Source organism: Nycticebus coucang, chromosome 15, assembly GCF_027406575.1.
Source record: "Nycticebus coucang isolate mNycCou1 chromosome 15, mNycCou1.pri, whole genome shotgun sequence".
Taxonomy (NCBI): Eukaryota; Metazoa; Chordata; class Mammalia; order Primates; family Lorisidae; genus Nycticebus; species Nycticebus coucang.
Window position 1 is genome coordinate 49,640,910 of NC_069794.1, and position 72,089 is coordinate 49,712,998.

The following is a 72,089-nucleotide window of genomic DNA, read 5'->3' on the forward strand; positions in this document are numbered from 1 at the left end:
CTTGGACATTTGTGGTGCAATAGGGAGTCCAGCCTGTGGGGAAAGAGCACGTAGGGATCAGAAATCCAGTACATGGTCCCCTCACACCTGTTGTACAATGCTTCAATAAAAGGCCACAACAAAGGTTATTTGGGGCTCTCCCTGCACCTATGGGAAGCCCACTTCTTGCAGGCTTGTACCTTCAATCTATGTCCCTCCTGTTTTTATTCATGCTGGGACAGGGTTTCCAGAGCAGGCACTGACAGAGTAGAATTAAAAGTGGGAGCTCAGGGGTCCATTGCATCGTAGGATTCGGGCAATGGCCCAGAGTGTTTGCTCCACTCTGATTTTATTAAAGTCTATTTGCCCAGAAGGTAAGATGAGAGAGGGAATAAAGACGTCAGCAGTTTCTTAGATTGATCATATCAGCTCCTATTGTTATTATCATTAACCTTAAGGGTAATCTTCAGAAATCTGAAATCTGAGCCTTGTATTGGGTGAACTTCCTGTTCAAGGTCACATACACAGATTTCTAGGGAGGTGTTAAGCCCTGCTAGTTCTATCACAGAGGATTTTCCTCTGTGATAAGGGATATAAGCTCTTCTGCCCATATCTCAGAGCTCCAGCTACTTCCTTGGTCTCTGCCCCAGACAAATACAAATCTCCACAATGGGTATTTGCTTTTGTCTGTATAAGGGGCAGGAAACGCTCTAGAAGATACATCTTTTCTAGGACTTGCCATAATCTCTTTTATGGCCATTACTCTCCTCAGAGTGCTCACAGACCCAGCAGGGTATTTGTAAGCTATATCCCCAGCATGCAAGAAGCTTGCTAACAATGGCTAGCTTACATCTAAACTAGTTGACTTTTCTTTGTTCCAACTCACTCAGCTTACCTTTTAGTTTTCCTCTTTTACTGGGGGTGCTTGCCTTTGCCAAGAATGGGGTCTTTGGTCCTCACTCTCCTAGGACCCGATAATTAAAAAAAATAGAAATATGTCATATTTAAAATTTTTCTGATAAAAGAACTGCTTTTCTGAAAACACAAGTGAATTATGTGCCTTAATTTTCAAAAAGGAATTTGCATATATTAGAAATTAAACAAATATTGGCTAAAGCTTTAATAATATGAGAGCTTATAAAGACCTCATTCTGTAAGGGGGGGATATTTTCTTGTTTTTTCCTTACTAGGTATCAGACTATCATATAAACTATTTAGCCTTATATATTACAATAATATGCTTACAGAAGTACCTAGAAAGAATATTAAACTAGGGACCAACATGTATTAATTAAGAGTGTTTAAACCCAGAATGCTGAATGGAAATTACATACATTTTTCTATATCACCAATCTTCCACAAAAATGGAAAACAAACTATTATTTCTGAAAGAAGAAAATAAAACAAAACACATACATAATTTTGTTATGATCTGACTTTAATTAGGAAGAACTTCAGAAATTGAGAACACAAGACAAAGAGTCTTTATATATTTCTGCATTAATATGGTTTCTGAATATAATCATTTATGTATGCTTCCTACTAAAGTGCCTCTACATATATAGAAAAAATGATAAAAATGCAGAACATTAAAAACTGAAGCACAATCAAAAATCAAATTATGGGAAACTTAGCCAATAAATATATAGAAGGCAGACATAAATGAATTAATACAAAGAAATGTGCAAGAAAAAAACAGTTTTGAACATAGAGGTTACCTGAAAGTTTAGTAAGAAAACATCGCATAGTTCCTCAGTGTATATCTATGAACTCAGAGACCAAAATTTACTTCATTGAAAAAAATGAGTTTTTTTTTTTATCCCAAAGGGTGACTGCTCTTCCAGTATCAAATAAATTGGCCAAAGTTTAAGTCCCTTTCACCCAATATCCTATCATTTTTCTATAGTCTTTTAAAAACGAAACTTCAAGACAACAAATAAAGTAATTTTTTCTCTTTTTGTACTTGACATTTTCCAGGGGACCCTTTTTCTGTATGTAACTTGACTTCTTAGCATGACCTGGCAGTTTTTGAACCTTTCTTTTTCTTGAAAACTGGCTCCAGACTTTTAGATTTACTAGTAATTCCTTGACTAATCTTTATTAACTAACTTTTATTAATGTTTTCTTTTTTATGGGCTCTATGTTAATTACATGGAACTGAAACATAGGCTAAGTGACTAGCTAAATGTGAATGCCAGGCTGACAAGGTGACTCAATGTCAACCCCCAAACCCCTCAGTCACTGTGTTTCTCCTCCTTCCTGGTGTGATATATTCATTACTATTTTTCATTCAACCATATGTTGTAGGGATACAAGACAGAAGTTTTTAAAAAGAGGCAAATAAGATGATGGAAAAAATTATCTTGAAATGGATAACAAGTATGAGATGAGCAGAAGGAAATGACAGGGAGAATATAGAAAAGGGTTACAAAAGAAACTGATTGGAAATAAATACATTGGGTATTTGAGTGTTCTGTGTATAAAGGCTAAAACTTAGAAAGGTCCCCAGGCCTTAGGGCCCTATGGTACCTGAACTTAGTGTCTCTGAGGTGACAATGAAGGTGAGGTGAAGGGGAATGTCACAGCATGAGATAAAGCAAGACATACAGTGACTGCATCAGGGCCATGTTGGACTGTAGGACTGTAGTTTTTATTACAAGCACAGTGAGAAACAATATGAGAGATTTATGCCAAAGATTAATAGGATATGCTGCAATAACTATGCTGGGAAGAGGGAACCTGTAGAATGGTTAAGAAGTTAAGGCAAGGCTGATATTTTTAATGTGTTGAAACGAGAATGCCTTTAAGAAAACCAAGCACAGCTATCTGCTTTCTGTTTCTGAATTTACCAGTTTGGGATGCTTCGGATTAGTGGCATTAGGCCATGTGAGGTCTTTTACTACTGACTTCTTCATCTCAGCATATGTTTTCAAGTTTCATCCATGTTGCAGTATATATCAGTACTTCATTTTGGAAAGTGCTGAATCATATCCCATTGCATTAGCATACTTCATTTTATTTGTCCATTTTCAATAGATAAACATGTACCCTGTTTCCCCGAAAATAAGACAGTGTCTTATTTTAAGGTGTGCTCCCAAAGATGCGCTAGGTCTTATTTTCAGGGGACGTCTTATCTTTCCTGTAAGTAGGTCTTATTTTCGGAGGATGTCTTATTTTCGGGGAAACAGGGTAGTTTGTGTCCTTTTCTGGCTATTGTAAACAATGGTGTTGTGAACATTCATGTACAAATTTTTGCAAGGGCATATGTTTTTATTACTCTTGGGAATATACTTTAGAAATATTGGATCATATATATCTGTGCTTAGCCTATTGAGGAACTGCCAGAATGTTTCACATAGTGACTGCACATTTTACATTCCCACCAGGGAATGAGGGTTACAGGGTTGAAATTTTCCTATGTTCTCACCAACACATGTCATTTTCGGGGGTGGAGCAGTGCATATATTTATTCATTATAGTTTTGATTTATATTTATATAATGACTAATAATGTTGAGCATATTTTTATGTGCTTGCTGACCAATTACATATCTTCTTTAGAGAAATGTCTATTCAAATTCCTTGCCCATTTAAAAAAATATATTAGTTTGTTTGTCTTTTTGTTGTTGAGAGGTAGAAGTTCTTTATATAATGGATAGAAGTCCCTTATCAGATACACATCATGTAAATATTTTCTTCTATTCTGCTGTTTGTCTTCATGTTCTTGATGTTGTTTTGTGAAATATGAAAGTTTTTAATTTGGAAAAAGCTTGAAGTGTATCTTTTTTCTTTTTTTATTTGTGGTTTGGGTGTCATACAGGGTGGCCATAAAGTTCAAGTGCAGTTTATATAAAAAGACTTTGCATAAGCCAAAGTCATAGAGATTTATTCTTGTATTTCTTCTAAAAGTTGTGTAATTTTAGCTCTAGCATTTTGGTCTATGATTCATTTGAGTAAATTTATATATGTGGTATAAGGAAAAGGTTCAACTTTGCTCTTTTACATGTGTATATCCGCTTATTCACACATCACTTGTTGAAAAATAAGTCTTTTCCTATTAGATTTTCTTGACACTGTTGTCCAAATCAATTGACCATAAATGTGAGGATTTGTGTCTGGACTCTCAATTTTATTCCATTGACCTATATGACTAAGGCTATACCAAGTCCACATTGTCTTGAGTGCTGGAACTTTAGGGTATGCTTTGAAACCGGGAATTGGGTGCACTACCAACTTTCTTTCATTTTAAGATGTGCTATCCTGGATCACTTGAATTTTCATATTAATTTTAAGATCACTTTGTGATCTAGTTGAGAAGTAGTAATTCATATTACTCTATGCTTAATGTAGTCATCTAAGGAAATTAAAACAAAAATACAGTGCTCATGCCCTACCCTAGATTTTTTTATTTAATTGGATTTGGGAGGGTCTATGCTCTGGAATGCTTTAAAATCTCCCAGGATAAATGATAATGTGGCAATTTCTGCAAAGAATCCATATGGAAATTGAAGAGAATATTGTTGAATATATATATATATAATCAATTTGGGGGACAAAAGGAATTCTACACTGAAATAAATTATAAGTTAATAATTATAAGGCAATGAAAATCACCTCTCTGTGGCTCAGCGGGTAAGGTGCCGGCCCCATATGCCGAGGGTGGCGGGTTCAAATCCAGCCCCGGCCAAACTGCAACAAAAAAATAGCCGGGCATTGTGGCGGGCACCTGTAGTCCCAGCTACTCGGGTGGCTGAGTCAAGAGAATCGCCTAAGCCCAAGGATTTGGAGGTTGCTGTGAGCTGTGTGATGCCACGGCAGTCTACCGAGGGCGATAAGGTGAGACTCTGTCTCTACAAAAAAAAAAGGAATAAATCTAAAAATCTAAAAAAAAAAAAAAATTTAAAAATTCACAGTAATACTAAATCTTAATCACAAAAGGATACAAATTGATTAATACTTTGATTGTATTACTCTTCATGGCAAAGTTCTTACCTAGGTAGTCAGGGTTAGATATCATTACTATCATTAAAGAGGAAAAGACAGGAAAAAAATGTGTAGGTCATTCCCCGAGCAATCAGATGCCCCTAATTACTGCCTCCTTTCCATAAAATCTCTAATATACTGCCTTAGAAATCTAAAATGCAGCATAAACATAAAAGCCACCATCTATCATATTCAGAATAAAACTCCATAAAATTCAGAAAATATCTAATTTTAGTAGGTTCCTTTTGTGAATTATTGGTTAGTCACTATATTGAGAATGACATAAATGTTTTTCATAGTGTTCACTTTTAGAAGAATTCTGCTTGATTACCACACTAAATGACACTTTCCTGGCTTGTCTTTAAATCTCTTCTATTCTTTCTGGATCCAATTGAAGTTTAAAACCCAGGGGCTATATAAAATCTTACAACCATACCAACATTTCTATAATCACACAATGCAGAGAACTAGGGATTACCTTCTTTTATGAAATTATGTCACAAAGTAGCAATATCCCTGTGTCACTGGTGCTTCACAACTAGTGGGTTATTATAGCTTGCAGTGGGACCACTCCTTATAATTTTTGTATTACTGCTTTGACAACTTTGTCATTTTCCCCTTAAGAAAGGTAATAATAGGTCAGAGAATAAGAGAAACAAATGACAAGATGACTTCTCATTTCTCCTTTAGGAGCTGGCTTTTGTAAACTGTTTTCAAATTTAATAAGACAGGATAAATTTATGTGAACTGATGCCACCAATTACATTACCAGTAACTTTGAATGTCCTAGAAGATGGATGACTCTCAAGAAGAACTACTAGGGGGCGGTGCCTGTGGCTCAAAGGGGTGCCGACCCCATATGCCAGAGGTGGCGGGTTAAAGCTCAGCCCAGTCAAAAACTGGAAGAAGAAGAAGAAGAGGAAGAAGAAGAAGAGGAAGAGGAAGAAGAGGAAGAAGAAGAAGAGAACTACTACTAGGGTATGCATTTTCTTAATAATCCATTTTGCCCTGATTGTCATAATCATGTGTAATAATCCTTTGATTCCATTATTATAGGTTTCAATCTCATTTTGCCACACCTAACGGATGAAGTAAATTTGTTGGATGCACAGAAGTTATGAGTTCCCTCAGATTAAATTTAATCACCAGGTAATTTTCAACAAACTTATTTCTTTGTTGATTTTATCCAGATGAATATTGCCTGTAAATATGAGCAGGGTCCTAGCGTACAGCTCTGAGAATGCACACCACAAAAATGAGGAAAGACTTGCAGTGGGTAATATGAAACAAATACCATCCCAAAGAATCCTATGAACCTGTTATAAAATTATGAAATGCAATTTTATTACTCTTTCAAAATAAATCTTAACCTCAGCATATGAAAATACCATTCCCTGTCATGTATTTCCAAGTGAAGTATGTTACCGCAGATAAATGGACATGTGGATGATACCATATTTTTATCCTTCACATGGAAAGCATTTTATGTAATCAGAAACGCAAGCATTTCTTATAGAATATGATATTAAGATATACTGTATCTGCAGAAATGAAAACACAAAATATGTTAGAAAATTTCAGTTTCAAATGAGGAATGTTAGAAAAAGTATAAAGTATTTATATTTTGTTGAATAGTATTATCTACTGAAATAAATTTGTTGACTATTTACTGTATACCAAACACTTTTCACCTAAATGAGATATATGCCTTGGGAATTCATATTAATCTTAAACTGAATCATTTCATGGTTAGACTCCTCTAGAGGAGTTATTTAAATATGGCCGTTTCTTCCTCTTTAGTTGTGGACAGGATCCTGCAGTATTTATTATGCTACTGTACCATAACAAATCACTCAAGTCAGTGTTCTTTATTTTTGAGATAACATAGATTCACATTCACTTGACCATCTACACACCTCTCCCTTTTGCCCAGTTCACTATCCTTAATTTATATTACATACCTATGTTCTTCACTAGATTGTAAGTGTATTCAAATCAAAAGATATTCCTTAAATACACACTTGGATCTTCTTGGAAACATAATACTATAACTTGTCCATAGTTTTTCATTGAAAAGATAATTTATGAAAGTTATTATCAAAGAGCATCTATAGGAAGATGACAACTAAGTTTACTTACTACCTTTATATTATAAAAAATAGAAATGTTTGTTCCAATGCTCCATTTATGTAGTTATTAAAAACATAAAAACAAAATGAAAATATTGCCTAAGTAGATATGCTGAGATACAAAATCTAAACAATTGTTAACAAGGGTAAGAACTGGAACAGTTTTGTGAGTTGCCATGTTTTTGACCTTAGTTATACGTTTCACGTGACTTTGCATACTAGAAATAAATACTGCAAATCAAAAAAAGTAATCAACCCGTATCATTAAAACTTTACGACTTTGATGTGTCTTAAGCACAAGTCAAATTTAGAAGGAAATGATATATACTCAAATTATATCCCCAGTTTTGGTGAGATATACAATAAAAAACATTTTTATGCCTGAGATCTTCTGTCTTAATTATTGCATGTAAAAAAGAGATAATTCTTTTCCCCATTCCAGCTACTCAAAAGAAATTTCATAAAGATAAATATAGAAATAGCCTCAGGAAAAGAGGCATTTAAAAATTAGTTATATACTCTGGTCTTTCTATAGATAGAATAAATCTTTCACTTTTACTAAAATTTCCATTGAGAAGGAAGGTCTGAGGTTTTTGGTCAATTTTTTGAGGCCTTGCTTTGGCAAGGCTAAAAAAATTAAAAAATAAAAATAAATACTTAATATAAATTTCCATTATGCTACGGGCTTTACTTTCAGCAGTGATAGACTACTTAAATTGGGCCAACCATTACACTGGAATTAGAAAAAAATTAAATACATAAACTGACTTGAAAAAGTCAAGGTGAAGAATTGGTAAGAACTAATATGAAAAAAGTCAAAGTCCCAGAAAGAAAACTGAGAAGCTGGAACATGAAGCTAAGGGATAATTCAATACTTTAACATGCTTAGGGATAAAGCATTCTAGAATCAAACCACCCTATAAAAGGCCCTTAATGAACTTGTATGAGGTTGAATCCACCACAGGGCTGCAAATGAGGCATACATCTAAGGAAGACTTGGTAAGACTTTCGCCAGTCTTTTAGTTTAGTTTCAAATCAGCTCAGTACTTGAAATTGATTGATGTGATTCTGAATGATTGACTGGCAGAAGAGAATGCAAATTTTCCTTAGAAGAAAAAAAAAATTCCTTAGAAGAATAATATCATGCCAGGAATCAAAATATTTTTATCAACAATATCACAAATTGAATATGCAAAACACTATTAAGGTAATTAGAACCTCAAGCAGATAAAATAAATTAACAACACTCAGAGAAAGAACAGCAAATAGAAACAGAACTCAAGCCGTTGCAAATAACTGGAGATCTTAGCTACAGACTTCAAAATAATAAACTATAAAAAGTATTGCAAACAAAATATAATTGAGGTTTTTTAACCAATATAACAATTTTGCCTTATAAATAAGTCATTTAATTGATCTACAAATAACATTGTTACTCAAATTTTGCAGATTAAATCACTCATTAAGTGATTTCTCTTTACTACATCTATGCTGTTTTTTTCCCACACCTTCCTTGACAGTTCTAAGAGCTGTAGTTTAAATTTTATTGTTTCTTTTTTAAAATTAGCACAAAAGTTAAAATTTTCCAACATACTGTAGTTCCTCTCTCCCCCATCTCTTTCTGTCTTTATTTACATATACACAATATTCTCTCAATTTTGGTTTCTGTGTGTGTGTGTGTATTTACATATATACATATATATACATATACATATAATGTACATTACATGTATATTATACATGTAAATATATAATATACATATAATATATAATATATATTATATATTATTATATATTATAATATTATATATAATAATATATTATATGTAAATATATAATATACATATAATACATATATACATATACAATGTATATATGGTATATATAATGTATATATAACATATACTTATATATAATGTATACTTAATATATAATGTTTACTTAATGTACTTTCAACAAAATAAATTTTAAAGACTATTTCCAGGTTGAAAAAAAGAAAAATGAAACAATAAAATACATACAACCACTCCTGAAGGAGGCAAGACAGCACAGATAAAGCAAAGAGAAACATAAAATCGAAGATTTTAATACTACAACCAAACCATTCAAAAACACTTTGTTTCTGCATTAGCGCCCGATGTGTTAATCTTCACATTACCAACGCAGATTAACAGTTGGAAGAGAATGATCCTTTGGTGGAAAGTTTTAACTTAACAATATGCATGTGTGACAAATACATGATGCCATTTCTGTAACATGTGTGTGTTTATCTAAATCATGACAAAATGGATTTCTAAATGACTCTCATTGTACAAATATGTTACTCCAACAGGGTAATTTTTTGTTGAAACTTTTCTTCTCCAGTGTTCCGTGCATACCTCACAAATCAATTAGTAACGGGCCACAGGTACTTAAACTCATCATTTTTTAAATCATGAAGCTGTATAGGCAAAGATTTGTGTATTTCTTGCATTAAATTATACCTCTAAAGGCAAAAAAGAAACATGACAACATTAAATTTGTAAGATAGAATTGTCAGATTAGGTATAAAATGAAACCTTAGTTACATTTTGTTTATAAGAGACACACTAAACACAGCATTCAGGAGCAAGCATGAAAAACAAAAGAGGAAATTATGGATACCCTGAAATCTAAGAAAAATATCCCACCCTGTTATTGCTATAATAATGTCAACATACAATTCAAGACAAAAGTCCCATTTCTAGAGATAAAGTGGGACAGTTCATTTCTTGTAAAAGTTTCCATTCAGCAGTAACATATAACATTTCTAAGTTTAGAATGACAAAACTTCAAAATACATAGTATGGAAGGTAACATATCTACCAGGAAAAATGGAATATACATGATTTCGTTGAGAAATGCTTTTTTTTTTTTTTTTTTGAGACAGAGTCTTACTGTTGCACTTGGTAGAGTGCTGTGGCATCACAGCTCAAAGCAACCTCTAATTCTTGGGCTTAGGCAATTCTCTTGCCTCAGGCTCCCAAGTAGCTGGGACTACAGGCACCTGCCACAATGCCTGGCTATTTTTTGGTTGTGGTTATCATTGTTGTTTAGCAGGCCCGGGCTGGTCTCAAACCCACCAGCCTTGGTGTATGTGGCTGGCACCCTACTCACTGAGCTATAGGTGTCAAGCCTTGTTGAGAAATTTTATCACAGCTATTCCCCATGCCTGCTACTGTGTATGTACCAGGGATATAGGGACATAGCAAAAGAATGCTGGGAAATTTTTAATAACTGAATTTGAGAATAAAACCCCACTAATTTATAGTATTACCTGATTTTTCTCTGATATAAATTTTCCCATTGTGGATGATTTCAAACTACCAACATGGAATCAGTGATCAAGAGCGGGATAAAAGTCACAGTAGGCTCAGGAAGGTAGTTTGAGCTTTTCCCATCACTGGATATATTAGACTACACCAAAAAGATTAGCAACTTTACCTAACAAACCACACATAAGATGTTCCACTAGCTACAATACACATCTTTCTACTAAAGAATATTTATAATAGCTTGCTTATATTAAACAATAAAGTTTAAGGGATGGAAATCACACAACGTATTTATCCAACCATAATTAAGATAGAAATTAATTTTTAAAAGACAAGTAGGAAATCCCAATATGTCTGAAAACTTTTTTATTTTTTTTAAGAGATAAAAGTTTCACTTTGTCGCCCTCGGTAGGGTGTTGTGGCGTCACAGCTCACAGCAACCTCCAGATCTTGGACTTAGGCAATTCTCTTGCCTCAGCCTCTTGAGTAGCTGGAACTTACAGGTGCCCGCCACAATGCCTGGCTATTTTTTTTGTTGCAGTTTGGCCGGGGACAAGTTTGAACCCGCCACCCTCGATATATGGAGCCAGCACCCTACTCACTGAACCTCAGGTGCCGCCCTGAAAACTTTTAAATAACTCATTGATTAAGGAAAAAACACGGTAGAACTTTTGAAAAAGTATTTTCAATGAATGCTAATGAAAATAGTACCTATCAAAACCTATGGGCTACAATGTACCATGCTTAGAATGAAATATATACAATTAAATGTCTGTATTACAACTGAGAATGTGGATTATCAATAACTTTATGTTAAGACATTAAAACAAATAGCCACTAAGGATTGTAATAAGCAAATAATAAAGGTAATAGAAGGAATTACTAAAATAGGAAAGAAATGAAATAGAAGAGAATCGACAAAGCCAAAGTAAAAGCATTGAATAAACTGGGGTAGAGGAGCTGATCAAGGAGAAAAATGGGTGAGTGATTTTAACTGGTACCTAACAGCTTTGATATATTGTATCTCTGTACAAGATTATCACTACTCTTCTCCACCTAATTGATCAAAGGCTTCACTATGCAAATTGCTCTGGCCCATGTGCCCATCCTGAGCAAAAGGTTTAACCCATGCATGCGCCAGCTCTGTTCTCTTTCCCTTTTGATATGAGATAAACCATATCCAGAGAGTGTCTTATGAATTAGCTGAGGTTCCAGAGGAAGAAACCTGTGGAGAAAAGTCCTGGCAGGCCCAGGATGGCCAGATACCAAGTTGGAAAGTAAACATTTATCAGATTATTAATTTTGTATTTTTTGTATTCTTTATTGTATTTCCTTTCTCTTACTTTTCATTTCTCTTCCTTCCTTCTCCTCTTTCCCTTCCCCTCCTCTTCTCTTTCTTTCTTCTCTTTTAGCAAACAATAGCATAATTTGCAATAACAGGGTGTCCATAAATTTCATGTGCAATTTAAAATAGGGTAATGCCAATTAGAATCATGAAATACTACTAAACGCTCACCTAAATGCATGAATTTTAAAAGACTAACTCTATGAAAAAAACTTACAATATAATATTAGGCTAGATGTGCAAAAAATATACATACTGAATAATCACATTGATGTGAAACACAGCAATGGAAAAGCAGGCAAAACTGAACTAGAGTCCTTAGAGACACATCCACGAAGTACAAATAAAAGCAAGGCAGTTGTTATGGCTCCTGAGGTCCACGCATTTAAAGATCTCCTCAGACTCTAAGAAGCTAGGTTGAGGAGCCCTAAAGGAAGTTATTAAATTCTTGTCCAGCCCTAAGCCCATCTTCTAAAGCTGGTGCTCAGCATGTCGCATGAAAAAATACGTAAAGAGATCTCAACAGTGATAACAAATTTCAATTATAAAAAGATACAGTGATTAACACCTGGTAATTTTATTACTCTTCTTGGCAAAATTCTTACCTGGACAGTCAAGGTTAGAGATTATTACCTCATTAAAGAGAATGGGCAGTTGAGATGATTCTCTTGTTGCTCCTCCTCCACAAAGTCTAAAATACTGTCTTGGGAATATGAAGTGAAGAGTAAAGACTGCCATTTCTCTTACTACTGATAAAAAAAAAAAGGACTTTGTGTAATATTTGAAAATATATTGTCTCAGAGGTTCTTTGTGTAAATTATGATTTGATCATTAACTAGAAATGATATAACTATGCCACAGAATGCCTGACTCAGATAATCAACACATTTTATTTCTCTATATCCGTTTTACATTTTGCTGCATACGTATAGTATTTAGTACAAAGTACTATACTTGTAGAGAAAATTAAGTCATCGTAGGATGTGGCCCTTTGCACCCACCTTTATTTCAACAATTTCACATCATATCATAAAAATTACATTTCCAGAAAAATGTTAATTAACTTTTGGGTAATTCAGGTCTCTTCAAGCATATAAAGAAGCTATGACCTCTCTTTTTCCAGATAATTTTGTAAGGAAGTAACTATAATAAAAGTCAGACCAATGTTTATTTTGAGAGTAGTGATTAAGAGATGACATGAAAGGAGTTCTGTGGTTCTGCCAAAAATAAACAAACACAAAGAAAAGTTAAAGGGACAGAAAAAAGTAGTAAAAAATGAAAATGAAAAATTTGTATGTTCTCAAAGCTATCAAGATGAAGAGAATTACTATTATATTTCTTACATGTGAAGAAAAGAAAATAGTGTCTGAGTTACCTGGGTGATCAGAAAGACAAAATGCATGTCTTAAACTACTGTGAGTCATCAGGACTCAAGAAACCCCCAAATAAACCACATCTCTTTGGCTTATTTATACTCATGGACTTTTTTTTTTTTTTCAATTGAAACCTATAATTAACTTCATAGCATCCTATGGTGGTAGACTGTAACTAGGCCTGCAGAGCTGAAATTTCAAATAAAATATGAAAATAGTGAGTTTTTAAGTATGATATAACTATAATATATAGCTATATACCAGTAAAAACTTGGAATTTAGTTCATAGGTCTAGGCAATCTGGGCCATCGTTGTGCCTCAATTCCTACATCAATGAATGAATTCCTTCAAATTCTTCCTGAACCTGCATCCATGACTAAGACAAAACTTACTAGAGTATCTCCAAGGGGCAGAAGGAAAGGAGGCACCAGATAGAGATTTCTGTCCAGTAACCTTGCGCTCATTTGTTTCATTTGGAAATATTTGGACAACTTACCATACTTACTTATGATTTTGTTGAATGTTACCTTGGTTGAATACAAGTAATGTCAAGTCATCAAAACTGGACCACTCTGTGGTCTGTTCTAGCTCATCTAGACTCCCAAATCATCTAAGAACTGTGAAATAAATTCTGATTAAAGTGAATGAGCAACTGGACACATAAAAAAACAAACAAACAAAAATCAATAATGAAATAAAAATTAAGCACAGATTTGAAACAGTATAAAATATATCAAAATATTATGTACAAAGTTTTGAAAATACATTTGCAAGCTTAGAAAATACATCATTTCTATTTATAATAAAAGATAGAACATACAATTAGAACACAAACTGGAAACATATTTAAGATACTATAACAAATTATTCATTGTACTAGCATGGAAAAAATATCTTTATGGCGAGAAGAAAGATACAAACACAACTCAGGTAGCCACAGGCAAAAAGGTAATATTTTGTTTCACTTTCCCGTTTGCTGTACTGTATTTAACCTTTTGACTCTGAAGAAATTCTCAGTGGGACGCAACTAATGATTCTTTTGATATTGAGCTAACCTGAGGAAAAGCTATTTCTTCTGAAACTTCAATATCATCAATAATGGAATAGTGGGACATGTTAAACAGTCATGCAGTAAATGCTTGTGGGTAGAAAGCAGTGTTAGAATAAAAGAACCTATGTTCAAATTCTGCTTTAACATCTATTGGCTGTGTTGTTCTGGGAAAATAACTACATGTTTTTGAGCTTCACTTTCTTCTCCAAATGGAAATGATGTATTTTAAATGATGAAAAATGAATGTAGGATTATTATCTGTGCCACTCAGAAAATAGTATTTTATTTGTGAGGTACTATCAAGTATAAGATTCATGGTTATTTTAGTGGTCATAAAAAGTTTAAATTATAAAATCAATAATGTATGGTACTACAAATGAGCCATAGATACAAAGTGAGGCAATATATGTTAAAATGGTTTATAAACTAAATCAATAGGGTATTAATTCTATACCCATAACCTGGTATTTTAATATATGCTACCATAAGTTGTTCTCTTTTAATGCATAGTTTGCATTATATATGAACATTATGTCTCCCCAAAGAAATGATAAACCATTTCAGAGAATATAATTTTTTGGTACTGCTATAATGCCTGGCATAAATTTGAAACACCCAGGTACTATTTGTTGATGTTTTACATTTTGCAGGAAAAGTTAAAAAGACTGTAATTTTTACCTAAACCTTACTCTCCAAACACCCTCTATCAATAAGAAACTAAAATAGTTGCCACCCAATTTAACACTCAATTGAGGTATTATGAATGAACATTAACTATACTATGCCTCTAATGTTTATTTCTATTTTATGTTTGTTTTTGGAGGATGCATAGTGTGTATTTTACTATTGAGGCAGAATTCTCCATGCGTTTTGTATATTTTCTCTAATATAAAAAAGTGAGACCCTGACTGCTCTTTGCTCCACAGTACCTTTTTTTAAGGATGTTTGTACAACAAAGAGCATTAGAAGGCAGAAATATTGTCTCTGTCCTGAAAAAAATGGCAAGGTTTCATAAACCCTTGGAAGATAATGTCTCCTTACCTGTGGAGCAAAGTTAAGGCATCCTTACATTTCAGTGTAATAAAGATAATGACTTTGACTTTGTGATTTTTAATTTTTTTATTAATTGACTGGGATAAAAGATCCCCAGATAATGGGGAAAGGCCATTATTTCTGTATGTGTCTGTGAAGGTGTTTCCAGAAGAGAATACCCTTTGAATTTGTAAACTAACTGTGGAAGATCCACATCCAAGTGGGTGGGCACTATTCACTCTGAGAGGTTGACCATAACAAAAAGGCAAAGGAACTGGCAATTGTTCCTCTTCTTAACTGAGACATCCATCTAAACTGCCATGAACTTGAGAGCTCCTTGCTCTTGGGCCTGCAGACTCCAGGATTTACACCAATGTCTCCAGGGTTCTTTGACCTCATTTGAATTGTACCACTGGCTTCTTATTTTCCAGTTTGCTGCAGATAGCTTCTATTGGAACGTCACAGAATCCATAATTGTGTGAGCTAGTTCCATAAGAAATTTCCCTCTTTCTCTCTCTCTTTCTTCTCTCCCTTTCTCCCCCCCCACACATACACACCCAGAGGAAGTCTCACAATTAAGTTCATGAACCCATCCTAGAAAAAGAGCCACATACCTCATTGCTGAATACAAGCTATCCCAAGAGGAATAGTTTGAAGGTGCTACAATCACCTTCAAAGTATTGCTCTTGGGAATCTATGCACTGAGACCAGAGCCTAGTCCGCTTTCAAATCAGTTTTGGAACTCTTTTTTTAAAATCCCTACCAAAGCTCTCCTCGTATACCTTTGATGTCCTGTGAATCATCAAAATGCCTTTCTTTCAATATTTCCTTTATCTCAGGTGAACAAAAAGTCATTAGGCCAATCCAGTTATTTGTTAACTGTCTGAAAGTCCCTTGCAGATATGCCCTATGAGCTCTTTGCTTTTGTTCATTGGTAAGCCCCTTCAGGACCATTTTTGCACACACCTTTCTCAAGCCAAGATTTTCAGTTCATTTTTTCCTGTTTCTTTATTGAAGTTTACTTGATCTGCTGTGCTTCTCATAGTCAGCTGACAATTTGAAGCACGTGATGACTTTTTGCAGTGTTTAATCACTTTTGCTCATAATCGGCCAGCCTGACCTCTCCTCATCAGTGAAGCTCTCTCCCCCACCAGAAAAACATTTAGTCCATTTATACAATGCCATTTTCTGCATGTCATTATTTCCATAAATTTGGACTAACATGTCCCTGATTTCACTTCTACTCTTGGCAAGTTTAACAAGAAATGTAATGTTTGCTTGTTGCTCTAATTCAAGCTCTGACATTGTTGTGATGGTGCACAAAACATGCAACAACAATAATGAACTTCAGCCAGTCCAACACGGCCACACGACCAAATGAGCACATCTGTGAGACAGTGACATTGGAAAGTCATGAAACCTGACTGAGCTGCTTGTGTAGTGCTGCCAGCAAAAGCACACGGTGGCAAGTTTGCGAACTTGGTTGTCAGATTGTGTGTGTGTGTGTGTATGTTTCCTATTGGCTATGTTTCTTTGGAGAACCCTGACTACTTCAAGTTCAGTCTCCCTCCAGGTGACAGAGTAGGCAGGTTTCAGGTCCTCTACGTTCAGAATTCATATAAAGCAACTCTTGGGTTTGCCTGTATCATCTGCCTGTTGGACTACGGGAACTGGAATTTTGGAAAATAGTGTAAAATGATAATACTCTGTCTCTTGCTATTGCTGAAGGTCCTTAATTTCTTACCTAAGAGTTTTGTGCCTTCTAACTGCATGGATGAAGCAATAGGAGATTAATTTGTTAGACTGGCAGTGTGCAAGATTTTCTATTCTTCACAGTTGTTGAAATTTTAATTTTCCAATTTTAACAATGAATTTGGTGTAATTTATGGTAAAATATTCAACAACAAGATAATATATGTACATAAGTTAGGCAATTAAAATCATAACTTGGGGATATATGGCTTAAAAGAAATGTTTGGAAGATTAAATCTGTAAGGCTTTAAAAAAAAGAAGTTATAATATTCCCCATCTAATAATTAGAATTTATTCCTGGAGCAAGGGTTTATTCTAAAGGAAGTTTAAGAATCTATTCTAGTTCTAAGAAAATGTGAAGTGCATTATCACTGATAATCTAAGATAATAAAGTAGGAAAAAATACAAACACCATATGAAGACTATGGCATCCTGGAATTTGTACATGTTCTTCTTACAGAAACGAACATTAGATTTAACCCCCAGTCTCTGACAATTATCATTTCAGGGAAATTTCTCAAAGAAAATTCTTCTTCATAGACTCCTTCCTTGAGTCATGAATCAAATTTCCCACTTTGACAATTATTAAGGAGTTCATGAATTCCCTTAAAATCAATAGCTACATTTTTTTTTATACTGAAGTTATCCAAGTTCCTTTATTGATAAACACATAGACAATTTGGTATGAAAATTTCAAGTGGAATTGTTCCTTAATAGTTCAATTTATAACAAAATTACAACTTGTTTATATTTGTAAAGTCTTCTGCTATTATCCATCCATACTGTTTGTGCTTTCTTGCACATACTAGAAAACATAACAAAACATTTAAAATTAATTACATGCAACTGTGACCGTTTTACAGTGATCGTGTAGTATATAGCTCCTGGAAATATATCTAAAGAATTTTTTCTCTTATTTAAAATCTGTTAATTTGGTTGTGAAATATTTAACATTTTTAATTTTATAACTATGAAATTAACATATAATTTCATTCAACTTCATTACAGAAATAACTGTCACTTTTTTTGCCATCACATATTAACAATCCCTCCTGGAAACTTCAGTAAGAGATGCTCAATGCTACCATCTCTTGCTAGATTGCCTCAAAGTAACTTTTTTACATCACTAAAAATGGATGGAATGACCAGTAAGAAAAAGACTAGATTCTTCCTCTATCCTTAGGAGACCTCAGAGTGACCTACCTAAACCTAGGGAGGTCATGATTGAATAGGAAAACTTAAGATCCTCACAAGAATGAAAATGAACATGGATGAATGACCATGCTGTTCTGTTCCTGGTTAGCTGCTGCAGGCATAGTTCTACAATATAGAAAGATGCACAGACATGAAAGAACAAAGAAATGCAATTCAATGTGAATACAATTCATTGAAAATCAAGATATATATATATTCTTAGAAATTTAAGATGTTATGATTCTTTGTTAACACTCTTTGAAATGTTAACACTCTTTGAAGTGTTATGATTAAATAAAATAAATGTTAACATTAAGGTACTTCCAAATTTTTCTCTCTCCTTATTCTCTAGCACTAATATTTTGTGAAGATTCTATAACACCAACTGCTCTTATTTTATAGTTTCCCAATATATAAAAATTCCATGCCATGTGGATATACTCAAGTCTAGATCTAATGCCTGAGGCCAATATCTAATTTTATCTTTTTATGGCAGTTAAATTCAGCTAAAGAAATTTGTCTTGTATGTCCATATATTTAACTAAAAATTTTCTATTTCTTATGATTCATGTCTGAAAATATATAAAATATGCAGGTCAAAAACTAAACACAAAATAGATAAATGAAAGCCCAAACCAAGCCATTGTTGTTTTTTAATGGAGGGAAAATGAATGGGAGGGAAAATGAATGGGAGGGAAATACTACCTTCTTGTCCATATATCTTATAACAAACAACTGAGAAATTTACTATTTCAAGTATAAATATTGTTTTTGATGATGTTTGAATAGACATATAGCAGCTTTTAAAAAATGGAAACTATTTTATTAAAAATATAAATGTAGGAGGGAGACAAGATGGCGGACTGAAGCCAGCTTTCAACAGAGGCTCCCGTACAGAAGGAGAGTTAAGGGACAGGAATTTAGTAGGTGTCCTGGTGGACTTGAGACTCACCAAGAGAGAAGGTTGAAGAACGTACATCAACACCGCTGAGGCAAGCTGTGATCACAAGGATGCAAACAAAAGGTACAAAATCCACCACCAGGCGGGTGGGAGTCCCCCTCCCCCATGAGACGGGCTCAAGAGCCCCACAATTGAACAAGTGGGCAGAAATTAAAGGTCCTCCCACTACACTCCAGGGAGAGACCTTCTAAAAACTGGACCTACCTCCCCTACTGGGGTGCCGTGGCGTTCTCCTGCCGGACATAGGGCTGAATAAAACTTTGGGAATCCTTTGCCGCAACCCTGAATCCCCGGCGCTCCCCTCCCACCCACTGAGGTCTGGAGGCCTGTCCCCCAGGAATTCGGATCCTTGGGTGATTTCTCAAGGGGAGTGGACAGTCCCCGAGTTGCGACTGGTCAGCATTGACTCTGAGGCGCGCGAGTGAGGAGAGGGCACCGGGCTGAAGGGTAGTCACGCCTCAGCAGCACTTCCCTGCGGTGCAGTGCACCAACCCTCCCCGGGCAACATTACGGGGCACAAGACTGAATAAGACTCTAGCTAACCCACTGAGAGCTGAGAGCCCCTACTCTCACTCGGGATCTGAGGGCCTATCCCCCCGGAGTTCGGATCCTTGGGTGATTTCTCGAGGGGAGTGCACAGTGCCTGAGCTGCGTCAGGTCAGCGCTGACTCTGGGACACGTGAGCGAGGAGAGGGCACTCTGCTGAGGGGAAATCAAGCCTTGGCGGCACTTCCCTGCGGTGCAGTGCAGGAGCCCTCCCCGGGCCGTAGTGTTGCGTAAAACTGAATGAAACTCTAGCTTCCCTCCCCCCACTCCCAATCGGGGTCTGGGGGCTCATCCTCCAACAGTTCTGATTCTTGGGGGATCTCTTGAGGGGTGTGGACCCAGCACAAACTGCGGCCGCTCAGTGCTGACTCTGGGGCGCGGGACAGAGGAGAAAAGGGTCGCCTGAGTGCCCACACCAGAGCAGCAGTTCCCTGGAGGTAGATCAACAGCCATTTTTTCTTTAACGGCAGAACGCTCACTTCTGGATATTCTGAGGCCACACCCCTTGTCTCCCTGGGCAACCAGAGGAGGCCACTGGTGAGCTGAGCGGGGGATTTCCTGACACGGCTCACAAACCCGGGAAACTTCCAGGGCGGGGCCGACCCAGAGAGGTGTTCGAACACAAATCTCCAGCAGCAAAGACGTTTGAACTCAAAACAGCCCGTCTTCTGTAGGCGATTTCGACAGGAACAGAGACAGAACCCTGCAAAGTTGTCTGTTCTGTTCTGTTCTGTTAGCAGCATCCATCAGGGACAGGGCTAAGCCTGAGTGAACACCTCCTTCCCATCACCTGCATCAAACACTCAAAGATGTCAGGCCCCATCTCCTCCTGCTAGATAGCGGCAGTCTGCGGGGGCCTGGCAGACTTCCTTGTGATTCAGGCAGGTGCAAACCCCTGGAGTGTCTGTTCACTGCAGGCAACTGGGTTAGCCATCTGCAGAGATACCAGTGACTGGGTCTGATGGAGGGGCAAAGTGGGGAAGGAGATGTCAACCTTCCTAGACTGCTCTGTTTGCTGGGTGGCTCCTCCTGACTCCACGCTGCACTGGGGTGAGCCGTGTCAGAGGAGTCACCAGGCCCCTGTGATCCAGTTCCCAGAGACCTCTTGAACTCTCCCACCCAAGACAAGTGCCGATTGAGACAGCGGATTTGGACCTTTTAAACTGGGCTAATAGACTGAGGACTTTTCAGGCGGTGCCCTGGGTGTGCGATTGTAGGAAGGTTTGATTCTCCTTTTCCAACTGGGGCCAGAGGTGGGCAGGCGGGGTGACTTAATTGCTGATTTTTCCACACAGCTGAGACTTCAAGCCAGAGTAGAAGTTGCAATAGGATCGAACAGAAACCAGCTGAAAGCAAGACAGAACCACTTTACTCCACCACACCAGACAGGGCCCCAGTTTCTCAGGCCACAACACTGTTCGGGCCCTCGATAAAACCCCAGGGGAAAAACCAAAGGGAGTAAAATAACTGTGGGGCGGAATCAGCGGAAAAACTCTGGTAACATGAATAACCAGAATAGATCAACCCCCCCCAAGAAAAGATACGGCAGATATGATTGAAGATCCCATTCATAAACAACTGGCTGAAATGTCAGAAATCGAATTCAGAATTTGGATTGCAGACAAGATTAATAAAATGGAATTAGGAATTCGAGGAGAAATTCAAAAATTATCTCAAGAATTTAACGAATTTAAAGACAAAACCACCAAAGACTTAGACACACTGAAGTAAGAACTTACAGCCCTCAAAGATATGAAAAATACAGTAGAATCCCTCAGTAACAGAATGGACCAAGCAGAAGAAAGGATTTCTGACATTGAAGATAAAGTCTTCGAACGCTCCCAATCTCTCAAAGAGGAAGAGAAATGGAGAGCAAAAATGGATCACTCACTCAGAGAACTCTCAGATAATTCGAAAAAAAGCAACATAAGGATTATAGGAATTTCTGAGAATGATGAAGTCGCCTCCAAGGGCACAGAGGCCCTTCTGCATGAAATTATGAAAGAAAATTTTCCAGACATGCCTAGAGAATCTGAAATTCAGATAGCAGACAGTTTCAGAACCCCAGCACGATTCAACCCCAATAAGTCATCCCCCAGACATATCATAATTAGCTTCACTAAAGTTAACATGAAAGAGAAGATTCTCAAAGCAGCCCGGCGAAAGAAAACTATAACGTACAAAGGTAAGAATATTAGAATAACTGCAGATCTCTCTGCTGAAACTTTTCAAGCCAGAAGAGGCTGGTCATCAACTTTTAATCTCCTAAAGCAAAAAAGCTTTCAACCCAGGATCTTGTATCCAGCTAAACTGAGTTTCATCTATGATGGAGAAATTAAATAATTCAATGACATTCATATGTTGAAAAAATTTGCCATAAGTAAACCAGCTCTTCAGGATGTTCTCAGACCTATCCTCCACAATGACCAACCCAATCCTATACCACAAAAGTAAACTCACTCAGAAACTTCGGATCAAACTCCAACTTCCACACTGGCAAAAGGATTAAAAATGTCCACTGCACCTTTGAAAAACTCGATACCCAAAATTCCACCAGACTTATCAATACTCTCCATCAATGTGAATGGCTTAAACTGTCCTCTAAAGAGACATAGGTTAGCTGACTGGATACAAAAACTCAAGCCAGATATTTGTTGCATACAAGAGTCACATCTCAACTTAAAAGACAAATACAGACTCAGGGTGAAAGGATGGTCATCCATATTTCAGGCAAATGGTAATCAGAAAAAAGCAGGTGTTGCAATTTTATTTGCAGATACAGTAGGCTTTAAACCATCAAAAGTAAGGAAGGACAAGAATGGTCACTTCATATTTGTTAAGGGTAATACTCAATATAATGAGATCTCAATTATTAATATCTATGCACCCAACCAGAATGCACCTCAATTTATAAGAGAAACTCTAACAGACATGAGCAACTTGATTTCCTCCAGCTCCATAATCGTCGGAGATTTCAACACTCCCTTGGCAGTGTTGGATCGATCCTCCAGAAAGAAGCTGAGCAAAGAAATCTTAGATTTAAACCTAACCATCCAATATTTAGATTTAGCAGACATCTACAGAACATTTCATCCCAACAAAACTGAATACACATACTTCTCATCAGCCCATGGAACTTACTCCAAAATTGACCACATTTTAGGTCACAAGTCTAACCTCAGTAAATTTAAAGGAATAGAAATTATTCCATGCATCTTCTCGGACCATCATGGAATAAAACTTGAATTGAGTAACAACAGGAATCTGCATACCCATACAAAAACATGGAAGTTAAATAACCTTATGCTGAATGATAGCTGGGTCAGAGATGAGATTAAGAAAGAAATCGCCAATTTTTTGGAACAAAACGACAATGAAGACACAAACTATCAGAACCTCTGGGACACTACAAAGGCAGTTCTAAGAGGGAAATTTATAGCACTGCAAGCCTTCCTCAAGAGAACGGAAAGAGAGGAAGTTAACAACATAATGGGACATCTCACACAACTGGAAAAGGAAGAACATTCCAACCCCAAACCCAGTAGAAGAAAAGAAATAACCAAAATTAGAGCAGAATTAAATGAAATTGAAAACAAAAGAATAATACAACAGATCAATAAATCAAAAAGCTGGTTTTTTGAAAAGGTCAATAAAATAGATAAACCTCTGGCCAACCTAATCAGGAAAAAAAGAGTAAAATCTCTAATATCATCAATCAGAAACAACAAAGATGAAATAACCACAGACTCATCAGAAATCCAAAAAATCCTTAATGAATATTACAAGAAACTTTATTCTCAGAAATATGAAAATCTGAAGGAAATAGACTGATACTTGGAAGCGCGCCACCTTCCAAGACTTAACCAGAATCAAGTGGAAATGTTGAATAGACCCATATCAAGTTCAGAAATAGCATCAACTATACAAAACCTCCCTAAAAAGAAAAGCCCGGGACCAGATGGTTTCACGTCAGAATTCTACCAAACCTTTAAAGAGGAATTAGTACCTATATTACTCAACCTGTTTCAAAATGTAGAAAAAGAAGGAAGACTACCCAACACGTTCTATGAAGCAAACATCACCCTGATCCCCAAACCAGGAAAAGACCCAACAAGAAAAGAAAATTATAGACCAATATCACTAATGAATATAGATGCAAAAATATTCAACAAGATCCTAACAAACAGAATCCAGCAACACATCAAACAAATTATACATCATGACCAAGTTGGTTTTATACCAGGGTCTCAAGGCTGGTTCAATATACGTAAATCTATAAATGTAATTCAGCACATAAACAAATTAAAAAACAAAGACCATATGATTCTCTCAATTGATGCAGAAAAAGCTTTTGATAATATCCAGCATCCCTTCATGATCAGAACACTCAAGAAAATTGGTCTAGAAGGGACTTTTCTTAAACTGATAGAGGCTATCTACAGCAAACCCACAGCCAATATCATATTGAATGGAGTTAAATTGGAATCATTTCCACTCAGATCAGGAACCAGACAAGGCTGCCCATTGTCTCCATTGCTTTTCAACATTGTAATGGAAGTTTTAGCCACCGCAATGAGGGAAGAAAAGGCGATCAAGGGTATCCATATAGGGTCAGAAGAGATCAAACTCTCGCTCTTCGCAGATGATATGATTGTGTATCTGGAAAACACTAGGGACTCTACTACAAAACTCCTAGAAGTGATCAAGGAATACAGCAGCGTCTCAGGTTACAAAATCAACATTCATAAATCGGTAGCCTTTATATACACCAACAACAGTCAAATTGAAAAAACAGTTAAGGACTCTATCCCATTCACAGTAGTGCCAAAGAAGATGAAATATTTGGGAATTTACCTAACAAAAGACGTGAAAGATCTCTATAAAGAGAACTATGAAACTCTAAGAAAAGAAATAGCTGAAAATGTTAACAAATGGAAAAACATACCATGCTCATAGCTGGGAAGAATCAACATTATCAAAATGTCCATACTACCCAAAGTAATATATAATTTCAACGCACTCCCTATTAAAGCTCCACTGTCATATTTTAAAGATCTTGAAAAAACATTACTTCGTTTTATATGGAATCAGAAAAAACCTCGAATAGCCAAGACATTACTCAGAAATAAAAACAAAACAGGAGGAATCACACTACCAGACCTCAGACTTTACTACAAATCGATAGTGATCAAAACAGCATGGTACTGGCACAAAAACAGAGAAGTAGATATCTGGAACAGAATAGAGAACCAAGAGATGAATACAGCTACTTACCGCTATTTGATTTTTGACAAGCCAATTAAAAACATTCAGTGGGGAAAAGATTCCCTATTTAACAAATGGTGCTGGGTGAACTGGCTGGCAACCTGCAGAAGACTGAAATTAGACCCACACCTTTCACCATTAACTAAGATAGACTCTCATTGGATTAAAGATTTAAACTTAAAACATGAAACTATAAAAATACTAGAGGAGAATGCAGGGAAAACCCTTGAAGAAATTGTTCTGGGTGAGTATTTCATGAGGAGAACCTCCCGGGCAATTGAAGCAGCTTCAAAAATACACTACTGGGACTTGATCAAACTAAAAAGCTTCTGCACAGCTAAGAACACAGTAAGCAGAGCAAGCAGACAGCCCTCAGAATGGGAGAAGATATTTGCAGGGTATAACTCTGACAAAGGTTTAATAACCAGAATCCACAGAGAACTCAAACGCATGAGCAAGAAAAAAACAAGGGATCCCATCGCAGGCTGGGCAAGGGATTTGAAGAGAAACTTCTCTGAAGAAGACAGGCGCAAGGCCTTCAGACATATGAAAAAATGCTCATCATCTTTAATCGTCAGAGAAATGCAAATCAAAACTACTTTGAGATGTCATCTAACTCCAATGCGACTAGCCTATATCACAAAATCTCAAGACCAGAGATGTTGGCGTGGATGCAGAGAAAAGGGAACACTTCTGCACTGCTGGTGGGAATGCAAATTAATACATTCCTTTTGGAAAGATATATGGAGAACACTCAGAGATCTAAAAATAGATCTGCCATTCAATCCTGTAATTCCTCTGCTGGGCATATACCCAGAAGACCAAAAATCACAACACAACAAAGATATTTGTACCAGAATGTTTATTGCAGCCCAATTCGTAATAGCTAAGTCATGGAAAAAGCCCAAGTGCCCATCAATCCACGAATGGATTAATAAATTGTGGTATATGTATACCATGGAATACTATGCAGCCTTAAAGAAAGATGGAGACTTTACCTCTTTCATGTTTACATGGATGGAGCTGGAACATATTCTTCTTAGTAAAGTATCCCAAGAATGGAAGAAAAAGTACCCAATGTACACAGCCCTACTATGAAACTAATTTGAGACTCTCACATGAAAGCTATAACCCAGCTAGAACTTAACAATAGGAGGAAGTGGGAAGGGGGGGCTGGGTAGAGGGAGGGGGATCGGTGGGATCACACCTGTGGTGCGTCTTACAGGAGTATTTGCGAAACTTGGTAAATGTAGAATGTAAATGTTTTGGCACAGTAACTGAGATAACGCCAGAAAGGCTATGTTAACCACTGTGATAAAAATGTGTCAAATGGTTTATGAAGCGAGTGTATGATGCCCCATGATCATATCAATGTATACAGTTATGATTTAATAAAAAAAATAAAAATTAAAAAAAAATAAATGTATTTGAAAGGTGCTATTGTTTTCTTGGAAAAATATACACCACACATACAGGAAACAAAATAGATATCTTTATCTTTGCCAGAAATAATACAATGAGGTCTGTCTGCTGTCACTTCCAGCTTTGGACAAAAATCACCAATGACTCTCTGAGAAAATATTATATGTTTTTCTACGTTTGGTCATCATAATTATCCATCTATAGTCTAGACAGTTATTTTTGTTATCCAAAAGCAGCTACATATTAAGTGGTTGTAAATTACCCAGAAATATATTGTCACAGAACCTTTGCTATTTTTATTTTTCTTTGATCTATGAGCAAAGTCCAGGTTGCCATTTATTTATTTGCTATTGCTGAGTAGTTTGCTGTTCTTACAAGCTGCCAATTTATAGTGGAACAAATGATGCAAAGTCTAAGTCATACATATTCTTGTTCAGGTGAACAAATATATAAAATAAATCAAAATAACTATCAATACCAAGTCATCATTTAAGCCAAGGAAAACTTTGTCAATTGACTTTATGAGATTTGGAAGCATACATGCGTTAATGTAAATAACCACTAAGATCTCCTCCAAGTATGAGATATTATGACTTTTAAAATAGGTACATACATGAAGAATGTCATGAATTGTACCCCCACCTCATCTAGCACACGTAGTAGCAAACCCTGAGTATAGACCCCCTCATTTAACCTTCAACCTTCAATGTACCGTGTGTTTGGTTTCCACTTTCATTCCCTGCTGATAGAGACTTGCCTATCATTTACTTACCCTTTGTCTCACATGGAAATGTCTCTCTCATTTTTAATGTCCATGCTGCTACAGTCTTCACTGCGCTAAATCCCTCTAAGCTCCATTTACTTCTTGACTTAGCTCCAAAGCTGTTCTGAGCTAAGGAGTTTAGTAATCAAGATTCAAGCATATTTAAAGATCTATTTGGAATTATTGTTACCAAACACATTTTTATGGGTACTTGGGATCCCAAACTGCTGCTAATATGTCTGTTATATGTGGCATGAAATAGGCTTTTGCATGGGAATCCTAAGACTATCGGTAAAAAAAAAAAAAAAAAAAAAGGATTCTAACAGATACTTGAAGGTTAAAATCACAATTAAAACAAGAACTGAGATACATGGCTAAATGTTTGACAAAATAATCTTTCATCACATTTGATTCAATGTATATTGAAGTTACGTGGTTTCATAAAAATATGTGTATCATTGTTTTTGCAAAACATTGTTCCTTCCTCAATAGTAGTAGAAAACTACCCCTCGAGGATATCTGTAATCAGTTATGAATCTTCCTACAAAGTCATATAATAAGATTAGAAAACAAATCAGTCAGCTAAATACCTACTGTGTGCCTGGTGCTTTATGTATTTTATCTCTTGCTCTCACATTATGCAGACGAAGAAACAGAACCAGCAAGAATAAATGTCTTTCACAGAGTTAATGGGATTTTAATCTGCCTAGTACCAAAGCTGGGGCTTTTTCAGTATAATACTATACTCCTCACTATAAACCAGTAAACCAGAATTTATTAAATAAACGTTACTGATGAGAAGATTCAAATAGATACATTGATGTGCATATGGTAACACAGTAAGTTAAAATCAGATACTAGATTTAAAAAAGTCTAGTAATCTAAATTAAACATTAGTCTTACTGAATTCCCATCTTTCCACAAAACATTGTTGTGATGTAAATTTGAATGCTGAGCAATTGTATTTTTCCTGGGGTTTTAAGTTTTGCCTCTTTGAATACAATTTTTTTGGCATCTTATTTATATATCTGTGAATTAATTTTTTCCTTACAGACCAGATATACACAATATTCTAGCTATGAAGTAAAAAACTATGAATAATTTTAAAGCAAATAGAAAAACAAATATTCAACTTTCAAAATTAAGAAATCTAATTTATTTTAAAAAGATTAATAAATAGCTTTTGGATAAGGTCTTATGAAAGGAAAGATAATTAAACTCACAAGACCTGAATATACAGAGGGACACTTAATGTTTTTACATTCTGTACATATAATTATACATTTATTATATATTTTATATATTTATTATGTACATGCATATATATTTTTTAAAATATATATGGTTCACAAATAAATCATACTGCTTTTGATTTTTTTTTTTTTTTAATTGAACCCAAAGCTGTGAATTTACTTACTGGTTTTCTCAAGGTATGATCCAAAGGTTTTCTTTCAATGCCCTAACTTAGGCACATTTTTTGTATACACATTTTATAGATATTTTTAATGACATCAAGATGGCTATTTATGCTGTTTTCCTTGTTTTACTTCACCTAAAAATATCAAGAATTCATAAAATTTAAATGATTAATAATTGGCATGCCACATTACAGTTCATATATTAACTTCCAAAATAAGAATGGATTAATTGATGTGTCTATATATGAGTTCTACTCCTTTTTCAGAGATTGTCTCCTAGTGGATGGATTAATATTACCTTACCTCATAACAAACCATTCTGAAAACACATATAGATAAAATTTCATTGAATTATTAATTGTGTAGACAGCCTTAGCATAATAATGATTCTGAGCTGCTCACATTTCTGAAGCACTTTATTCTTCTGGCCATGGCATTGCCAGAAACAATTACTAAGTCAAGAAATGGGAAGGTAAAGTTACAAGTTACATGCAACTGAAATCATAATCAGTCTGTGACCTGGTGTTCATACCAATTAAGTTTTACTCTTCTATTTTCTTCTTCTAAATAATGCAGATATGCCTTTCTCTTCTTTTCATGAATATTCTTTAATATTTACTGTTAAATGATGTCCTGTACCACCTGGCCCTAACCCCAGGGTATCACCAATGAGAACTTAATAGTTCTTAACAGGTTTCTATTAGCCAGTTCAAATGTCAACAGCCTGAAGAGGTTAAACTGAGTATAAATAAAATGACCCTTGCCTTCTCTTTCCAAATAATGCTCTGAAACTATTCATTTTACACTGAAGAGTTGACAAGCAGAAAAATTCTAATTTGTTCTTTCACTGACAGTCCCTGAGGTTACATTACAGCAAAAGCTGTGAAATGCACAGGATCACTTTGATCTTGACAAATAACAGAAATTATCCTGAATTTAAGGTTCAAAGTGAGAAATAACTGAAGCTAATCTTAGAAGAAAATTTAGTGTAGAGATATAATAGTAAGCAGTGGAATGGGATGCAATTCCTAGACAATAACACCGATCATTTTCAATAGCAGTGTGGCATCTTGAAAAAGCTCTGCTAGCGTGAGGTTAGGATCTGCCCATCTGACAGTGTTCCTGAAGTCACTCCCTGGCCCGAAGCTTAGACTGAGGTGTCCCTGGGTGCTTCTTTGGTGACAGGAGGGGGTGCATTTCAATCCAAAACAAATATTAATTCCAATTAAATGGAGTTGTTTCTTCATGAAAAAGGTTGACAGATGTAGTAGTTTCACAAAGTAGAGTGGGAATACACAATACTGAATACACATTCTTTTCATCAGCCCACAGAACATACTCCAAAATCGACCAGATCCTGGCCACAAATCTAACCTCAGCAAATTAAAAAAAATAGAAATTATTCCTTGCATCTTCTCACACCATCATGGAATAAAAGTTGAACTCAATAACAACATGAACCGGCATACCCATACAAAAACATGGAAGCTAAACAACCTTATGCTGAAGGATAGATGGGTTATAGATGAGATTAAAAAGGAAATCACCAAATTTTGGAACAAAACAACAATCAAGACATGAATTACCAGAACTTCTGGGATACTGCAAAGGCAGTCCTAAGAGGGAAATTTATAACACTGCAAGCCTTCCTCAAGAAAATGGAAAGAGAGGAAGTTAATAACTTAATGGGACATCTCAAGCAACTGGAGAAGGAAGAACACTCCAACCCCAAACCCAGCAGAAGAAAAGAAATAACCAAAAATCAGAGCAGAATTAAATGAAATTGAAAACTAAAGAATTATACAACGGATCAATAAATCCAAAAGTTGGTTTTTTGAAAAGATCAATAAAATAGATAAACCTTTAGCCAACCTAACTAGGAAAAAAAGAGTAAAATCTCTAATTTCATTAATCAGAAATGACAAAGATGAAATAACAACAGACCCCTCAGAAATTCAAAAAATCCTTAACAAATACTACAAGAAACTCTACTCTCACAAATATGAAAATCTGAAAGAAATTGACCAATACCTGGAAGTATGCCACTACCAAGACTTAGCCTGAATGAAGTGAAATGTTGAACAGGCCTATATCAAATTCTGAAATAGCATCAACTATACAAAATCTGTCTAAAAAGAAAAGCCCAGGACCAGATGGCTTTATGTCAGAATTCTACCAAACCTTTAAAGAAGAACTAGCACCTGTATTACTAAACCTCTTCCAAAATATAGAAAAAGAAGGAATATTAACCATCACATTCTATGAAGCAAACATCACCTTGATCCCCAAACCAGGGAAAGACCCAACAAGAAAAGAAAATTATAGACCAATATCACTAATGAATATTGCTGCTAAAATACTGAATAAGATCCAAGCAAACAGAATCCAACAACACATCAAAAAAATTATACACCACGACCAAGTGGGATTTATCCCAGGGTCTCAAGGCTGGTTCAATATATGTAAATCTATAAATATAATTCAGCACATAAACAAATTAAAAAATAAGGACCATATGATTCTCTCAATTGATGCAGAAAAAAGCTTTTGATAATATCCAGCATCCCTTCATGATCAGAACACTTAAGAAAATTGGTATAGAAGGGACATTTCTTAAACTAATAGAGGCCATCTACAGCAAACCCACAGCCAATATCATATTGAATGGAGTTAAATTGAAATCAGTTCCACCCAGATCAGGAACCAGACAAGGCTGCCCATTGTCTCCATTGCTCTTTAACATTGTAATGGAAGTTTTAGCTATTGCAATTAGGGAAGAAAAGGCAATCAAGGGTATCTACATAGGATCAGAAGAGATCAAACTTTCACTCTTCGCAGATGATATTATCGTATACCTGGAAAACACTAGGGATTCTACTACAAAACTTTTAGAAGTGATCAAGGAATACAGTAATGTCTCAGGCAACAAAATCAACACTCATAAATCTGTAGCCTTTATACATACCAACAATAACCAAGACGAAAAAACAGTCAAAGACTCTATTCCATTCACAGTAGTGCCAAAGAAGATGAAGTATTTGGGAGTATACCTAACAAAGAACATGAAAGATCTCTACAAAGAGAACTATGAAACTTTAAGAAAAGAAATAGCTGAAGATGTTAACAAATGGAAAAATATACCATGCTCATGGCTGGGAAGAATCAACATTGTTAAAATGTCTATACTACACAAAGCAATATATAATTTTAATGCAATTTCTATTAAAGATCCATTGTCATATTTTAAATATCTTGAAAAAATAATACTTCGTTGTATATGGAATCAGAAAAAACCTCAAATAGCCAAAACATTACTGAGAAATAAAAACACAGCAGGAGAAATCATGCTACCAGACCTGAGACTATACTATAAATCGATAGTGATCAAAACAGCATGGTATTGGCACAAAAACAGAGAAGTAGATGTCTGGAACAGAATAGAGAACCAAGAGATGAATCCAGCTACTTACCATTATTTGATCTTTGACAAGCCAATTAACAACATTCAGTGGGGAAAAGATTCCCTATTTAACAAATGGTGCTGGGTGAACTGGCTGGCAACCTGTAGAAGACTGAAACTGGAGCCACACCTTTCACCATTAACTGGATAAAAGATTTAAACTTAAGACATGAAACTATAAAAATACTTGAAGAAAGTGCAGGGAAAACTCTTGAAGGAATCGGCCTGGGTGAATATTTTATGAGGAGGACTCCCCAGACAATTGAAGCAGAATAAAAATACACTACTGGGACCTGATCAAACTAAAAAGCTTCTGCACAGCCAAGAACATAGTAAGTAAAGCAAGCAGACAGCCCTCAGAATGGGAGAAAATATTTGCAGGTTATACCTCCCATAAAGGTCTAATAACCAGAATCCACAGAGAACTCAAATGTATTAGTAAGAAAAGAACACGTGATCCCATGTCAGTGTGGGCAAGGGACTTGAAGAGAAACTTCTCTAAAGAAGACAGACGCACCATCTACATACACATGAAAAAAGCTCATCATCCTTAATCATCAGAGAAATGCAAATCAAAACTACTTTGAGATATCACTTAACCCCAGTAAGAGTAGCCCACATAACAAAATCCCCAAACCAGAGATGTTGGCGTGGATGTGGAGAAAAGGGCACACTTCTACACTGCTGGTGGGAATGCACACTAATACGTTCCTTCTGGAAGGATGTTTGGAGAATACTTAGAGACCTAAAAATAGACCTGCCATTTGATCCTATAATTCCTTTACTAGGTATACACCCAGAAGACCAAAAATCACAATATAACAAAGACATCTGCCCAGAATGTTTATTGCAGCCCAATTTATAATGGCTAAGTCATGGAAGAAGCCCAAGTGCCCATCGACCTACGAATCGACTAGCAAATTGTGGTACATGTATACCATGGAATATTATGCAGCCTTAACGAAAGATGGAGACTTTACCTCTTTCATGTTTACATGGATGGAGCTGGAACATAGTCTTCTTAGCAAAGTATCCCAGGAATGGAAGAAAAGTGTCCAATGTACTCAGCCCTACTATGAAGCTAATTTATAGCTTTCACATGAAGGCTATAATCCAACTATAGCACAAGACTATGGGGAAAGGGCCAAGGAAGAGGAAGGGAGAGGGGAGGTCAGGGTGGAGGGAGGGTTATAGATGGGGCCGCACATACGGTGATCTTAGAATAGGTACAGGAGAAACTTACTAAAGGCAGAATACAAATGTCTACATACAATAACTAAGAAAATGCCATGAAGGCTACGTTGAACAGTTTGATGAGAATATTTCAGATTATATATGAAACCAGCACATTGTACCCCTTGATTGCACTAATGTACACAGCTATGATTTAACAATAAAAAAATAAATAAATAAAACAACAAAGTGGAGTGGGTTAGAGAAGACAGAAAAGCATGATATTACATGTATGCTAAGTCAGATGGTTACTAACTCTCAAAGTCAAGTACAAAGATCAAAATAAACTTGTTTCTTACTGGCTTGAAGAATTAAATTCGGTGCATCCAAGAACATTTGGAAAGAGAAAGTTACACTAACATATTTTGGAGTAAAAGTCAACATAATTTATTAGTTGTTCATGGTACATGGAGTACTGAATTTTAAGGGAATATGAAAGATGGTTTACCTTTTCAAAGTATATCGCAATGGGAAAATAAATAATTACATAAATTATAATGACATGAAATAACTTATTATCAAATATAAATGTGGTTGCATAGTTTGTACATGTAAAACATCATAGCAAACCATTGCTTTTACCCTATTGCTGCTTTTATTAATATTAAAAAATTAAAAGTTTTTATTCGTATCAGTGGTGAGTGACATGTATGCAAATCGTCTTGTTAGTTCCCTTCCCAGTATACAATGTGGGGCTTGGCAAGTGGAAGTAAAGAAATGTCAAACAAGGCATCAAGAATGCAGATATACGAAGAAATATTAATAAACTATTTCAGCTGAGCTAAAAGAAAACACCTTTCCTTGTGATGAAGAGGTTGGCTAAATAGTTGACTTTTCACTTGAAGAAATACTAACATCATTACCTCAACAACATAAAAATACTGATCAGTTACTATGATACCTTGAGTAGGCATAGAGTCAAATGATGATTTTAAATGCATCTGCATGCTATATGGAAAATTGCTGAGGGGAAGAAAAAAACACATCAGCTAAAATATTCCTATTCAATGTTTAAAAAAGAATTTCTCTATCTAACTTTTAAAAAGCATACTTAGTTATAAGATTACAAATATTATAAATGATGATAGTCAAAAATCAAGATGCTATAAATTGCTAGACAGTACTAAAATTTTGTTACTGTACTGGCACCGCAGAACATTGATAGACTCCAACTGGACAGCAGGTACAGGGATAGGAGCAGTCATAAATAAGTTGATGGATTTTACATTTGGACAGGTTAAATCATTAAAAGCCCTGCTAGAGGGGCGACCAATACATGTATTTACATACACCTGTCTTGAAGAGAGCTAGCTCACAGAGGTTCTCAACCTATGGGTTGCAACCCCTTTGGGGGTCGAACAACCTTTCCACAGGGGTCACCTAAGAACATCGGAAAACACATCCTGCATATCATATATTTGCATTATGAATCAAAATTACAGTTATGAAGTACAACGAAAATAATTTTATGGTTGGGGGTCACCACAACATGAGGAACTATATTAAGGGGTTGTGGCATTAGGAGGGTTGAGAACCAGTGTTAGAGGCTGTCACCTCCCTCTCCCAGGTCCATGTGAGTAGGCTTCTGCCTTGAAACACATCTTGTCTTTCTGAGCAGTCACTGACCCAACACAGGTACCACCACTGATGTTGGAAATGTCACTTATACTTCAATTCTTTTATTTTCAAATCCACAAAACAATGGACATGAACTTAATGATCTCAAGTGTCTCATAGTACTCAAAAATATTTTTCTGTAAGTCACAAAAGTAAACAGAAATAAAATAGCATTAAAAAATTGTTATTTCTGGGTGGTGCCTATAGCTAAACGGAGTAGGGCACTGGCCCCATATACCGGAGGTGACGGGTTCAAACCGGGACCTGGCCAAAAAAAAAAAAAAATTGATATTTCTACATTTTCTTTCATTTTAAGTCGTTGAAACATTATTTTATACTATTATTATTTTTCATTATGAGTTTGGTAAGACTAATATGGACTGAAGAGGCATGCTGAATGACACTGGATTTTCTCTTTTTAATTTTGCTGCCTAGGAATTTATGCTAAGTTTCTAAAACCCATATTGCTAAATATAATTTTGGTTTTAAAGATATGTATTTTTTAAGCATGTGTATCATGCTTTCACACACATTGTCATTCTGCTTTATTAACAATTTATCAGATTCCCCCCAAAGCCATATAGAGTAAGACAAACATTACTCACCAATTCCCAGAGTAAAGTCGGTTTTCTCTGAGAGAAAGGCTTCAAAGCAAAGCAGCTGTGCTAAATCAGGCAAGTGCAGATGATTCATTGTAGTCAGTTATCAAAACAGCTGTTATGTCACACCATGAATAATGGCAGTTGTGCTGGTCACATTAGTAATAAAGGTCAGATTTTGTATTTTCAGGCTCCCTTGTACATCTACATCTCCCATGTGATTGTCAGTATCATTTATAAAAATGGAGAAAACCCAGAAATAGTATACAGTTGCTAATGCCATAACAGTGGCAACATTAAGAAAAGAAAAATGAATTCATGAAATAATTCCATGCATAATTTTATATGCATTTAAAGCAAATGAGTACATTGCAGTAAAGAATATCCAGTAACTATTGAGAAAAACTTTATAATTTTCAACAAGTAGTTTGCTTATTATAAGTTTTAGCTTTAACATCATTTGTTTCATTGAAAACAAAATAACACACAATAAACTCTTACGGAATCACTAACCATAATTTAGCCAGTGATTAATCTTTGAAATTCAATTTGGACTTAATTGCCTTTAGCTTTAACACTGTTAGAACAACTGGAAAGTGTGTATATGGTCATTTTTGTTCAGAAGTAAGAAATTTTATACTCACACTGGTTTACAAATAAGTTTTCATCCTGAAAATAGATCTGTAAAAGGAATTCTTACTAAGTGTATACCCCAAAGAAATTTTATTTTCTTTACCTAAGATAAACATTTTCTATTTAAGAATGGTAATGTTAAATATTAAAAATCACAGAATAGTCCAGATAAGTTTTTTTTTTATTATTATATCCATATCCTGAGGCAGGCATGGACATTTAATCCTGAGACATTGATATTTAATTTTGTAACATGGAGTGACTTGTGGTCCACCAATGTTTGGGTAAAATAAATTTTCTATGACTCTATCAACTTCCCATAGGATTTGTGAGCAAGATACTGATGCTTTTTCTTCTGGACAATCTTTATAAAAATGCTTGTACTGTAAGTCATCTTCACAGAGAGAGGTAGATAGTGACTGCTTCTAGAGCATATGACAGGTGTACTAACTTCCCACAGAAGATCCAGGTTCCTAAAGCTCATATTTTGTTATATATCTCACTGAGTGTACATATGTCATCTGACCTTCTTTATATAGTGCTGGAAAATTGGGATTCAGAAAATTGGTACAAAAATACTAGTTCTCTGGTTGATGTTTTTTCTGTGATGAATATGCTGCAATATTGCTGTGAGTGATAAACTGTCCTTTGTCTCTTCCCCAGATGTCCTGTGTTTTCAATTAGCATCCATGAGAGTGTGGCAGGATAAACATGTTAGCTTCACAGTAGGTAGTCTCAAAATCACCCCAGATATTTGAATATTGATTGACATTTAAAGAATGTAATGGCAATTCCTGGAGGAAGGAATCTTCCTCCAAAACGTTCTATGATGCAAACATCACCCTGATACCAAAACCAGGAAAAGACCCAACTAAAAAGGGAGAACTTTAGAACAATTTTACTAATGAATATAGATGCAAAAGTTCTCAACAAAATCCTACTCAATAGATTACAGTTTATCATCAAAGAAGTCATACATCATGATTAAGTAGGTTTCATCCCAGAGATGCAAGGCTGGTTTCATATATGCAAGTCCGTAAACATTATCCACTGGATTAACGCAAAAACAAAGACCTGACATGATCCTCTCAGTAGATGTAGAAAAAGCATTTGATAAAATCCAGCATCTTTTTCTAATTATAACACTGAAGAGTATATAGGCATAGGTGGCACATTTCTTAAACTGATCAAAGCTATCTGTGACAAACCCACAGCTAATATCTTACTGAATGGAGTTAAACTGAAAGCTTTTCCACTTAGAACTGGAACCAGACAAAGTTGTCCTCAGTCACCATTACTATTCAACATAGTGCTGGAAGTTCTAGCCAATACAATTAGGCAAGACAAGAAAATAAAGGGCATCTAAGTGGGAGCAGAGGAGGTCAAACTCTCCCTCTTTGCTGATGATATGATCTTATACTTAGAGAGCCCCAAAGACTCAACCACAAGACTCTTGGAAGTCCTCAAAAAATACAGTAATATCTCAGGATATAAAATCAATGTCTACAAGTCAGTAGCCTTTGTATATGCCAATAACAGTCAAGATGAGAGGCTAATTATGGGCACAACTCCCTTCACCATAGTTTTAAAGAAAATGAAATACCTAGAAATATATCTAACAAAAAGGTGATGGACCTTTTAAAGAAAATTATGAAACCCTAAGAAAGGTAATAGCAGAAGACATTAAGAAATGGAAGAACATACCATGCTTATGGCTGGGAAGGAGAAACATTGTTAAAATGTCTATACTTCCCAAAGCAATCTACTGATTCAGCGCCATCCCCATTAAAATACTAACATCGTACTTTTGAGACTTGGAAAAAAGGATTCTGCATTTTGTATGGAACCAGAAAAAAACCCATATAATAGCTAAGGCAGTTCTTAGTAATAAGAATAAAGCTGGGGGCATCAGCATACCAGATTTTAGGCTGTACTATAAGGCCACAGTGGTCAAGACAGCATGGTACTGGCACAAAAATAGAGACATAGACATTTGGAATCAAATAGAAAACCAGGAAATGAAACTAACAACTTACAAGCACCTAGTCTTTGATAAACCAAACAAGAACATACACTGGGGGGAAGATTCCCTATTCAATAAATGGTGATATGAGAACTGGATATCCACATGCAAAAAACTGAGACTGGACCTGAACCTCTCTCCACTCACAAAAATTGATTCGAGATGGATAAAGGACTTAAATTTAAGGCATGAAACAATAAAAATCCTCAAAGAAAGCATAGAAAAACCACTGGAAGATATCGGCCCAGGAAAAGACTTTATGAAGAAGACTGCCATGGCAATTGCAATAACAACCCAAATAAACAAATGGGACTTAATCAAACTGAAAAGTTTCTGTACAGCTAGGGAGACAACAACCAAAGCAAATAGACAACCTACACAGTGGAAAAGGATATTTGCGTATTTTGTGATCAATCAGTTATAAACACCATGCACTCGGACCAGCCAGGATATTTGCATATTTTGAATCAGACAAAAGCTTAATAACTAAGGTTATTAAAGAATTCAAATTAATCCACATGAAAAAAGCCAACAACCCCATATATCAATGTGGAAGAGAGATGAACAGAATCTTCTCTCAAGAAGATAGATGAATGGCTAGCAAACATATGAAAAAAATGCTCATCATCCTTAATTGTTAGAGAAATACAAATTAAAACCACCCTGAGATACCATCTAACCCCAGTGAGAATGGCCCACATCACAAAATCTCAAAACTGCAGATGCTGGCATAGAAGTGGAGAGAAAGGAACACTTTTCCACTGCTGGGGAGAAGGTAAACTAATACTACCTTTTTGGAAGGAAGTATGGAGAAACCTCAAAGAACTCAAGCTAGACCTCCCATTTGATCCTGCAATCCCCTTACTGAGCATCTATCCAGAAGGAAAAAAGAACAACCCTTTATCAAAAGGACACATGTGCTAGACTGTTTATTGCAGCTCAATTTACAATCGCCAAAATGTGGAAAGGGCCTAAATGTTCCCCAATCCAGGAATGGATTAACAAGTATACCATGGAATACTATTCAGCCATTAAAAAAAATGGAGACTTTTTTTTTTCTTTTTTTTTGTAGAGACAGAGTCTCACTGTACCGCCCTCGGGTAGAGTGCCATGAGGTCGCACGGCTCACAGAAACCTCTAACTCTTGGACCCACGCAATTCTCTTGCCTCAGCCTCCCAAGCAGCTGGGACTACAGGCGCCCGCCACAACACCCGGCTAAAAAAAATGGAGACTTTACAGAATTTGTATTAACCTGGATGGAAGTGGAAGACATTATTCTCAGTAAAGCATCACAAGAACGGAGAAGCATGAATCCTATGTATTCAACTTTGATATAAGGACAATTAATGACAATTAATGACATGGTGGGGAGTGGGGAAAGTGGAGAGCAGAGAGAGAGAGAAGGAGGGAGGGGTCAGGGAAAAGAAGAGTAGAGAGAGGGAAGGAGGGAGGGAGGTGGGGTCTCAGTGTGTGACACATCTTGTACTCTCAATGAATCCTCAACAATAAAAAAAATGAATGGCAATTCATATCCATTTAATAAATTCTGTTGATTTATTAAAATCAATGAAATTCACAGCTCTAAATATTTGGGTTACCCTTAGGAAACAATTATATGCACCATCAAGGAACAGAATATTTGAAGAGACAGAATGGCTTAGTCTAGTCATCCACCATGGGGAAAATATGAAATCCACCTTCTTCAGATATTCTCTTAAAGTGGAATGGGTTTAGATATTGGACAGCCAAAAACAGATTAATTAGTGTATTTATTTAAAAAGGTAAGAAGGAAAGAACTAAAATGAAAAACATCCCATGAAATGTCCATGAAATCTATGATTTTATAAACAATTTATGTAAGACAGAAGACAGAAGTTTTACCACTTCCTGTTTATTTACATGGTACAATACATTTATTAACATATTTTTCCATAATCTTGCTTTCCTATGCTGTCATTCTCTTTACTCACTCTGGTTTGTTTTCCCTCCTTGGGATCAATTGTTTATATCTTATTTTCAAGTATCCCCCTATTACAAGAATAAATATATTTATTTTTCTCTAAATGCCTCAAAGATAAAAATATAAATGCCCAAAGATGTAATAACCCAAGCTCAAAATCACGCATTCATTCAGCCATCTGATTTTTAAACACAGTGCTCAAAATCAGGTATCAAATTTAACCATAATATGTTATTGAGCATTCTAAAGAGAATGCTAGAAATAAAATAGATAAATAGTTACTTCAAGAAAAAAATAATCCTGGTACGAATGGATTAATAAATTGTGGTACATGTACACCATGGAATATTATGCAGCCTTAAAGAAAGATGGAGACTTTACCTCTTTCATGTTTACATGGATGGAGCTGGAACATATTCTTCTTAGTAAAGTATCTCAAGAATGGAAGAAAAAGTACCCAATGTACTCAGCCCTACTATGAAACTAATTTAGGGTTTTCACATGAAAGCTATAACTCAGTTACAACCTAAGAATAGGGGGAAGGGGGAAAGGGAGGGGAGGGAGGGGGAGGTGGGTAGAAGGAAGGGGATTGGTGGGATTACACCAGGGGTGCATCTTACAAGGGTATATGTGAAACTTGGTAAATGGTCTGTGAAGCTAGTGAATGATGCCCCATGATTATATCAATGTACACAGCTATGATTTAATAAAAAAAGAAAAGAAAAGAAAAAGAAAAAAATAATCCATGATACTGAAGCCTTCTACCTTCCTTTTTTCTATAACCTGGAAGGCATTTTATAATCTAAAAGTATATTAAATTGACACCATTAGCACAATATTCCTTTCCACTGGGAATTTATAAAAATCTCTTTAATAGTTACCATTATATATTTCTCTAATATTCATAATATAAAATTTGTCTCCTTACAGGTCATGGAAGCTCTTCTATTAAGTCAACTTTCATTTGCATTATAGTAAAAATAGGTCATAGTTAACACTGTAAGGAACACCATAGGGAAATGCTATTCAAATTTGTATTTTGTAGTTATAGAATATAGATTTCCCACAATATGTAAGGGCTATGTCCTCAAAGTTATTATTTTTTATTTCAAAACATTAAGGGGGTACAAATGTTTTAGGTTACATGGATTGCTTTTGTAATGCTTAAGTTCTGATTATTAGTGTTCCCATCACTCAAATAATGTTATCCGTACCCATTAGGTAGGTTTTTGCTATTCCAACCCCTCTTTTTCTCCCCCTGCTGATTTCTACTGACTTTTATTTCCCACTGTGAACATGTATGCTGATATGTAGTTCCAGTTTAATAGTGAGTACACAGGGTGTTTGCTTTTCCATTCTTGAGATAACCTCACTTAGGAGAATAGTCTCCAGTTCCATCAAGATTTTTGCATTTTTTATGGGTGAGTAGTACTCCATGATAGACAGATACCACCTTTTGTTAATTCACTCATGAATTAACAGGCGGTTGGATTGACTCCAAATCACTGCAATTGTGAATTGTGCTTCAATAAACAGTTTTATCAATAGCCAAATAAAGCATCATATTGCTTATGCTTAAACTCATTGTGATAACAATTTTTTTTTTTTTTAAGAAAAATGAAGAATCTCTTGTGCAGCACGTGTGGCTCAGTGAATAGGGCACTGGCCCCATATACCAAGGGTGGCAGTTTCAAACCCAGCCCTGGCTAAATTGCAACAAAAAAATAGCTAGGTGTTGTGGTGGGCATCTGTAGTCCCAGTTACTTGGGAGACTGAGGCAAGAGACTCTCCTAAGCCCAAGTGCTGGAGGTTGCTGTGAGCTGTGACTCCAGAGCACTCTAGCAAGGGTGAAAAAGTGAGACTCTGTCTCTAAAAAAAAAAAAAATAAGAAAAACGAATGAATCTCTTAATTTTCCTGTTATCCCTTTAAATTAACTAAGAAGTTTGATTCATTTTTTGCAGAGAAATGTTCAACTATAATAACCACTCAACATGGCTGTTTAGGGACAATATTCAAAGTACGTTTGAAACAATGAGTGAAGATTTAAGGAGTGGAAAGGAAACTGCTAAACTATGAAAATGAATTCAGGATTAATTTTTATTGACACTGTATTAATAACAGTTTCCATTTCTTCTTTCTGTGTAAATCCTCCTTACTTTTGCTTTATTCATCTTTCTTGATTCTCTGTGAACTCCTGTATTTAATCTGTGGACTCAACATTCTTTTACTAGAAAATGTTCTATTTTCTCTCAAATTTCATGCCATCATTGGTTCCATTGGAGATTCTGAACGCAATCTGCATGTCTCTCTCAAAGATTTAGTTCACATTTCACATCCATTTGTAAAAGCACTCAGAGATAGTCCTCCACCTGGTATGTGTAGGTTCTTTTCTTTTCTTTTCTTTCTTTTGCTTTCACTCTCTCCCTCCCTCTTTCTCTCTCCTTCCTTCCTTCCTTCCTTCCTTCCTCCCTTCCTTCCTCCCTTCCTTCCTTCCTTCCTTCCTTCCTTCCTTCCTTCCTTTTCTTTCTCACTCTCTCCCTCCCTTTTTTTTTCTTTCTTTTTTGACAGAGTCTCACTATGTCACCCTGGGTAAAGTGCCATGGCCTCACAGCTCACAGCAACCTCAAACTCTCCTGCATAAGTGATTCTCTTGCCTCAGCCACTCAAGTAGCTGGGACTACAGGCACTTACCACAATGCCCAGTTGTTGTTGTTGTTGTTGTTGTTGTTGTTTAGCAGGCACCAGCTGGTTGGACTCCACCAGCCCTAGAGTATGTGCCCAGCGCCCTAACCACTGAGATACAGGCACCGAGTCTAATTCACTATTTTAATGTAAAATATATCAAATACGCAAGTGTCTAAAACATAGAGTTAACAAATATAAATGGTAAACTGAATTCTTACTCTGGTAAATCAATTGTATTTTCCAAATAGTTACTTACTGACAGATAATCCTATGTCCTTGGCCCTTTGTGACATGCCTGTCTGCATTTTCTATTGGAGGAATGTATTTTCCTGTCCAGCCAGTCACCATAGTGCTTAGCTACATTACTTGCTTTGGCAAATGGAAGTGTGTAAATGCGATACAGTCCATGTAGAAACAGGGGCTTTGCATGCTGTTCCCGGATTCACCACTTTTCCTCTTCTTTTCTTGCGGCTTGCAAATGGCCTTCCCAGAGGGAAGCTTCCTTCTTATACTACAACTCAGAAATGGGAAGACAAAAAGGAGCAAAAGCAGAAGATCAACTGATGAGAGGTCACCATCAGAAGATCAACTGATGAGAGGTCACCAATAAGCGACAAAACTTTTGTGTCTAAAACTCCAAATTAGAAAAAGAATAATTTGAGAGGCGGAGCAAGATGGCAGCCGAGTAACAGCTTCCTTGCATCTGGGCACCGTGAGTCTGGGGAGATAGGACTCCAGGCGTCTCTGGCTGGTGGGAACTGCCTATCATCACTCCTATGAGGATACAGGGAGTCAGCGAGAGACTTCTGGACCCCAAGAGGAGGACTAAATCCATGGAAAACCGGCAAGTGGTCGCGTGTGTTCAATCCGTCTAAACCCGCCCACAACTGTAAGTTCAGTAGCAGCGAGACTGCAAACCAGAAAGTCCTTACCTGTGAACTGTTTTGATGTCCTTGGACTTGGCACTGAGTTGAACTGCCTTGGGGAAGGCCTGAGCGGGAGTGCGAGAACTTTGGCCGTTGTCTAGGGCCCCAGTCTGAGCCGCTGAGCCAGACGGAGCTAATAGTGTTTGGCGGTGGGTCACACAGATCCATTGTCAGCGATCTGCCCCGGCAAGCTCCGCCCTCAGGGTCGCAGAGCTAGAAATGGGTGGGAGCTTGTAACCCAGCAACCAAGTAGCCTAAGGGTGGGGTCTGAGCCGCCTTGCAGCCCTAACCCTCAGGGGCAGAGTGAGACCGGTTTTGGCACACTGAGTAAGTGGATAGCCACTTCAGCAGCGATTCCAGCAAGAAAGCTGGGAAAGCTTCTGCTCAACAAGTTTACAAGTTCGAAGTGCCTTTTAAGTAGGCTGAAGAGAGATTCAGGGTGTCTACCTGCTGGGGTTTGAGTAATCAGCAGCCTCCAGTCGTATCTGAACTGTGACTAACATCTCATACCCCAGAAGACCACGTGTTGCCCAGACAATATTCAATAACATATACAAACTGCTTTGTTTTTGGTTGTGTATTTTTTTCTTTCTTTTTTTGCTTGGTTGTTTTTTTTGTTTGTTTATTTTGACGTTGCTGATATTCTTTTGTTTTTTTAATTTCAATCTTTTCCACACAGATCCCTTTTTCTTTCTCAATTTTCCTAGTTTAACTATAATTTCCCATTGCTGCTTTTTTTAATAACTTCAACTTCATTTTTGCTAGTGTTTCTACCGATATAATTTGGTTTTTCACCCAATTTTATCCCTGTAAAGTTTTCTGTTTGCTTCTTTTGGTTTGATTTATAGCATTTTTGTCTTTCCTCTCTACTTGGTGGAGGTGGGGTACTGTGTCTGATCAGGTTAGCAAAGAGCTGCTGACCTCAAGGGAACCACGCAACTGGGCACCCCCAGAAGGTGGGGTTTTTTAAGGTTGTGTCAAAGTACCCTACTGTACACCTATATTGCCCTGTCTCCCTCTTTCTGTGCCTCTCTTCTTTTTGTCAATATTCCTTATACCCACCCCCTCTCCTTTCTCTATCTTTCTTTTTTTCTTATCACTCGGTCCTCCTTTCTTTCATCCCCTGTTTTTTTGCTCTTCAACCTTCTCACACTTCTGGTCCTGTAACCTTTAGTCCACAGGCACAAGAACTTAAAGAGCAAGAGGAAGTGAAAGGAAAATTAGGGCAAGCAAACAGATAAAAGAAATCACTCATGAGGAAGAATCAGCAGAAAACTCCAGGCAACATGAAGAACCAGTCTAGAACAACCCCACCAAGGGACCATGAGGTAGCTACTGCAGATGATTCCACCAGTATAGAAATGTTAGGAATGACAGAAAGGGAATTTAGAATACACATGTTGAAAACAATGAAAGAAATGATGGAAACAATGAAGGAAATTGCTAATAAAGTGGAAAATAACCAAAAGGAAATCCAAAAACAGAATCAAATAAGAGATGAACGATATGAAGAATATAAAAAGGATATAGCAGAGCTGAAGGAACTGAAACAGTCAATTAGGGAACTTAAAGATGCAATGGAAAGTATCAGCAACAGGTTAGACCATGCAGAAGAAAGAATTTCAGAGGTAGAAGACAAAGTTCTTGAGATAACTCAGACAGTAAAAGAGGCAGAAAAGAAGAGAGAGAAAGCAGAACGTTCACTGTCAGAATTATGGGACTTTATGAAGCGTTCCAACATACGAGTTATAGGAATTCCAGAAGGGGAAGAAGAATGCCCCAGAGGAATGGAAGCCATACTAGAGAATATTATAAAAGAAAATTTCCCAAACATCACCAAAGATTCTGACACACTGCTTTCAGAAGGATATCGGACCCCGGGTCGCCTCAACTCTAACCGAGCTTCTCCAAGACACATTGTGATGAACCTGTCCAAAGTCAAGACAAAAGAAAAGATTCTGCAAGCTGCCAGGAGTAAGCGCCAGTTGACCTACAGGGGCAAATCCATCAGAGTTACCACAGACTTCTCTAATGAAACTTTCCAAGCAAGAAGACAATGGTCATCTACCTTTAATCTACTTAAACAGAACAATTTTCAGCCCAGAATTCTGTACCCTGCTAAGCTAAGCTTCAAAATTGACGGAGAAATCAAATCATTTACGGATATACAAACATTGAGGAAATTCGCCACAACAAGACCAGCTCTACAGGAAATACTTCAACCTGTTCTGCACACTGACCACCACAATGGATCAGCAGCAAAGTAAGAACTCAGAAACCAAAGGACAGAACCTAACCTCCACACTGATGCAAAAGATAAAGCTAAGCAATGGACTCTCACCAAATAAGACGAATAGAATACTACCACACTTATCCATTATCTCAATAAATGTTAATGGCTTGAATTCCCCACTGAAGAGACATAGATTGGCTGACTGGATTAAAAAACACAAGCCATCCATTTGCTGTCTGCAAGAAACACACCTGGCTTCAAAAGACAAATTAAAGCTCCGAGTCAAGGGTTGGAAGACAATTTTTCAGGCAAATGGAATTCAGAAGAAAAGAGGAGTTGCAATCTTATTTTCAGATACATGTGGATTTAAAGCAACTAAAGTCAAAAAAGACAAAGATGGTCACTTTATATTGGTCAAGGGAAAACTACAACAAGAAGACATTTCAATTCTAAATATTTATGCACCCAATTTAAATGCTCCCAGATTCTTGAAGCAGACCTTACTCAGTCTGAGCAATATGATATCTGATAATACCATCATAACAGGGGACTTTAACACACCTCTTACAGAGCTGGACAGATCCTCTAAACAGAAATTAAACAAAGATGTAAGAGATTTAAATGAGACCCTAGACCAACTATGCTTGATAGACGTATATAGAACACTCCACCCCAAAGATAAAGAATATACATTCTTCTCATCACCCCATGGAACATTCTCCAAAATTGATCATATCCTGGGACACAAAACAAATATCAACAGAATCAAAAGAATTGAAATTTTACCTTGTATCTTTTCAGACCATAAGGCACTAAAGATGGAACTCAACTCTAACAAAAATGCTCAACCCCACCCAAAGGCATGGAAATTAAACAATCTTCTGTTGAATAACAGATGGGTGAAGGAAGAAATAAAACAGGAAATCATTAACTTCCTTGAGCATAACAACAATGAAGACACAAGCTACCAAAACCTGTGGGATACTGCAAAAGCAGTTTTGAGAGGAAAATTCATCGCTTTAGATGCCTACATTCGAAAAACAGAAAGAGAGCACATCAACAATCTCACAAGAGATCTTATGGAATTGGAAAAAGAAGAACAATCTAAGCCTAAACCCAGTAGAAGAAAAGAAATATCCAAAATCAAATCAGAGATCAATGAAATTGAAAACAAAAGAATCATTCAGAAACTTAATGAAACAAGGAGTTGGTTTTTTGAAAAAATAAATAAAATAGATAAACCATTGGCCAGACTAACTAGAAATAGAAAAGTAAAATCTCTAATAACCTCAATCAGAAACGATAAAGGGGAAATAACAACTGATCCCACAGAGATACAAGAGATCATCTCTGAATACTACCAGAAACTCTATGCCCAGAAATTTGACAATGTGAAGGAAATGGATCAATATTTGGAATCACACCCTCTCCCTAGACTTAGCCAGGAAGAAATAGACCTCCTGAACAGACCAATTTCAAGCACTGAGATCAAAGAAACAATAAAAAAGCTTCCAACTAAAAAATGCCCTGGTCCAGATGGCTTCACTCCAGAATTCTATCAAACCTTCAAGGAAGAGCTTATTCCTGTACTGCAGAAATTATTCCAAAAAATTGAGGAAGAAGGAATCTTCCCCAACACATTCTATGAAGCAAACATCACCCTGATACCAAAACCAGGAAAAGACCCAAGCAAAAAGGAGAACTTCAGACCAATCTCACTCATGAATATAGATGGAAAAATTCTCAACAAAATCCTAGCCAATAGATTACAGCTTATCATCAAAAAAGTCATTCATCATGATCAAGTAGGCTTCATCCCAGGGATGCAAGGCTGGTTTAACATACGCAAGTCCATAAACGTTATCCACCATATTAACAGAGGCAAAAATAAAGATCACATGATCCTCTCAATAGATGCAGAAAAAGCATTTGATAAAATCCAGCATCCTTTTCTAATTAGAACACTGAAGAGTATAGGCATAGGTGGCACATTTCTAAAACTGATTGAAGCTATCTATGACAAACCCACAGCCAATATTTTACTGAATGGAGTAAAACTGAAAGCTTTTCCTCTTAGAACTGGAACCAGACAAGGTTGTCCTCTGTCACCTTTACTATTCAACATAGTGCTGGAAGTTCTAGCCAATACAATTAGGCAAGACAAGGAAATAAAGGGAATCCAAATGGGAGCAGAGGAGGTCAAACTCTCCCTCTTTGCTGACGACATGATCTTATACTTAGAGAACCCCAAAGACTCAACCACAAGACTCCTAGAAGTCATCAGAAAATACAGTAATGTTTCAGGATATAAAATCAATGTCCACAAGTCAGTAGCCTTTGTATACACCAATAACAGTCAAGATGAGAAGCTAATTAAGGACACAACTCCCTTCACCATAGTTTCAAAGAAAATGAAATACCTAGGAATATACCTAACGAAGGAGGTGAAGGACCTCTATAAAGAAAACTATGAAATCCTCAGAAAGGAAATAGCAGAGGATATTAACAAATGGAAGAACATACCATGCTCATGGATGGGAAGAATCAACATTGTTAAAATGTCTATACTTCCCAAAGCAATCTACCTATTCAATGCCATTCCTATCAAAGTACCTACATCGTACTTTCAAGATTTGGAAAAAATGATTCTGCGTTTTGTATGGAACCGGAAAAAACCCCGTATAGCTAAGGCAGTTCTTAGTAACAAAAATAAAGCTGGGGGCATCAGCATACCAGATTTTAGTCTGTACTACAAAGCCATAGTGCTCAAGACAGCATGGTACTGGCACAAAAACAGAGACATAGACACTTGGAATCGAATTGAACACCAAGAAATGAAACTAACATCTTACAACCACCTAATCTTTGATAAACCAAACAAGAACTTACCTTGGGGGAAAGACTCCCTATTCAATAAATGGTGTTGGGAGAACTGGATGTCTACATGTAAAAGACTGAAACTGGACCCACACCTTTCCCCACTCACAAAAATTGATTCAAGATGGATAAAGGACTTAAATTTAAGGCATGAAACAATAAAAATCCTCAAAGAAAGCATAGGAAAAACACTGGAAGATATTGGCCTGGGGGAAGACTTCATGAAGAAGACTGCCATGACAATGGCAACAACAACAAAAATAAACAAATGGGACTTCATTAAACTGAAAAGCTTCTGTACAGCTAAGGAGACAATAACCAAAGCAAAGAGACAACCTACACAATGGGAAAGGATATTTGCATATTTTCAATCAGACAAAAGCTTGATAACCAGGATCTATAGAGAACTCAAATTAATCCACATGAAAACAGCCAACAATCCCTTATATCAATGGGCAAGAGACATGAATAGAACTTTCTCTAAAGATGACAGACGAATGGCTAACAAACACATGAAAAAATGTTCATCATCTCTATATATTAGAGAAATGCAAATCAAAACAACCCTGAGATATCATCTAACCCCAGTGAGAATGGCCCACATCACAAAATCTCAAAACTGCAGATGCTGGCGTGGATGTGGAGAGAAGGGAACACTTTTACACTGCTGGTGGGACTGCAAACTAGTACAACCTTTCTGGAAGGAAGTATGGAGAAACCTCAAAGCACTCAACCTAGACCTCCCATTCGATCCTGCAATCCCATTACTGGGCATCTACCCAGAAGGAAAAAAATCCTTTTATCATAAGGACACTTGTACTAGACTGTTTATTGCAGCTCAATTTACCATTGCCAAAATGTGGAAACAGCCTAAATGCCCACCAACCCAGGAATGGATTAACAAGCTGTGGTATATGTATACCATGGAATACTATTCAGCCATTAAAAAAAATGGAGACTTTACATCCTTCGTATTAACCTGGATGGAAGTGGAAGACATTATTCTTAGTAAAGCATCACAAGAATGGAGAAGCATGAATCCTATGTACTCAATCTTGATATGAGGACAATTAATGACAATTAAGGTTATGGGGGGGGAAGCAGAAAGAGGGATGGCGGGAGGAGGGTGGGGCCTTAGTGTGTGTCACATTTTATGGGGGCAAGACATGATTGCAAGAGGGACTTTACCTAACAATTGCAATCAGTGTAACTGGCTTATTGTACCCTCAATGAATCCCCAACAATAAAAAAAAAATAAAAAATAAAAAAAAAAAAAAAAAAAAAAAAAAAGAAAAAAAAAAAAAGAAAAAGAATAATTTATTATTGCAGCAAAACTAATTATGATGGCAGTGTATTCAGGACCCAGCTAAGATCCAGCAGATCACCAGATATTGAAGGTTTTTAAGGGTTGTGCTATATTCTGAATTTTGGATGAGGGAATAAAGATAGAGGATTGTATGTGAAAGGAAATTAGAAAACCCACCAGTCATAATTGCAGGCGTTGAGAGAGAAAGGTGTGAAGGAAGAATATGGAATTCAAACCATTTTTATGGAAAATGGAAAAAATCTGTTTAATAGAAAACAGAGTAAAATTAGGTCTTTGCCTGACAGTACATTGAAAATTCCAAGTGGATTAATGACCAAAATGTGTTAAGAAAAATATTTTTAAGTATTAAAAACTAGGACCATATCTTTTAACCTCAGATTAGGAATGCTTTCTTAAATGAGACCCCAAAATACAAACTACAAAAAATTAATAAATTCTATTGCATGCAAATTTTAATTCTCATACAAATATCAGGTAAATGAATTTTAAAGAAAGGCTACAATCTAGGAGAACCTGCTTAACCTACCAAGAATTTATGCCAAGGAGAATACTTAAATAACTCCTAAAATTAATATGAAAACAAAAAATAATGTAGCTGGCAAAAGAACAATATATATGAAAGTTATTCTTATAAAGGGAACCAAAGACCTTGGTGAATAGGATGTCAGACAATTAAGTTCATGACTCATCCTAGAAAAAGTTCTGCCTGCTTCATATTCAACAATGAACTTAATTGCCCGATCTCATCATGTATGAGTTAAACTTCACTAGTCATCGAGAAAGTAAAATTTAAATCAATAATAAGAAACTTCAGATAGTCATAATAGTAAGTACCCAAAATCCTTAGTGCTGACCAGATGCAGAGAAAAGGGGACTCTCACATACTACTTGTGCGGTACAACTGGTACAAAAATTTGAGAGAGCTGCTAGACAACACTGGATAAAGTTGACAAGGCAGGCAGAGCAAACTACCCCTAAAATGTCAATGTCCTAATCCTAAGAACTTTTGAATGTGCAAAGGTACTTAAAAAGGGAGATGAAGGCTGAGGGTGAGTATAGAATTAAGTGTGCTAATCATCTGACTTTAAAGGAAGGAGATTATTTTCGATTATCTGGCTGGATCCAATGTCATACTATGAGTCCTTAAAGTGGTTAATCTTTCTTAGCTGTAGTCAGAGGAATGTGACTGAAGAGGTCAGAGTGATATAATGTGAGAAAGAATCCATGCTGACATTGAAGATGGAGAAGGGTTTCACAGCCAAGGAATGTGGAAAGCCTCTAGAATATGGGACATAGATTCTCCCATACAATATCCAAAAAGGAATATAGCAAGCCAACTAACATGCTGTTTTAGCTCAGTGAGACCCATGTCACACTTAAGATCTAGCAGATAATTTCTTCTATCTACTGTAAGATGATAAATACTCGTCATTATAAACTCTAACTTTGTTATAGTATTAATAGGAACATAAAGTTGGAGATGCACATACCTTATTAGCCAGCAATTCTAATAGTTATAAACATAACTCTTGAGAAACTCTTGCACTTTTGTAAAATTAGGTATAAATAAGGCTGTTTATTGCTGTGCTTCTTTTTGTAAGAGAAAATAACTGGAAACAAAATAAATGTTATTAGTAGAGAAATGGATATGGTTATATGGGTTACATTCTAGATCAATTTAAAAAAAAAACTACCTCAATGAATCACTATAATTAAATCTAAAACTATAATATTGAAGGCAAAAGCAGTTGGAATAATGATACAAATGATATGCCTTGATTTGTATAAAAAGTAAAAGCAAACAAAACAATACAATTGCATTATTTTTGAGTACATGCATACACAGTAAACTTCAAATCATGAGTGGAAAAGATTCACACAAGCATTAGGATGGTGGTTTATGCTAGAAAACAAGAAGAGGAATGAGACAATTCAAATGAAAACTGGGTATAAAGGGGCTTTAGCAATTGCATCCAAAAAATTAAAAACTTCTCATAAAATGTTCAATGTCAGAGAATGTGGTAAAATTTATAAAATTTCAATAGCAATTGCACCAAGTTTCACCCTATTATCTTTTCTTTTTATATTTCAATTTGTTTTAAAGTATTTAATATCATAAAACATAAAATCAAAAAGAAAAAAATTTGAAGTTCTGGATTGAATTCTAGTTCTGATAATCACTACAATATTATTTTAGGCACTGGATCATAAAAATAATACATTTGAGCACTAACAAATTGGTATATCATTTTGATAAGAATTTAGGATTCAATATGCCAGGAGATGTGCTCAATACTTTACATATATTATTTACTTCTATCACAATAATCATGTAGAATAAGGTGGTTTCTATTGTTAATGTTCTCATTTCTTAACTAAAAATTAGAGGCCTATAAAAGTAAAGTAACTTTTCGGGAGTTACGTCCGGGTACCTTAGCAGAGGAAAGGTGATTTTTGCGTGCATGTCAGATAACTGCTTCTATAACTTAAGATTCACCTCATCATCCTAATTTTACAGATGAAGTAAATGAGAATCATTTTCAACAGAATTTATGTGAACCTTAAATGTATAAATACATGTGGATAGAAAAATACCAAGAAAACGTCCTGGCCCCTTAATAGTCAAGTTTTCTTTCATCTCCTGCCTTCCTGCTTCTTTCTTTATCTGGAATGCTCTATCACCAAAACTCATAAACTTGAACACAACCAATTTAAACAGGTCTTCTATCCTGGCCTTTCCTTCTTTAATTAAAAGAAAAAAAATTCTACTTCCTGCTCTTATAGCTAAATATAAATAAAGAAACACAATTTAGTTAATAGTAAACATGTTAACTAGACATGAAATTCCAAAACCACCACAGTGATTTGCTTTCCTATAATTCTAAACCATTTGTGCATCTATAAATTGCCAAGAATTTTTCTCCTACCTGGGGAAAACATAGCAGATTGTTTCTAAATTGAAAATTTGTAATGAAGAAAAATGTGGCTATTGAGAGTTTCTTCATACTGCATTCATATTATATATGCATCGTTACATTCATAACATATCAGTGCAGCTTCTCATGTTAACTAGAATTTAAGTTTCATAATGAGTTATGTAGCCAAAGAGTATAATTTACTACATCTGTGATTACTAGAATAGTTAGGAGACTAAACCTTCAAATAAATTATACATGCACAATATTCATATTAATAATTACAAATTAAATATGGAAATAAATTTATCTCTTACACAGATTCTTACAACTGTACTATCTTGACAATTTGTGCTATTATAGATTAAGTAAAAATACTTTGAATATTATACTGTAAAACATTGAGTTATTGCTACTATCATCTAACTTATGACTTAATGGAAGGATGTTTCTCTTTCTCTTAGTTTACCCTCACTAGTATTGTACATTGTATTCTATGAACAGAAGTCATCAGACAAATATAAAGAGAAAAGAGAACCCTAAGTTCAATAATAACTTACCTTCAAAATACAAATGCTTTTAAAAGTGTTATTACTGTGATTTATTCACACCTTGACACCAGATTTATTCTGGTCAAAAATACTGCCTTTTCATAGTTATTCCAATTAAGGAAGAAAAAAAGATGAGTTAAAACTGGAAAACTGAATTCAATAGCACAACAAAAGAATAACCCACCATGATCATGGGGCTTCATCCCAGGATGCAAGAATGGTACAACGTGTGTAAATCAATAAACCTGCTTCTTTACCTAAACAAAAGCAACAACAAAGATCAGGAAAGGCATTCAACAAAATCCAACACCCTTTCACGCTAAAAATCCTCAACAAACTAGGCATAGAAGGGACATATATTAAAATTATAAAAGCCATATATGAAAAACAAAGACAATATAATGCGAAATGGGGGTAAGTTGAAAACATTCCACAGAAGAACTGGAACAAGACAAGGTTGTCTACTGTTGTGACTTCTATTCAACATAGTCCTGGGCCTAAGCAATCAGGAAAGAGGAAGAAATAAAGGGTATCCAAATTAGGAAAACAGAGGCCAAACTATTGCTTGTCACTGATGGTGTGATCTTATATCCGGAAAACCCCAATGACTCAACCAAGAAACTATTGGAATTTATAAGTAAATTCAGCAAAGTGTAAGGTTGCAAAATTAAAGTATACGTAACAGTAGCATTCCTTTAAATCAATAACAGTTAAGCTGAGTCAAATCAAAGACTCAATGCCATTCACAAAAGCTACAAGAGTGTAAAATACCTCCAAATATACTTAACAGAGGAGGTGAGAGAATGCCACAAGGAGAACTATGAAGCACTGAGAAAAGAAATTGCAGAGGACAAAAACAAATGGAAAACACACCATACTCATGGATCAGCAGAACCAACATTGCTAAAATGTCCATACTTCCCAAAGTAATTTACAGAGCTAATGTAATCCCCATCATAATATCAGTGTCATATTTCACAACTCTGTTAGAAAAATAACTCTACACTTCATTTGGAGCCAGAAAAGAGTCCAAGTAGACAGAGAAATCTTCAGCAAAAAGAACATATCTTGAGGCATCCCATTACCAGACTTCAAGCTACATACCACAAGGCTATGCCAAAGAAAAGCAACATGGCATTGGTACAAATACCAATTAACAATTTACCAATTGATCCTGCATTTATCCTACAACAAAGCAAATAGACAACCTACAGAATGGAAGGAAATATTCACAAACTATATATCTGATAAAGAGCTAATATTCAGAACCTACAAACAATTTAAACAAATTTAAATTTATACCAATTTACCAATCTATAAAAGATAGAGACATAGACTAATGGAACATAATAGAGAATGTAGATATAAAACCATCTACTTAGTCAACTGATCGACAGACCAGACAACTATGCCCTCAGGGGAAAAAATGCCCTATTCAATAAACAGTGCTGGGAAAATTATATAGCCAAATGTAGAAGAAAGAAATGCCTTCTTAAGGAGTGAAACCATAAGGATTCTAGAAAAAAAAATGTAGGAAAAACTCTTCTGGATATAGTCCTAGGCAAAGAATTTGTGACTAAGGCTTCAATGGTAATTATATCAAACACAAAAATAAATAAATGAAATTGAATTAAATTAAAAAACTTCTGCACATCTAAGGAAATAATAAAGCAAATAGACAACCTACAGAATGGAAGGAAATATTCACAAACTATATATCTGACACAGGACTAATATTCAAAGAATTTAAACAAATCATTAAGGAAAAAGATATTAAAAAGTGAACAAAAGACCTAACGAAGCTTTGCAAAAGAAGATAGACAAATGGCCAAAACAATATGAAAAAATGCTCATCACTAATTATCAGGGAAATGCAAACTAAAACCACAGTGAGATAACACCTTACCACTATTAGACTGGCTTTTAATAGAAGTGCAAAAACAACAGATGTTGGCATGGATGCAGAGAGAAGGTAATGTATATACACAGTTGGTGGAATTGCAAATTAGTGTTATCTTCGTGGCAAACAGTATGGAGAGTCCTCAAATGACTAAAAGTAGACCTACCATTCAATGCAGTGGTTTCACTACTGGGTATCTACCCAAAGGAAAAGAAGTCATTTTATGAAATAGATGCCTGTACTCAAATGTTTATTGCAGCACAATTCACAATTGCAATGATGTTGATTCGACCCAAATAACCATCAATTCATGAGTGGATTAACAAAATGTATTATATTTATACCATGGAGTACTGCTTAACCATAAAACGGATGAATTAATGCCTTTGAAACAATGCAGGTGGATCTGCAGGTGGAACATTCTGTGTGAGATATCTCAAGAATGGAAAAACAATGCCACATTTACTTTTTATTAAATTGGAACTAACCAATAAGCACGTTTGCACACAGAGAAGTCAAACTGAGTAGAAATCAAGAAGGGGTGAAGGAGTAGGAGGAGAGAGGCCAAAGCCTACCTAACGGGTACCATGAGCACTATTCAGGTGATGGGCACACCTACAGCTGTGACTCAGCATTACAAAAGTGATTCATGGAACAAAAATGTTTTTATACCTTTATATTCTGAAATTAAATAAAAATGCAATAGGAGAATATGTGTATCTCTTTTTCCAAATGCATCTCTCAAGAAATAGCAAAGGAATAAAAAAATCACATAAATCTACAAGAACCAAAAGCATGGAAGAATAAAGTGTACTATGTGAGACTTCACTGTGTTTAGACATTGAAGATGGCAGATTCTAAAAAGAGAACCACAAAATAAGGGTCCTAAGGGTCCAGTGCCTGTAGCTTAGCAGCTAGAGCCCCAGCCACATACACTGAAACTGGTGGGTTTGAACCCAGCCCAGGCCTGCCAAACAACAATGACAACTACAACCAAAAAATACCTGGGCATTGTGGCGGTCGCCTGTAGTCCCAGCTACTTGGGAGGCTGAGGCAAGAAAATCACTGAAGCCCAAGAGTTTAAGGTTGCTGTGAGCTGTGACACTGTCTCAAAATAAATAAATAAATAAATAAAATAAGGGTCCTAAGAGGGAGACACAGACGGATGAAAAACAAATTCATTTGTTCTAAGAAGTTGATATATAACAAACAACAGATATCAGAATATGTTAAAAATTGGAGGGGGTGGGACTAACTTAATGTCCATATGCATCTGACATGTAGGAGTGAATATCACTCCATCTTCTGAGTTCTCATTAACTACTGGGCAGTTTTGCCCAGACACCAAAAACAGAGGAATAGATGAAATCTGAATGACTCTAAAAAAGGAATTTCCCATATGGCTATCATGATCAATCAATATAATTATTGATTGATAATTAGAATGAAGGCTACCCCTTCATTCTAATCATTAAGTCCAGTGACAAATGCCTCCCATGTGCTAAAAGCTTCAAATCAGTTTCTTGTGCCTAGAGAAGAACAAGCAGTGCAGGATGGTTTAGACTCAAGTCTTCCAAAATGGCAAAGAAAATCCTGAATGTAAAAGGAAAGTCTAGAGAAAGACACATAGGTCTGGAGATAATAAAATCAAACTTCTGATCCAAAGTTTATTAATAATGTGAACTTAGAAGTTGTATCTATAAGAAAGAAGACAATGCTGTAAAAAAAACAACAACAATGGAAAACAGGAAATAAATCTTATAAATTATGTATGCTATATGTATTATACACACACACAAATGAAATAAAAAATTGAATAAAATGTTGCAAGATAAAGTTAAGAAAATATTCTAGATCACAAAAAATGACAAAAAGATGAAAAACAATTTTCGTTTTTTGGGGGGCAGTTATCCATATATTGCCCACCAGTTCCAAAGGCACCCATTATAGCCTTCTCTGAGATAAGGTAGATGGACCTTATAAATATTTCTCTTTTGCTTGTTGGCGTGATATTACATTTTGTCAGCAGAGGGACTGGAAGGACACTTTAGTATAGAGAGTTTTCTTCCAGGTTCTAGTTTTTTCTTTTCTCTTGGCACTGTACCACACACAGCTTCTGCGGCACCCAGCTTGTGGACAGCATGGTCAGCGGTATCTGGAATCTCCTCCTAGAAGTCTTTAGTGTGGTTCTTTGACATGTTCTTCGGCATGGAATCTCCTCCTGGGGCCAGCCTCTGGAACTACCCCTGCCACTCCAGCACTCCAGAGACTTCAGTGAATCCTGCTGGTGAAGCCCCTCAGTGGACTTCAGCGATTCACAGTCATATTCTGTTCCAGGAGGCCTGGATTTCACCTCAGGGATAGGAAAGAGATTCTTCTTAACTTTAAAGATAGTGGCCCTATATTGGCTATTCCTATCTTCTTTAGTACTATCATTACCTTTTACTAGCTAGTTCCCTATTACCACAATGCCATGTTTTAATTCATAATCTCTTATATTAAACATTCCTTGAAAAAACAACATATTAAGTGATTACTGGACTTGAAAGCCCATCAAATAATCACTGCATTTTCTGATTATTTATAATAAATATTAATTCTTTAAAAGCTGAGCTTGATATAATGCTTAATTTGGTAATTTTTTTCTCAACACTACTAAATACTTCTGAGAGATAAAATTCGTGAGAACCAAGATCTTGGAGAGATCATGATCCATCCAACCCCCAAAATACTTAGCTCAGCTTCTGCTGTTATTAACTCTAAGAACATTATTTCTCTGGTATTAGCTTGTGATCATTTAAAATATGTATAAGCATAATCATTGATAACCTCTATAATTTTTGCTGGAGGCAGATTAACTGCAGGTGCTATTCTTATTCAGATATAGTATCTAATTTCTTGTTGAATCTTGCTAAGTTATTTGTCTTCATAAAATATTATGGAAGGGTTCCAAGGGTTAATTATCAGTTGCATAAAAGGCAGTGGCCTCTACTCACTTGATTTATTATGTGTCACTAAGCATTTCCCAGGAACTTGGCTCACTGAAGTCATGAGGAAGAGTTACTTTCTTTGTCCTCCTCCAATTCTACTTTCACTTGATATATATTGTCAACAACAACTAATTTCACAGTTCAGTTATTTAATCCTTGAAAAAAAGACATATCTTCAAAATCAGATGATGAAAGGTACTGGAGAAGCTGTACTAAAAAATTAATAGTTTAAAAATGATATTTATGTATGCTGTATTTGTGAATTTCATCAATTTAGTGAGACAATAAATTTTCTCTAAACTGCAAAAATGGATAACTTATAGATTCATATTTCTAATAATATAACATCAATGTGTTATTTCAATTATGCACTCAAAGCCTAGAAATGGACGGTTATAATATATAGGATAATAGATGATGATCATGTGAATGTAATACCATAACTCAGAAGATGGCCACAGAACCTGAGTAGTTTATGACTCGAAGCAGGAATTCCCAAGTGCATATATACCTTCAACAAGAAGTCATTACTATAATGGAACTGAAAATATTTATTTAAATTTTAAAAAATTTCGGGTGGTGCCCATGTCTCAGTGGGTAGGTGCAGGCCCCAAGCTGGCAGAGTTGAACCCATCCAGGGCCAGCTAACCAACAATGACAACTGCAACAAAAAAATGGCCGGGTGCTGTGGCAGGTGCCTGTAGTCCCAGCTACTGTGCCAGGCTGAGGCAAGAGAATCGCTTAAGCCCAAGAGTTTGAGGTTTCTGTGAGCTGTGATGCCACGGCACTCTACCAAGGGCAACATAGTGAGACTCTGTCTCAAAAATAAATAAATTATAAATAAATAAATAACTTTTAAAAAATGTCATACCATGCCTGAAATCTCAACACTAGACATGTTAGTATCTGCCTCCTGACACAAAAGCTTTTTATTTAAATAATAATTCAATGTTGGGTCTTTAGAGTCCTAGATTTGGAAGGCTTGATTGAATAAGGTTTCATCAAAATCTATCAGAATGATTATTAAGAGCGGGTGGACATGACAGGAGAAGAAATTAATGTTTTCATTTAAGTGGTTAACGATTGGGTTATCCTACATTTGACTGTATTTATGAAAATGTGAAAGGACAGACATTTTGGCATTTTTCCTCCTACGTGGTGCTATAAAACTAATATGTTCCAGAATGCTATAATGTGTTCAATAATATTTAAGCGTGGAGATGTGAAATCTTTCTAATTTTTCAGTATTCCATTATGGACCTTTCCTTGTTGAACCTATTCAAACTTGGGGAACTCATTTTCAAATTAGTCCACCTAATAGTTGAAATCTCGTTTCCTCACATTTGTTTTTAACTTTATGTATTTTGAGTATTCTTTAGCTATTGGAAAAATATAAATTTTAAGACATGTCATATTAACAATATGTATCCTTTAGTGATCATTCTTACATACATATATTTGATATCTATTACACATTTACTTGTAACAGCATCTATGTCAGATATTTTACGAATCTACAGATGAGAATTTTTAGCTTGAGGAAAGTAAAGAAACTTGTTTGTGATAGCAAAATGAAATGGAAACCCAAAGCTGTCTGTTTAAAAGCATATTCTTCTTAGTAAAGTGTCTCAAGAATGGAAGAAAAGTACCCAATGTACTCACCCTTGTTATGAAACTAATGTAGGACTTTCACATGAAAGCTATATCCCAGTTATAACCTAAGAATAGGGAGAAAGGGGAAAGGGGGGGGAAGGAGGGGAAAGGAGGGGGATTAATGGGATTACACCTGCGGTGCATCTTACAAGGGTATATGTGAATCCTAGTAAATGTGGAATGTAAAGGTCTTAGCAAAATAACTAAGAAAATGCTACAAAAGCTATGTTAACTAATGTGATGAAAATGTGTCAAATGATCTATGAACCAAGTGTATGGTGCCCCACGATCATACTAATGTACACAGCTATGGTTTAATAAAAATAAATAAAAAATATAAAATAAAAGCATATACTCTGGGGCGGCGCCTGTGCCTCAAGGAGTAGGGCGCCGGTCCCATATGCCGGAGGTGCCGGGTTCAAACCCAGCCCGGGCCAAAAACCACAAAAAAAAAAAAAAAAAAAAAAAAGCATATACTCTGAATCCTCCTCTACTTTGGAACTCAATTTTGGAATTCTTGAGAATCCTGAAGTCTCAGGGAATCATTTCAAGAAGATACAAGAAGAGAAAAGTAAGAATGATGTGGCAAGAATGATCATGTCAAAATTGGCTTGAGACACTTAGACACTAGAGCTGCTTTCTTCATGAGTCCACTTCCACCCGCCACACAGGCCATTTGCTGTCACTGAGAAGAGAAATAAATCTGGTATAGAATTGCCAGATTAAATAAAAAATAGTCAAATTTGAATACCAGATAAACAACTATTTTTAAAAATATGAACATACCAGATACTCATACTAAAAATTTATTAGTTTTTTTCTTTATCTGCAATTCTTGTGTAAATGAGAATTTTGCATTTTCATTTGCTAAATCTGGAGGATTGTTCCCTTCCCCTTTAGCTGTTCCCTTCCCCTTTAGCTTAGCTGAGAGCTGGCTGAGCAGGTCTACCTTAGCTCAGTGAAAGACTGGCCTGTTCTTTCTTGAGATCCTCCTTTCTGAAAGTCAACTTCCCACACCATGTAAATGTTCCTGTCTTCTGTGCTTATAAATGTATAGACCGTTATGGGCCAGAGCCCCCTCTACTGGGACTGTAGCCATAGTGCAACAGTTCATTCTACCTTGTGTAGGTTAAGAAATAACAAAAGCTCAGGGAACTGGGTATGCGCTGGTATTTCTTTGCAAGTAAATCATCTCCCTAGAAACTGTTTTATACTTATACCACATCGTGCTAAATACATGTGTCTGTATGGCAATATTTTGCAAAAGTTTAATTCTCTTTATTTATTTCAGCATTCATTTTTTAAAACTATTATTCCCTTATATAAAACTGAGAAATGCTACAACGGTATATTATTATCTTAAATACTCTATTTTTGCTTCTCTAGTTTCATAGAGTTAATTTTAAAATATAACTCTAATATTCACAATTCTTTTTATATAGATGTCCAATAATTTGGTTCCAAAGACATTTTCCCTTTCATTTATACCATGTGTTCCAAAAAGGACCTGCATTTCATCAGAATTTGTTTAGCATAAACATGTGAATACGTGAATTTTAACTTTTTTCTAGAATTTTATTGATAGTTTAGAATTTATAAATCTAATACAGATTTTTAAATAAAATGTGTATTCTGCATTTTTGCAAAGTAAAAATGTCTGCAACCCCATAAAACTATATCATCTCTTTTGTAGCCACCTAATGACATTTTAATTTTCACAAGTTTAGTACAATTTTTACTAAACAATTCATATCATTATTAAAAAACACCATTTAACATGTTACTTATGATACTCTTCTATTCACCATACCCCAATTTCATGCCATACTATCCTCACTTTCTAATCACCTTATATTTTTACTATCTTTCTTAACAAGCTGTTATATTTTTGCTTCCCTTAAAAACACCTATTGTCCAAGACACCTTAATAATGCCCTTGAGATCTATTCAGTAAAATTTTCTCCTTTTTTTTTTTTAGCTAGGCACTGGTTCTCAACCTGTGTGTCTTGACCCTTTGTAACAATGAAAATATATCCTGCATATCAGATATTTACATTATGATTCATAACAATAGCAAAATTACAGTTATGAAGTAGCAACGAAAATAATTTTATGGTTGGGGATCAACACAACATAAGGAACTGTTTTAAAGGTCATGGCATTAGGAGGCATTAGGAAGGTTGAGAAGCCCTGAGATAGAGTCTTACTATGCTGCCCTCTGTAGAGTGTGGCTTTACAGCTCACAGTAAACTCAAACTTTTGGGCTTAAGCAATTCTCTTGCCTCAGCCTCCCAAGTAGCTGGGACTACAGGTGCCTGCCACAACACCCGGCTATTTTTTTTTGTTGTTGTTGTTATTGTTGTTTAGCAGGCCCAGGCCAGGTTCAAACACACCAGCCCCTGTGTATGTGGCAGGAGCCCTAACCACTGAGCTATGGGTGCCAAGCCTATTCAGTAAAATTCTTAACTTTGCTTTATAATAACTATATTTATTTTATTGTGCATTGAAGAATAGTTATTGACATATCATCCTGAAAATATAGAGTAGAATCCCATTAAGTTTGGGAACAATGTCATGTACCTCTTCTCATCACATAAAAGGCCAGGAAGAGGTGTCCTCAGACTAATTTTGAACATGTTTTTATAAACTAATTGTTAGAATAAAATGCAAGAATTTGGACCTATAAACTAACACCCATATTTTTAAACCCTATCTTCCCATTTTCCTTCATGACTTATTGAAACCCATATCAAGGCTACATTTTTTTCTCCTTCACAGTATTTTGAAATTGAGAGTAAATCCTTTGGTCTTGTTAACCTCTGAAACAACCTAACTTCATTAACTATAACATGCACTTCCATGCAATAGTCATAATTTCCAACTTTATTTGGAGGGAAATCTTTTCTCCCCTAGGGCAGGGAATGAGGACTTATTAGGGCTTGTGCCTACAGGGAGATAAGGGCTATGGTCCTTTTTCTGTTCTCCTATCATAGCCTATCTCAGGCTTCTACCAAACTGAAGATGTGGGAAGGGCCAGGCAAATCTTATTGTGTACTATTATTATGTTTTAACTCTGTGTCTATCGGATTGTCAAGGGTTTAAAGTTGATCATGGTTTCCTTGTAGTGAATCACTGTCCTACCTGTAACTTCTTCCTGCTAAAGACTCTGCACCTCTGGGAGATTCACTTAGACAGAAGCTGACACAGTTCACCCAGAAACCCTCAGGCATTCTTTCCCTCACTATAATTTAGATGTGCAGGTAAACTCCAACATAGCAGTTGCTGTTGATGCTTTTAAAACCAGCTTTTTAAACTCTTTAGATCTCTTGGCTATGAGTCTAATACAAGTCCCCTGACTTCCCCAAACTTCAGAGAACACACATCACAATTAGCCTAGAAGCTGAGGCTGTGTCAGAATTAAGAAGTAGCTCTTGCTTTATCTGAAGCTGAATTTACCCCTTCTCTCTCTAGATTGATCTGAAATCATAGAGTGCGCAAGTTATGAAAGAAATTGTGATCTAAATATTAAGCAATTTCACCAATATTTGATTAACTTTAGCTCAGCAAACATTACCAAATGTTACTTTGAAGGCAATAAACGGGAATAGCAAAGACAAATATGATATACAATTTGCCTTACAAAAAAATGTATTTAGTGGACGAACTGATACTACAATTCTGATCTCCTAGTTCCTGTTTCAAAGTGGTACCTGCAATCCCAAACCAGGAGAATGGTTTTCAAGTTTAATATACAGAAGAACCCCCCACGATGAGAACTTTAAATGCAGACTCCAGAGTTCTTCAGATAGAGTTTCTGATCACTGTGTTAAGGCCCATGGTTCTTCATGTTAGCAAGCACCTAGGTGATTCATATATAGGTTGTTCTGCTCCTGAATTTAAAATCACTGTTTCTTTTTGTTTTGGAGAGGGTCCTGCCTACTTGCATCAATATCAGAGAAGTGGTATATCTATGTCACTCAATGTTCAGCTTAGCACCCCAAAATTGTATATCTCAAAAAAGGTATGCCATTGTTCTGAAGATAGTTTGGGGTCCATAACAAGTGCTTCTGATTTTCTAAAACTTTTGTTTGTCTGGGGTTATTTTGAAATTTTCTCTTTAATCTCACAGATTAATCCCTTACTCTTATCTCCTGAACGATTGTCTTCCCTGTGGACTATGTTTCATTTTAGGGTTGTATTTAATTTTATCTTTTACCTCTCTATAAATAATAAAAGCTTGCACACAATGAACCTATAAAGAATGTGTAGAATATTGGATTGATTACAGGTTCTTTTTTCCATTTTCAAAATATGTCTTTATAAAGTATGAAATTATAATACAGATTTGTAGCAATATTGATTTCTTTCAGTACTCCTTTCAGTTTCATCACATGTTAGCACACAGAATGGCCTTATGTCTTGAGTACATCTGATGGAAGAGTGAGAAATAGATTGCTAAAGTAGGCACCTGAGGCATGGCAGGCAATTTCTGATATGATACAAGAGTGAAGTTTGAGTGCCAGTGTCACTCCCTCTTCAGTCACTCACAGATTGTACTCCGATCCTCCTTTCTAGTTTGTGCTGACCATGCAGAGTCTTCATCCACCTCAACTAAGACCAGTAACTTTGCCATGCTTCGTGAATGGCAGTGAGATTCCACGTCCACTCAGGATGATGAGTATATGTACTGTCTGGGCTTTCTAAAATATGCACAAACTATTTCCATATTTGCTTTAAAATACTTTGGCTTTGATATTAGATTGCGTTTATCCTCTGTGTAGATAAGATTTAAAAAGATTATCCTCTAATCACTTAATGAGATTAGCTTTCCAACACTAGCAGTTAAGTGAGAAGGAAAAGCTAACCAGGCATCTAAATGTATGCTAGTAAACAGAATATTTGATGTAGTTATATAATCTCATTCTTCTTTTTTAAAGAAAACAAACCTTAAGGCCAATGTCCTTATTTCTGTGTGACAAAATAGAATAAATTAAAAAGCAAAAGGCTTACAGGAGATACGCTCAAATATACCTAAAAATTTTCTCCTAAAGCATTGTATATAGTATTAGTGCCTAAATATTTGTAGCAACCTTTACAAATTACCTCTCATGTACATACACACATTACCTTTGATCCTCGTTCAGTGAGGTCACACAATAGTCCACTCTAGTAGATGTCAAACACTCAAAAAGATGTGATTTCTACTTCTGAGAATTTTCCAGATCCCAATCAATTAGACTGATGCATAAACAGATATATTAGAATATTGCATGAAAATGCTATCGTAATTAGGAATAGATCTGATGCCTCAAAATATAAAGCAATTCACCATTTCTGAAAAAGCTGAAAGAGGAAAAATGGGTCTCAATCCTGTTTCTGCATTGCCATCATCTGGGGATATCTGGAAAAAAATGATGCTATGCTCTAGACTTGGCCAACTAATGTAGAATCTCTGTATATGAATCTTCAGCACTGATACATTTAAAAATATGTCCAAGTGCGTATAATATGTACCTAGTCTTAAGAACCACTGTTTTAAAGGAAATGACAAAATAACTTCTTAAGATGAAGGATGAGCAAATCCATGTACTTACATAAAACCCAGCTAAATTACCTATTGATGAAAGTGAACATTTTGTCAGTTTTCCTCTTTAAAAATTCTTTCCATTATTTTTATTATTTCTTTGAAACTAAAGCAGAATTTTAAAGCTTCTTGAATTAAACAACTACTTATGTAGCAGGTGATCAACCTTAAGCTAAGAGTCGTTCTTTTCTACCAAAAGTAAAGTTGTCAGCCATGTAATATATTAATATACTATTCAGTATAATTAATTAAAGAAATTTTACTCATGATTTTGAATGTAATAAAACACAGCTAAAACTAAGATGATTGTCTTAGTGAAATGGAATAAAATATCTAGCTAGAAGATGAATTTTTCAAATACCACAGCAAGTAATTCCTATGCTGTATATTCCTAAGGAGCATCTGTCATTAGTCTAAAACTGTGTGACATACCGCCAGTATCCCTAAATTTCAGTAGATATAATTAACTTCAAAGATATAAGATAGCTTATATAGTACTTTTTGTAGCTGAACTTGAAGTTGGAGGCTAATGACCAGCAATCATTGACATCAACTGTATTGAAGCACATTCATGCCTACATTTTCTCATTCTGGGAAAAGAGTTCTGTGAGAACCTAACCACCTAATATATGACTTAAGTTATTTATCCTCCTTTGCTAGCTACTTGACTAATTTACTCCAGTAAAAGTTGTTTTTCTTCCAAATAAGACCATTGCCTATATTTCTTTCCATCCAAACTTGGAGCCTATCAAAATGCTATCTGCTCTGCAGATTCCAGGGGAATCCCAGTGGTCCTCGGGGGATGTCACACACTATGTTTTGAATATAATTTCTTTCGCTGTATTATAGAAATAATTTCTTATTTCAGGTGCCAATTATTAGAGAAGGAGTAAGAAGAAAAAGGAAAGGAATTGCAAAGTTTTGATTTTCTGAGCATGCTTGTTATTTCATTTAATCCTAATTAATCTACATTGTAGTGTACCATTGTAAAAACAGTTGAATTGATGAGTGACTGCCCAAAGTCACACGACTAAAGATAGGAAGAGACATGAATGAAATTTTTAAATTCTTATGTTCTTAGTTATGAAGCCCATGAACTTTTACTACTTCATATTGGGAAGGGGGTACATTTTACATTAAATTTTAACTTCCATACCTCATTCCCTCAAAGGGGGGATATATTGAATATCTTCAACTCTATGGTATGAAAAAGTTAAAACACATTTCGATTATTTTCTAACCACTGTCTTCAACTACGTCATACCAAATCTTTCTCCCCACCCCTTATATTGCTATCATGAAGAAAAAAACTCATGCATTTTTTCAGGTCACTTTTAGGTATTTTGAAGTTTAAATCCATCTAGGTAACATTGTTTCTAGTACAACTAAATGCTTTACATGTGGTTCCTTCTCTTCCCCTTTGCTTCACATACTCAAAGAAAAAATAAATAAAGAGAAGCTAACCTATTGAACAAGAGGGCAGAGGCTGTCCACTTGAAGAATATGTCAATTTCTCCTTCTTATCTGCAATATGGCTACCAAATTCCTCAAAAGTCAGGTGACGGATTAGACTGTTGCCAAGAACTCTGCACTCCCTATGACTCTTGTTTTCGACAATTCCTTTGATTTTTATGGATCTATCCTTACATAGACTTAGGGAATAGAAAGAATGGTGCCAAGTTGGGAAGTAGCAGAACTATAATAATCACTTTATTCAGAGCCTTGGAGAAAGAACCCCTCCACATCACAAATGTTCATGTTATCAGCCTCTTTCACACTCTTAGAAGGCAGCTCAGAGCTCTCTCAACATCTTCTATACAAAGATATTTGTAGAGAAGTTGTGATTCAATTTTCTCTTCTTCTTTTTTTTTTTTAATGCAGTTTTGGCCGGGGCTGGATATGAACCTGCCACCTCTGGCATATAATTTTCTTTTAATGTTTAATTACTCAAGATGTGTACTACAAATACACAAACAAAAAGCCTTGTTAGTTTCATCACACAGTAGAGTCAAATGGGTTAAATCAGTGACTTTTTAAATTTTGAGGGCTACAACACACAGCAAGAAATACAGTTTCCGTCACTAAGTTGCACAAAACAATACTTACCCTTACTGTTTTTGAAGTACACTGTTTTTTTTAAATTACTTTTTAATTGTCAAAATTTATATATACTTATCTTGTGCAACATGATGTTTTGAAATATGTACACATTTTTTTTGTGTGTGTGTGTGTGGTTTTTGGCCAGAGCTGGGTTTGAACCGGCTACCTCCAGCATATGGGACCGGCGCCCTACTCCTTGTGCCACAGGCACCACCCTGAAATATGTACACATTTGAGGAAGGCTAAATTGAGCACATATGGATTATCTAACATACATTTTTTTTTTTTTTTGGTAAGGACACTTAAAATCTACTCTCAGTAATTTTTGAGAGTATAATACATTGTTATTAACTATAGTCACCATGTGTACAAAGAATAGCTTGAACTTATTCCTTTCGTCTAACTGAAAGTTAGAAATTTTTGACCAACATATTCTGATCCCCCTCACCTTGATAATGACTATTCTGACATTCTTTGCTTCTATGAGTTAAGTTATTTTAAATTATATATATATGATAATGTGGTAGTCAGCATCCAGTGCCTGGCTTATTTCACTTAACATAATGGCTTCCAGGTCTATCCATGCTATTTCAAATGATAGGATTTCCTTTCTTAATATGTCTGAAGGGTATCCAATGGTTTATGTTATATATACCACATTTTCTTTATCCACTCATCCTTTGATGGACACTTAAGGTGATTATCTTGGCTATTTTGAATAATGCTGCAATGAAAAGGGTAGTGCAAAATCTATTCAGGATACTGATTTAATTTCCTTTAGTTATATGGGATTGCTAAGTTACATGGTAGGTCTATTTTTAATTTTTGAGGAACTCCCATACTGCCTTCTATAATGGTTGTACTAATTTACATTCCTATCATACATGTAAAGGAACTTCCTTTTCTCCACATCTTTTTCAATGCTTGTTTTATTTTGTCTTTATTCAATAGTATAAAATTCAATTGTTCTCACACTAAGGGTATACCAGTAAATGAGATACTGAGTATGGAGTCTGGCACATGGTAGGTAATGAAAATGCATATATTGAAAATAATAGTAGATATCAGAGTAAGACTTGTAGTTATAATAATCATGAATAAAGTTGTTGAACTAAGAGTTTTATTGTGTCACCATATTTCCAATGCATCACAGGCAACATTGTTTCACCATATTTTCAGTGTGTTATAGACAACATTAGAAAGCCAAAAGTCTGAATCACACTTAAAATCTAGGCACTGGATAGAGCATCTGCATAAATCAAATAAAAATCAAATGAAAGCCACATAAGAAAACCAAGTGAGAGAGATACACAGAGATATTGATAAATTGTGTCAAATAATACTGAGAGGGAGAAAATATATCACTCAGTGGAAAGAGTGAAACTAAAAACGTTGGACCTTGAGGTGAGAAGTATTAGAAGTATTAGCATAAGATCACTTCGAATGCAGGAATAAAACATGTACTGTCTCCAGTTTATTTCGTGATGTGTCCCACATGAGAGGAAGGGAAGGCTAAGTCTCTGCCCAGCTGTCATTCTCAAAATAATTGGGGAATTAAGAACTACTTAAATGAAATAGTTAGCAAACAAAGCATTAAGAACAGCAAGTAAATAGTATGAAAGGTACAGATTGCAGTCAGCTGAGGGAGTGAGGAGAGTGTGATCATTGATGGCTGCCATGACCAGTAGAATTCTTGGAAGTTTTACATAGTTCCAGGAGGAAAATCAATGCAGACATTCATGAGTTAAGGTTTCAATTGGGGCAGAAAGCAGATTTTCTAGTGAAAAGGAGAAGAATGTAGCAGAAAAAGTGAGCTGGAGATCTCAGACGTGAAACAGTGTAGTGTGATACGAACCCTGCAACATGATCATATTTTTTGTATAGTTGAACAAAAATGTAAGTGAAGCTTAGAGCTTTTAGAAGTTATGGAACATGAGATCAAGGTATAAAATGTGTTTTCAGTATATAGTTCATATCTAAAAATAAATGTATTTTCTCTTTTTTCCTTTGTTTCTTTCTTCCTTTTCCTTATCCATTTATCAAACATTCATCCTTCGTACAGGTGCTAAATAAAATACCAGGTGCTAGAGATAAAGCAATGAACAAACAGCTTATATTCTGCTGGAAGGAGACAGATTGTGTGTATCTCTGTTTGTGTGTCTGAAATTACTCTCGTCAGAGTCATGACACAAGGATAAGACAGGATAAGTAGATGGAATACGGTGAAAGATGTAAGGAATATTTTTAAAAACTCCTGAGGGCCAGAGAACTTAAAGGTGAGTAATAAGGAGCAATGGCATGCTGCTATTCAGGAAAGAATATCCCATTCAGTGAAACAACAAATGCAAATGCACCGAGGTTCCCGCTATGTTCCAAGTGCATCAGGAAAGCGAATGGAGCAGTGTAAATCCAGCCAGCAGGAAAGCAATAGAAAATGACACTTAGCAGGAGGGGGCAAATTTTGTTGGCTATTGTGAGCCAATGGGTCTTCATATTTTCTCTTCATATATTTTCCCAAATATTTGAAATATGACTACCACTCTAATAAAACCATGGGCCATTAGTCATCGTGGGGCTTTCCAAATACATTCAAATAATTATTCATAGGTACATTCATCACAAGAAACTTTAACATATCCATCCTGTTAGTTTAATCCATGTTTGGTCAGAATGAATAAAGGGACAGAAAATCACTTGCAAGCAATTTTCAGAAAGCAAGAAACTGGGTTCCAAGAAAAAAGAATATTGATTTAGAGAGTCTAATAACATCTTGTCACGTGTTGGTAACAACACTTCTTCTATGAATCTGGATGAATGTTCAAGAAAATATTACATTTCAACTTATCTCTGATATATATTCTTTTTCTTCAAAGACATAGCATTTATCTGTTGGAAGAAAGTGGAGAACTTTTTCACCTCCATTCTCTTGAAATCTAAGAGAAAGTCATAGGTCAATAGGTACATTGAGCAATTTTTTTATATTTTTTATATTATTCTATTGCTAGTGAAAATATAGAGATGTGCCACTTTGTATATTAGTATTTCCCAACATGCTCTTTAAAATCTTGAGTATTTTAAGATTAATGGATGAATATACAACCACCTTTGCCTTCGGTGTATTTGATGGAAGACATAAGGCATCGCCACTTTCAATATTCTTTACAGACATTTCCCTTGTATTTTCTTTTAAGCAACTTTCTCTTCTTCTTTGTTGATAATTAAAGTGGTGATATCTCTAGATAAAATTGCCATCACCACTGCAGTCCCACTCAAAAATATGTTTACATTTAGAATATTCTACCAGGGACATAATTCTGCTATTTGTAAACTCATGTTTTGCCTTTGTAAAAAGTATATATATTAGAAAAAGAAAGTTGGCTCGGTGCCTGTGGCTCAAGCAGCTAAGGCGCCAGCCACATACAACTGAGCAGGCGGGTTCAAATCCAGCCTGGCTTGCCAAACAACAATAATGACTGCAACCAAAAAATAGCCGGGCGTTGTGGCAGGCACCTGTAATCCCAGCTACTTGGGACGCGGAGGCAGGAGAATCACTTAAGTCCAGGAGTTGGAGGTTGCTGTGAGCTGTGATGCCACGGCATTCTACCCAGGGTGACAGCTTGAAGCTCAGTCTCAAAAAAAAAAAAAAAAAAAAGAATTGAGAGAAAAAGAAAGTCAATAATTTGTACTTGAATGAGAGGAGTTTCTATTATATCAATATTTTGAATTTTAGTTTCGTTTGGTACCTGAGGGGGGGTTATATCTTGGAACTGCCATCCTTACCCCAAGCCCTGGGCTGTAGACTGGTACCATCTTGGACTATTGGAAACCGGAGCTGCACAGTGGGAGGTGAGCAGGGGAGTGAAGCTTCACCTGTCTCTGTCTCCAAGCACCCCCAGGTGGGACTGTCTAGTTATGAGAAAACAAGTTCAGGGCTCCCAGTGATTCTACATTATGATGAATTGTACAATTATATTATTATCTATTACAATGTAATAATAATAATAACATAAATAAAGTGCACTATAAATGCAATGTGCTTGAATCATCCCCACATCACATTCCGCCCCATCCATGGAATAATTATCTTCCATGAAACCAACCCTGGTGCCAAAAAGATTGGGAACTGCTCCCTTAGAACAATGCACCAGAACAATATTTACAGTGGGTGAACGATGTCTTCTTTCTTACCAATGTGGGAAAACACTGATTGTGGTAGTAATGTAAAAAGGTAGACTAACTTGCTCATATGAACACTCCAGGCATATCAGTCCTAGAAAAGATACCACATTGAAGAGTTAAAATTGGGCGGCGCCTGT

At 35.8% G+C, this 72,089-nt stretch overlaps 1 non-coding gene across 1 annotated transcript; it reads left to right on the plus strand.

Moving 5' to 3' along the window:
• The first annotated feature begins 7,605 nt into the window (after positions 1–7,605).
• On the plus strand, positions 7,606–7,719 carry LOC128567169 (U5 spliceosomal RNA). Its single transcript, XR_008374806.1, has one exon. It is a non-coding gene; the product is annotated as a U5 spliceosomal RNA (small nuclear RNA).
• Positions 7,720–72,089: the final 64,370 nt, after the last annotated feature.